We start from the raw sequence: 69,502 nt of genomic DNA, 5'->3' as shown, positions 1-69,502 counted from the left end.
TCCCACTGACATCAGTGTAAGGTGTCAGGGGGCCTGAATCATCGGGGCCCCGGGCCAGCCCGCCACCCCCCTCCCTCAGGGGGGAAGGAGAGAGCATAGCAGAGGTATGAGGCAGTCCTGGCCAGGCAGGCGGCCCCAGGCTGGGCTGGACACGGTGACTGTTTTATAGAATTAGTGAGTGGGACCCGCCGCAGGAGGGGGTGGAGATGTCATGGTCCTGGATTCCAACAGGCTGCCCCCCCACCCCCGCCCCCTTCTGATTCACAAAATTCATTCCAATGGCTAAGACAGAGGAGCCTGTCAGCGGGGCCAGGGGGGTCATAAACACGGGGAATATTAATAGCTTCAGCCAGACCGCCTGGGGGGCTCGGGGGCCTGCCAGAGGCACTGACTTATTTAGTCTCCTCATTAATGATGTGGAAAGAAGAGCATTTACCCGAGCCTGGGGCGGGTGCTGACCTACATCAGGCCAGGGATTGCCCAAGCTGAGGACAGACCGCAGGGGTCCCTCCGGGGCTCTGTTCCTCCAGTGAGGATTCCTCTTGCACTACCAGGATACCCTAGCCCCACAACCCAGCCAGGTGTGAGCTCCGCACACCGGGAGTATCCTGTAGCTAAGTAATGATGAATCTCCTTCCTGACCTGGGTGTGCGTGTGCATGAACACACACACACATAATTACACATTTCCGACAACAGGATCAGCTGCACTTGTTCCTCTTTCCAGCCAAGTGGATCCAACCTGAGCATGTGGGCCCAAGTCAGGGTGCAGAGTGTCCAGCCACCCAGAGGCATCTGCTGTCCAGGAAAGGACGGACTCCTTCCTGAACTAGACCCCTGACCTCCCTAGCCCTTCCCCTTAACCTCTTCCTGCAATGAATCAAGTCTAGGAATACATAAAACTAGGAATTCCAAAAGACTCCGTGCACGTGCGAATTCACACACGCATGCGCGCGCGCGCACACACACACATACACACATCTTTTCACTCCGTGCACAGCCTGTACCAAGGGAACCAGAAATCAAAGCAGTTGGGCCCACTCTGCCCCTTCCCAAGTTCCTTAGGTCCTGAGAACATCATTTCAAACAGACCCCCCAGGATCAGGGGGTCATGGACAAAGGAGTTTGTGAAGAAAAGCAGCTGGAAAGGGTTTGCAGAGAGCCCGTTCAAGGCATGCCCAGGGCCCACGGCAGACAGCCTGGGAGAACCACTCCCCGATCCTTCTGGGAAGCCCCCCGGCTCCCAGCCGCACGGCTCCTGGCTGCCAGCGCTGGGACAGACACAGACAGAGCAGGACTGGCAGCAGCTGGGGCTGGGAGCCTGCCGAGTCCCAGGCTGGAATGAGCGAGAAACCTGTCCAGCGATGAGATCAAGGAGATGGCACCCATGTCTCCCCAGGGAGCCCGGCTCCTCATCCCAGGACATTCCAAACTCTGCGAACAAAACATGGGGTGGGAGGCCGGCCAACCTGGGCCAGTGCCAGGTGGCTCCCCCACCCCCACTCCTCCCATCCACGGGCTGGGGTGGCGGTGGGGAGGAGGGAGCTGCCCAGCAGTGGGACCAGCTGGGAACAGAGCATGAGCTGCCGGGAAGGCTGCCCGCACAAGTCGCCCGGGGACGCAGCATCCAGACACCTGCCACGTTCCCTCGGCAGCCCGCCACGTGGGGCTCATCCGCCCGGTCTCTCTGAGCTGGGCCCCCCGGGAGGAGCGCTGCAGGCCGGGGGAGCCTGCTCAAGCACCTGAGCATGGCCCTTTGATTCAGCAAACACCTTCAAAGCCCTGGTCTCACTTAATCACCCCTGCAGGAAGCCAAGCCTGGCAGGTTTCCCCATTTCTTCGGAAACGAGGGCCCAGAGTGGAATTTGCTTGAGACCACACAGTGTCTGAGAGGTGAATGCACGTTCTCACCCAGGACTGCCACCTCCCACTCTGAATTCTTTCCTGCCACACTTCATCCCAACAGCAAGAGGCCACCGAGACCCTGGGCCCAGCCCACCAGATCAACCCCTAGTTCCAACAGCAGAGCCTCAAAGATCAGCAAGTTCAATATCTTGGTTCTATAAAGAGGTCAACTGGGGTTTCAGAAAAAAAAAAAAAAAGACAAAGGCTTGCCCATGGTCAGAGGGCAACAGAGGTGAAGGTGAGATTCTGATGAGGATGCTTCTGGGTATCATGCCAGGCAGCAGGCAGGGTCCGAGGCTTGGAAGGTTGGGAAATTGTGGGAAGGCCTCCTGGAAGAGGTGCTTTCCCCAACAGTTGGGTTCTCTGTGAAGCCCATTCAGGTGAACCCAGGTGGAAACGGCAATAGATCAACCAAAGGAAAATCGCAAAGAAGAATCAGAAGGTGAGCTGTACTGCCCGTGTGACCTTGGGATGGTCACTTCCCCTCTCCAGGCCTCAGTGGTCTCACAAATGAATACAAGGAGGGCAAAGGATGCTGGCTCCAACGGGATCACACAGTGACTCTGCTGTGCTCTGAGGACCAGCCTGGGGCTCCCAAATCCTGACCACACTCAGGAGCCCTCCAGTTCTAGCAGGGCGCCTGTGGTGATCCCTATCTTAGCTGGGACATGAGGCCTGAGGAGGGACCAGGTAAAGCCTCAGAGACACGAAGAGTCCTGGCAGGAGCCGGAGGAGCGATGAATGGACAGGGAATAGAAAGTATGGGTGTGGGTGGCTGGCGTCAGCTGCTTGGACGATAGTCCATAAATGATAGGAGAACAAGGGGATTAAGTAAGGCAGGGTCATGGTCAGGTTGACCACGGAGCTGGGGCCATTGGCCCACGGAAGGAGTCATCGTACAGCTGTCCGTGGCCTTGAGGCTGCAGCAGAAGTCGAGAAGGCTCTGAGCAAGAATTAGAGATTGAGTTTTCTTCACTCCCCATATGTCCTGGACTGTGGGCCCCTCGATGTTAAGAGAGGGGTTGTGGTGCCCAGGGCTGGCATCAGGAGGCAGGACTGGCCTGCTGACTGTGTGCAGGTCCTGAGGGAGCCTGGCCATCAGAGCCCTCTGCATGGAGAGGCCACCCCTGGGCTGAACTGGGTCGAGCTGACCGAGGGCACAACAGCCATCTGGTTCCCCCAGCTCCTCCCAGCAGCCCTTGCTTGGGGCACGGAATGGTTTCCAGAAATCAGTGGTTCAAATATCCACATCAAATTGCAGTAAAGTATGAGAGAAGACGGAGGTTTCAGGAGGAATTCATCCAACCTGAGCCAGCAGTCTCACTGAGCACTGGCTATGTCCAGGCTTGGGGCTGGACCCCAAGGGGGTGTCAGGCACCCAGAGATCCATGAGCCAGGTAGCGCCCAGGAACACTGGGCAGGGGGACCTCGGCATGGGAAGGATCAGTGCCTCGGTGTGGAGAGGAGCTGGGGGCAAGGAGAAGGGGCGGTGAGGCCAGGGGGCAGGAGTTGCTGGGGCCCACAGGGGAGGATGGGGTGCCCGGGTCTGCAAGTGAGTGGGAGACAGGGGAGAGGGATGGGGGCTGGGAGAGGGGACCTCAGAGAGGGGAAGGGGCTCACCAGTCCCACCCCCTCTCCCCGGTGTAGGACCAGGACCCCGGAGCCCATCCTCCCCCAGACCGCCCATCCCCTGCCAGGTTTCGGTGGAGACGCAGAAGCAGGGCTAGGGGCCATTTTCACCTTTTAAAAACCACAGACATCCACACCGAGCACCGGAGCCAAATCTCTGGGAGAGACAGAGGCCCTGTGAACGCTTCGCCTGACGTCAATCGGGGCTGCTCTTCTGTGTCTGCGGCTTCGACGGAAGGAGGCCGAATTAGGGGGCAGAGCTGAAAAGGCAAGAGAAGGACCAGAGGCCGAGGGCAGCCCTGGTCTTCTGACCTGCCCTCCTGGGCCCAGAGAGCTTGTGGGGGCGGTGGGGGGCCCTGCTGATGAGCAGAGCAGGGGTCACCTACTGGGCAGGCGTCAGGGCATCGGGGGTCAGCAGCAGCATTGGGACCCCTTACTGACCCCACCCCTGAGCCCTAACATTTAAGCCAAATTTGTTGCCTGGGAGGCTCCATGTCCCCAGAGGAGGCCCTTTGACTACGGAGGTGGCACCATGGGCCACTAAGGGTCCTAGATGCCTCCTGCACTACACAGACCCTCGCCCAGGGGGTCCCAGGAAGAACTGTCCTTGCCCACCCCTGCTTCCTCCCCTGCCCAGGGCAGCCCCCCTCCCTGCCCGGCTCCAGACCAGTGCTTTTGAAGTGGTTCCCCACACCGCCCCCCGCCCCGGGCATGCCCTCCTCCCTCTAATCCTCTTGACACAGCTGCCCAAGGCATCCAATTTCTAGAGCTCAGCTCCCCAATACTGAGCCTCCGACAGGGAAACTGAGACCCAGAGAGGCACGAGGGGCTGTGCGTCCAGGCATTGGGGTGCATTTTGCTAAAAAAAAAAAAGAAAGAGCCAGACTGGATGCCCTGCCCAGCCACCAAGCTGGGTTCTAGCCTTCATTCTGCCTCTGGACCCTTTAAGAGGCTCCAGGAGTCAGGAAACAGCTCTGCGGAGGGTGGGAGGTATGGGGAGGGAGATGGTGGGGATGGGCCAGGGGTCACCCTTAACATGTACCTGCCTCAGTCAACTCTACACCCGGGTCCAGCCCTCATACTGAGGGCCCAGTCTGATGCCAGTCCAAGCCTTGACCCCAAACCCAGAGTGACCCCAATACCCCAATACTAGGCTAAGCCCACTCATGACCCCAGACTGAGCCTGGCATCCAATCGAACCCCAACTCCACTCTCAGACTGGACTGGAGTCCAACCTGAAATACAGGCTGACACCTGAGCCCAGCCCAGACTGAGCTTTGGGGGATTTAATCTCAAACCCAAATTAAACCTTGATCTTGACCCCGACCCCAAAAGTGAACCTTGTACCTGGCCCCAAGGCAGAGGACTGGCGTGGCATAAACAGCCCAGGAAAGACTCCAGGGAGGCCAGGACGCGAGCCCCCACCTCCTCTGCTGCTGGCCCGGACAGCAGCTCCCTCTGAATGGTTGGGATCGCTTATGGAGAAGGTATGGAGAAGGGAGAGGCCATACAGGGAGAGGCAATGCAGGAATGGTGGCCTGCCCTGAGGGAGGCCCTGTTCCAGAAGGGATGATTCCCCCATACATTGAGCCTTCCTCCAGGGGGAACAGACCATACCCGGGGCCAGCTGGATCAGGGCCACTCTCTACAGAGGGTGCTATGCATGGGGCTCCCGATGTCTGGTCCTCATCTAGTAACAGGATACACAAGGTTGGGGAGGAAGGAGTCCAAGTTCCCCGGGCTGGCTGGGTCCTGGGGGACCCCTTTCTCCCCACCAGATGCCTCCTGGTCTCTGAATGTGGGAACCAGGGCCCCAGGGAGGCCCGCCTGAGCCCCCTTCTGCCTCACCCCAGTCCCTGGCCACTCTCCTCGCCTTGCTGTGAGAACGTGCGCTTGCAGCCGCCGGGAAAAGATCAGCACGAAGGAATGTGCTGTCCAGGCTCCAGCGGACAGGATGGGCCCGCCGGAGAGAGAGCAAGCGAGGAGAGGTCGGAGAGATGGGAGCTGGGAAGGAAAACAGAGATGTGCCAGGCAGCAGGCCAGGCAGGGCCGGGCCAGCCATTGTTCCCAGAGCCACGGGTCAGGTGCATTGGGCCGGGGCCGAATCCCAGCCTCTGCTCAGCAGGGCCCCAGACTTCCTAGGCCTGCCTGCCTCCCTCTGTCCCCAGACCCTGAGCTCCGAGGCCCAGCCCAGCCAAGGAAAGAGACAGACTCATCCTCTGTGCCCCCAACCAGCTTTATGGGCCTCTGTCTGTCTTTTGCTTCCTTTCCCCTCTCAGGTCCACAGCCTTGCTCCATCCAGACCTCTCTTGGGGAAGCTTCTGGTTTCAATGGCTCAATAAGCTAGTCCACAGGTGGGCTTCGATAGCTGACAATGGCTCGACCTGTCCTCGCTGTGGTCCCCAGGCTTATAGCATCAACATCACCTGGAAACTTGTTAGAAATACAAATGACTGGGCTCCACCCCAAATCTATGAAATCAACAGCCTGTTGTTGTTGTTTTTTTAATAAGTCCCATAGACCTACACTCTCCACTCAAGCTTGAGCACCACTGACTTTAGAGAGTGACCTTGCTTAAGTCCACAAATGTTGATAGAAATGACGTAATCAGGTGAATGAACAAGGAAGTGGAGTGAGTTTCAGGAGGCCTGGTCTTATCCCCAGGCTTGAGTAGAATGATTCCTTTTTGCCCAGCTGGTGTCCAAGAGAACAGCAGACTGGAAGAAGAGAGGACCGAGTGGCTGGACTCCCTCTGAGGTGGAGCAGGCTCTGAAACAACATTACCTGCAAAAAGCCCATCCAGAGGCCCTGGGGCCTGGGACTTAGGAGGTGCAAAGGGGAGCCAGAGTTGACGGGAAGAAGGGGTCCAGCAGGTCCATGGGACTCAGCATCAGGAACCTAGGACCTGGGAACCAAGCAGGAGGGCAGAGCTAGGAACATCCAACGGCAGGCAAGAAGGTCCTCAGCATACAGCTGGGGTCCAAGTCTCTCACGCCAAGGAAGAATTGATGAGAGGGGCCCTGGGAGCAAAGTTGAGCCTCTATTATTAGAACTAAGATACAAGGTTGGACACCGAACTTGGCTCCTTCTGAAATGCCCTGAGGTCAAGTCCGGCCCCAGAGCTTGTGGCAGAGTTGAGCCTGCCCGTGGAGTCTAGGGTCTCTAGCTGTCAGGAAGGGACAGGGAGATACTTGGTAAGAACCCACTACCTTCTGATCCCTGGTAACTTGTCCCCAAATCTGGTCTTGGAGACGGATATCTGCTGAAGTTGGGATTGCCCTTTCCAGAACTTCACACCAACTGGATGAGTGAAATCCTCCCAGCTTCCCAACTGCCTGGGTCTTGCCCAAACTTGGTCACAGTTGACCGAATCATGACTCATAGTTTCAGAATAAATTAGCGAGACAAACAGGGTCTGTCCCTACCTCCTTCTTCTGTCCACCTGCCAGCTCTTGTCCATTCAGCACCAAGGAAGAGCAGGCAATTCATGTGACCAGATCTCCACTTGCTTGACACCGGAGAACCTCCATGGCCAGCTTCCTCCAATGTTGACCATTTCCCACTCAACGTGAAAAAAGAAGCATCCTTAGTCACAGCCACCGTCTCTGCTGGGTCCCTTCTCCAGGGGATCTTCCTGACCCAAGGATCGAACCTGGGTCTCCAGCATGGCAGGCAGATTCCTTACTGTCTGAACCACCAGGGAAGACCAAGAAGCCCAGAGATATCCTCAAAGTCTCCATGGCCCAGAGTATGTCCCGCTTGTCCTAGGAAAGATTTCATGGAGGAAAAGGCACCAATATCAAATAAGCGTGGGAAACACTGCATACTGGTGTATGCGTGTACTCGCTTAGTCATGTCCGACTCTTTGTGACTTCATGGACTGCAGCCTGCCAGGCTCCTCTGTTCATGGAACTTTCCAGGCAAGAATACTGGAATGGGTTGCCATTTCCTCCTCCAGGGGATCTTCCCAACCCAGGGATCAAACCGCATCTCCTGCACTGACAGGTAAAATTCTTTACCAATGAGCCACCTGGGAAGCCCCTTCTTAATAGATCAAAATACACAAAAGGTTCTGAGAAGTCCCACGAGAGAGAAGTCTGACTGACTTGTCAAATCCAGTGTCTCTCCAGCTTATTGGGTCCAGAACCTTTTTTACCTCTCCCAAAAGAACATTCTGTGGAGCATCACTTGGGAACCACCCAAAATGCAAAGCGACATCTCCCACTGCTATCTTGACACAGAGGAACTTCTTTCTGGAATTTCTGGGAGGAAAAGCATAAGGTGGAGGTGGGGAGAGGGGGGCCTTCTTATTAAAAGACCCCGAGACAAAGAGAGCAGGGACCCTGGAAGTCCGCAGGGGCAGGTGGTGGGGCCTTGCAGTGGGAGGAGGCTCTAGGGTCTCCCCATCCCAGCTACTAGCTGAACCCCAGCTTCCTCATCTGTAACTGGGGCATTTTTGAGGCCTAAATAACATACTGCATGGGCATCCCTGTCTCTGCCTCCAGAAGGCCCCATCTCCAGAGCCACTGACCCCAAAAAAGAGGTCAAAGAACAGAAGCCGCAGGAGGAGGGGGCAAGCTTCGCCGAGAGGGGAGGTGGCCATCTGCTGCATCAGAAGAGAAAACCATGGCTAATCTGGAAAAGCCAGCCTGCAAGGGAGTAACCGCATCTTCCAGCATCCTCTGGGGCAGGTACAGTCTCATCGTTTGGCTAGACACGAATCAAAGACCAACCCACCTGCCTCCCTGTCCTGCCCAGCAGAGCCCCCTGCTCTGTCTCCTCCTTGTTCCTCTGCATCCTCCAGGGCCTGAAACAACCTCCCAACCCCACCTGTGAGCTTCTGAGGCTCCTGTCTTCTTAGGGGCAGAGGCGAGGAAAATTGTGCTATAGCTCCCTCCCTCCCGCCTAGACTTTTGGCTGCCTTCTGAAGCTGGACAATACAGGGAAATGTTTGCACCCAAACAACTCCGCTGCTTCAGGAACTGCCTGACCCTGCCCAGGAAAACGAAATTCTCCAGCTCCACCCTGCGGCCCCCTCAGTCTGGGGATCAGAAACCAGCAGAGAGGTTATTACCAGAGCAAAGCGGGTCACAGGCATCCCCAAGGTGGCCAGAGGAGAGTTCAGGGGTCACCTCCCTCTAAGGACTGGAGTTTTTTCCTTCCTGCCCAAATCAGAAAGGGAGCTCTGGGGTGGGATGGGGTAAGGGGGTGGCGGGTGGGAGAGAGGCTGGAGGGGATGGGGGTATATGTATACATATAGCTGATTCACGTGGGTGTCCAGCAGAAACTTACACAACCTTGTAAGTATACTCCAATAAAAAGAAAATAGAAAAAAATGAAGTCAAATTAAAAAAAAAAAAGGGACCTCTGTCCCCGACTGCAGGATACACAAAAGCCAGATTGTCAATATTTATCTGGAGAGCCCAGGCTCTGGATTAATCTGGCCTAAAGATAATACAAATAGCACTTTGATGTGACTTGAGAAATGTATTAATTCATTCAACAAGCATGTGCTTGTTGGGTTCTGGGCCAAGCCCCAGGCCAGGCACTGGGGATCTGGGGTAGATCACCCCCGACTCTGCCCTGGAGAGGCCCACGATCTAGGAAGAGAGAGAGGGAGGCCCCCCGGAATGCAGTAAGATGGTAGGTGGGGGCCTGCTCCGTCCCAGCTGAAATTCCTCCTGAGAAAAACCAGAATGGTGTCAGCTCAAATAAGGGCTCGAGGGATTGGCGAATGTGGGGGCGGGACGGGCTAGGGAGGGCCACACGCACCCGTGGTGGTGGCCACCAGCTCAGGAAGCCAAGGGGTCAGGGCAGTGTGCAAAAGCAGAGGCCACGTCCGCAGGGTCTGATAAAAGACTGGAGGCACCTCCCCTCCAGAAAGCCCTTCCCATCCGGTTTGATTCTCCCCTTGCCCTGAGGTGCAGAACACCAGGTACAAGTCAACAAAATGTGCAAAGCAACAAGGAGATAAAACAGACTGCAATCTCCTGTGTGGCAGGCGCAGAGCGTCTGCACGGGACACTGCCACGGGGTGACCCCCGCCCCGGTGGGGGAGTAGGGGCTCCTGCCTGCAGAGCTCATCAGTTTCCTGTTTCCAGCACCCGCTGCGTGGGGCAAAAAGGAGAGGTCAGTGACCCCAGGCTCCCACCTACACCCCCGCCCAGTCCCTCGTGGGGGGCCTGCCCTGCCATGCAGCCTGCCTTTGAGGGAAAGAGGCAGGAAGACGGAGGGGCCGGCTGCCTGCCTGCCGGGGGCAGCTCAGGTCAAGACAGCCAGTCTGCCTGTCGCAGCCCCTCACGCCCACCTCCCCCGGGCCAGAGACTGTGTTTTTGTCTTTCTTGGGAGGGGGAGGGGTGCGGCTCAGAGCCCTGAGTGATGAGTTAAGTGACAATGAATTTGCGCCACATGGAGCCCTGGGCTTAAGGGGAAAGTGTTTTGGTGAAATGCAGCTGGGATTTCATCAGCCCCCACCCCCCAGACAGTACAAAAATAGTCCGGGCCAGGCCGGCTCTGACCCACAGGCCTGGCCCAGTTTCACCGCCCCCTGTCCTGGAGAGAGGCTCCGAGTGGCCTCTTTCCCTGAATCTGGGTTTCGTAATCTCGCCTTGTTGTTTTGGTCGCCTGTTTGTGGACTGGCCTGGTTTGTCTTGTCTGGAGGCTTCGCTCCCTCACAAATTCCCTGCCACTTGGCCCTGCAGAGAGAGGGAGGGGGTGAGGCAGGAAGACCCACCCTCTCTGTTGGGGACCAGGCCCACACTGGGCCAGAGACCGTCACAGCCTGGGGACTGATCACGGGGCGCCCTGTGACCTGGGAAATGTGGGTGGATTGGGGACCCTGGACACAAGGATGAGGGGTGGGCTTCACTCCAGCAAGAACTGGAGGGGCCTCATCAACCTCTCAAGCCCAACCGCATTCCTCGGAGGGGAAAACTGAGGCCAGAAGCAGGAAGCGAGTGAGGTGAAGTGCCAGAAGCTGTTAACAGCATCACCAGGGTTCACTCCACGTACCCGGCACCAAGAGCCTGCCGGGCACCCGGGAGTTCCCCCAGAGTGTGGGTGGATTGCGAGTGTGGTCAAAGCCCTTCATCCCAAACCTCAGCTCAGAGGAAGGAAACAGAGAGGGAGCTGGACCCCTGGGGGCAGAACAAGGAGGCAGGCAGGTCCCCCAGCGCCCTGAGCATCTGTATCTCCTTCCCCCAAGATGTGAATGGTGAGAGCCGCTCCCCCAGGGCTGGGAGCAGCTCCCAGGGGAGAGAGACGCACCTGCACTGAGGCCAGGGGCTATTGGGATGGGGGGCAAGACAGGGACACCCCCAGGGGAGACGATGGAGGCAGAGCCGCAGCATCCCTCAGACCAGCCGCTGGGGGCGGCCAACCAGACAGAACAGAGTCGCAGATGGGAACCTGGGCTCCACCCGGACGCCAGGACCAGGGCTGAACCCTGCCATTCTGGGGGTCCAGGTGAGGGCCCTGAGTGCTTGAGGCTGCAGGGTCACAGCGGTCCGAGGCCACTTTGAGAACCAACCTCCTATCCTGAGCGCCGAGGCTAAGACAGACCCAGTCCTGGGGACCAGGGTGGACGCAGAGCACGTGGTCAGGACATTGGAAACTTGACAAGCAGCAGCAGAGGGCCCTGGTTTCTGGGATTCCCCTAGGGGTGGTGGCTAAGACATTGCTCTCCCAATGCAGGAGGCCAGGGGTTGATCCCTGGTCAGGGAACTGGATCCCACATGCTGCAACTAAGGGTTTACATGCCTCACCTAAAAGGCTTGCATGTCTCGACTAAGACCTGGCACAGTCAAATAAATTAAATTAAAAAAAAAAAAAGGACCTGAGTTCAGGCTGACCTGGGCTTTCCCCCAAGTTAACATAAGGGATGCCAAAGGGCAGCATCCCAGGGTTTGGCGAGGAGGGGACAGGAGGGGCCACTGGAAGTCCACCTTGTGAGCAGGGGAAAGCTGGATCAGCTAGGGGTCCAGCAGCCTGAACCCACCTCCGTTTCTCCCCACATGCTCAGCCTGTCCAGAGGCAGAGGAGCTGCTGTCCGGGCTCAACCAGCAGCTTGCTCCTCAGACCACAGGATGGGACTCGCATGGGTCCTTCCTTCCTTCCTCGGTCTCCCCACGCAGGGTCTGGCCAGAATACCTCAAATGCACACAGGAAGCATGGTCTGGGCACGCCGACCCCCACCGCTGCCCCCTGCCCCGTGGACCCGGGGACCCAGCGTGTCCAAAATCCCTGCCGTCCCAGCTTCTCTCCCCCACCCTGCACCTCCAGAGGGTTTCCGCTCCTTTCTCTCCCATTGTTTTCCTTCTTGGCCCTCAGCCAGTCCCCAAAGGCCAGGCTAAGGACCGTTTAAACCAGCCCAGCTAGGGAATGAGGGGGGCATCGGGCTGGGGCTCTAGGACGCCTGGCCCAACCCCAGGAGTCTGGGGGCTTGGGGGAGGTGTCTCCCCAGCCCTCTTGGTAGGGGTGGGAATTAGGAGCTTAGTGAGGGGTAGGGGGTCAGACAGGCCTTGATCTGAATCGCTTGTCAGTTGTATGAAGGGATTTGCCTTCTCTGAGCCTCAGTTTCTCTGTCTGTAAAATGGGAGTGAGGATAACAGCCTGCTGCCACAGTTGTGGCAATTAAGTGAAGTATGACATTATGGTCCGTGTCCTCACGGCAGTACCTCGAACAAATGAAGTACCCAGTGAGGACGGCTGCCATGTCCACGCCCAAGAAGGGCAAAGGGCTCCGGGTGGGAGAGGTTGTTAGAAAGTATCAGTGGAGCAAAGCAGGCCAGTCTGGGCTGTCCAGCGATGACACCCCTGGCCCCAGAAAGTCCTTTCCTCCTTCTTTCTGCTTTTTCCTCTGGCGGGTCAGATGGTGGCAGAGGCAGACTGATGGAAGACCCTCCCCCTACACACAGATACACATCCATGGAGACCCCCGCCCACAGCCCTGGAAGCTCCGGGTGATCCTCCAGACAGCGGTCCCACCTCGGGAGTGGGGGTACCCTGAGGACGTTGGCCACAGAGCAGGGCGGCTCAGGGCTGACCCTCACAGCCGCAGCAGCCTGAGATTCCCTCCTTCCAGAAGAATCAGGGGAACTGGCTCCCACCCTAGAAAAGCCTGTCTCTGGGTCTGGAAGGCTCAACATAGCAGGGGACCGCCCTTGCATGCCTGACACCTCATCTGAAGGCCTGGGGGGCAGTTCTAGGGAACAGGCCCCTGTAAATCAGCTGGTCTGCTTCTCCTGAGCCGCCCCAAGGCCCCACCCTCCTGCCCAGTTCCTTTCTAAGTCTGCTCTCTGTCTCCTCCACCCACCCCACTTGCAGAGCGGCAGTGAGAGCGGGAAGGACACAGACTTGGGAGGCAAACCACCCGGTGGTTTGAGTGGACCTTAAGCCTCAGGCTCCCCATCTGTAAAATGGATTAGTAATAACAACAGTACCTCATCCCAGGGAGGCTGGAATGAGTTAATACAAGGAAAGGCCTCAGGACGGTATCTGGCCCAGGGTGAACATTCAATAAATGCTAACCCTCATTATTTTTTATTTGTGTCTCTGTCTTGCATGTTTGTTGACTCAAATTTTCCGTGGGTAAGGAGGTGCGGAAGAAGGCTTGAAGTTCTGTGGTCTAAACTGCCCGCTGCTCCCAGGGCCTCTGAGCTGGAGGCTACAGCTTATAAAGGATTCCTTTCAATTGGGGCCAGTGATGCTCTGATAAAGCTTGACCACAGGATGCAGAATCGGCGGGCTGTGGGCTCACACCCCAGGCCTCAAAGGCTAGGCCACCACCAGAGCTGAGGCCATTCAGGGTGGGGAGGCAGCAAAGCCCTCAGTCCTAGGGCACAGGCTGCCAACACTCCTCTGCGTTCCCAGCGCCTCTCTCCCCTGCTTCCCCGCCGCCTTCCATGCCAAATATCTGGCCTCCGCCCATGGCTGTTTGTGCCTCATGTCATAGGCGGCTGAGTCTCAGAATCCTAGATGCCTGGAGTTACAGGGTTGGAATACAGTGATGGAAACTATCTAACATAGCATTTGAACTCTTGGTGAGAACAGCCTCTGCCATATTCCTGATGGTAAGCAGCCCTGCCAGCTTGGATCCCCTCCTGTGACGGGGAGCTCACCACCACAATCCCATGAGAATCCCATCTGCTTTCATTCCTTAGGGTCCCACGTCCCCAGTGAGGTCAGAAGGGCCATGCCCCACACTGAGGAGGAACAGTCCAGGCCACCGCTGGGCAGTTCCCATGGCTAGAAGGTTTCCTCCAACCCAGACCTGCCTTCCTCCCCTCATGGCTCCATGCCACGTCTCTGCCCCAGGAGCCCCTCACCCCGAGGTGGTCTTTCCTGCAGACTAGCGTCAGTGCCCTCCAGCCACCTGCTTTGCCAGGCTCTCTTCTCTGAGTCGGGGGCCTCTGGGAGACATCTAAGCCCATCCTGCCAAGCACAGGTACTGGCAAGAGACTGGGTTAGAAAGGAAGCGACAGGTGGGCACATCATGTGAGATGTGCTCTGTGACAGGGACCCAGTGAAGTCCCACCATCAGCTAGGCTCCCCGGGAGGGGCTGGGCAGGCAGGCGAGCCGGGGTGGGGGGCCGGAGACTCTTTCAAGAGATGCCAAGAGCCTGCTGGCTGAGCTGGTGCAGAGTGGCAGCTGTCACCACTCCCGGCGGGGGACGTGTGTCTACATTATGTCACAACTCAGCTATTCCCCAGGCAGCCCCCAGGAGAAGCCCTGGGAGCTGTGACATCCAGAAAGGAAGAGGTGGGTGGGTGGGGGGCTCTGCATACAGGAACCCTACCTCAGGGCAGGGCACCCCGGGGAGTACCAACTCCAGACCCCGCCGGGCATGGGGCGAGGGGACGGCCACGGGGCTCGGAACCTCCAGACATGCAGCCTGCAGACAGGCCAGAGCGGCCGCCAGGGGCCAGATGGGCTGCATTAACCTGGGAGCAGTCTCCTCAGGGCCCAGATGCTCCGTGTTGAGCCGGCGAGCCGGCTTTGGACTCCAGATGTGGGCCTGGGGTGGGGAGGGGGGATGGGACACAGCTCCAGATGTGTGCTGTCTGAGCAAAGGATGACTGTAGGACTCAGCGGCAGCACCCCGGGGGCCCAGGGGCCTAGAGCTTCGAGGGCTGGGCCAAGGGGCCTCTCTGCTCACATCGTCTCCAGCCCACCCACCACTCCAGCCCTTGGGCGTCAGGGGATTCAGGGTTCACAGAACTCTGACCCAGCAACTACCAAGCCCAGAGGCTCCGGCCTCATTTCCAGAGCAAGGACAGAGCCCAAGGATCTGCCCAGGGTCAAGCAAGCCAGAGACAGGCAGGACCCCTGGCAGGAACAAAGGGTCTCGAGTCCCTCCGACCACAGGCAGCTGGGGGCGGGGGGTGGGTGGCACGGTTTCCAGGGTTGGAGGCCAGCCTCTCCCCAGACGCTGTCAGCCACACACTGGGCTGACCTGGGCATCTCTGGGGGAGCGGTAGGAGCAGGCGCAGCCCTGACCTTCGAGGTGGGGTCCACGGGGTGGGCGGGGACACGGTCCAGGCCCAGGAGACTCAGAGGATGCAGCCCCCCAGCCTCCTCCTGCCGCAGACGGTGCTGCTCCACGGTGGGGTGGCAGGGTTGGGGTTCAGCTCGGCAAAGGACCCCGGCCGACCCCAGGCACTCAGCCACCAAGCTGAAAGAGGTGCTCCTGCTCCCTGAGCACCAGCGAATGCAAGCCGTGAGCAGGCCCCTTACCAGCCAGGGCGCTTCCCCACAGCTCCGGTGCGGGGTGCGGGCTCCCCATCTCAGAGACGGCCGGTCCCAGAGGCGCCCAGGCTGGGCCAGGCAGGGCCAGAGGGGCACGGGGACCAGCCCCTGGCCCGGGCCTGCCGGGCTCTGTGGGCTGGAGGCTCAAGACAGTGTCTGGGGACAACCTTCCTAAGGAAGCCTTGGGTTGGGGGGTGCCTCCCTAGACCTGAGCCTCCTGTCCCAACACATAACTTCCACCCCGATGGTGGGACCGCCTCGGGAAAAACAGACCCCTGCCACAGCCCCTCCTCGATGTCCAGAGCCGCCCCCTCCCTACCCCTTCCCGTAGACCCTGCAAGTGGGCTGAGAAGGCAAGGATGGAGGCCAATGGAGGGCCCTGGGAAAGCCCCTCTAAGCTTCAGTCCTCACGTTTACACAGGGGCCCCGGCTCTGGCCTCTAAACCAGGAGGGCGTGGCGGCCCCAGTGGGTAGAGGTCAGAGGTCAGACCTACCGCCCGCCGTGGCTTCTGGGAATCTCAGCCTAGAGGCTGCCTCTGGGCCCGAGCGGAGGAGAGCGGGGTGGGCACAGCGGCCCTCCTTGCAGACCCTGGGGGGCTGCTGGTCACCCCGCAGATGCCTTCTCACCCTGCCCTGGTGAGGCAGCCCAGAGAGGGTCAGCGGGGAGGCGGGCGGAGCGGGGAGCCGCCGAGGCGAGAGGCGCTAACGGGTTATGTCAGGCGAGCGCTAACCCACCTGGGGCCCACGCCCAAGAGCTGGGGCCTGGGGAGAGATGCTGGCCTGATTCTGCGTGCAGCCGCAGGGCCGGGGAGGGGGCTGCCCGCCCCGAGCGGGGAAGCCGTTTAGCCGCGGTAGCCCGGAAGGCAAGGCCCGGGTGAGCCTCCACCCCATCGGGCCTCCATTGGGTGGCCGACAGGGGTACACCCCCTTCGGCGGCAGGGTCTGTCCAAGCCTACAGGTAGCTCTGCTTGCTGGGCAGCAGAATCCCCAAGCCTCAGGAGGGGACCTCTCGCGTCCATCACTTCCTCCTCCAGCCAGACCCCCACCCCGGGGCTCCAAGATCCCATCCCCAACTCAGGGGACCCTGATTTCTCATATTCTGACTGTTCTGCCTGGGGCCTGCCCAGCACCAACACTCCCCACCATCCTCGGAGACGCACCTTGACAGCCCCAACATCACTCTCCCTCCTGGGGACAAGGAGAAGCCTGAAAAGGAGCCTCACTCTCAGGGCGGTGGGCTCAGGGAGTGACTAGGAGCCCAAGGACCTAGATGAGTGCTCCGTGCAAGGGTCGGGGGTGGGGGGAAGCAGGGTTAACAAAAGGCCAGGGACTGAGGCCTGGGCCTGAGGAGGGGGCCCCTCACAATCGTGGCTGGGCGGCCAGGGCCCTGTATGTCTTGGCCGAGTGGGACCCCTGGGCCGCCAGGTATGTAACAATTCCAGCCATTTCCTGCCCTATTAATGAGAAAGGGGCTGATATAAATACACGCTCAGCATAAATAAATACAGCCCAGGCCCGGGACTGCATAGCAGACAGATTGCGTGGAGCCGCTGGCCAGCCCTGCAGCCAGCTCCCCCCACCCTGTTCGCACCCCCACCACCACCGCCCCCCAACTTGTTTTTCCTCCAGCAGGCCAGGGCCCCTCCACACTCTCAGGCCTGAGATAGACGGACCGCCCACCCGCCCTCCAGACCTCAGAGCAAGGCCCCCCATGGTGCTGGGAAGGCCGCAGGCCCAAGAGAGAGAGATCAGGGTTTCCCAGCACTGATCCACCAGGCCTGGTGGGGTTCTGTGTGTGCACAGACCCAGCGCAGCCCTGTGTGTGAGGCCCAAGGCTACGGCTGTACCTGTTCTCAGGTGGGGAGACTGAGGCTCATGGGGTTAAGGAATTTGCCCAAGGTCATGCAGAGGGGAGGGGGTCGGTCCAGGGTTCAAACTGCAGCCTGTCTAACCCCAGGGCCTCTGATCTTCTCACCGCTGGCCTGTGGCGACGAGGAAAAGCCATGGGCAGGTTCACGCCTTTCTCCCCTTTCTCCCAAGCCCTAGCCCCGAGTCATCAGGGCCCCTGGAAGGCCCAGGAGCACTTACATTTGTGGAGCCAGATCTCAGCTCATGTAAGGATCTATGGCTCAGCAGGTAAAGAATCCGCCTGCAGTGCAGGAGACGTGGGTTCGATCCCTGGGTTGGGAAGATCCCCTGGAGAAGGAAATGACAACCCACCCCAGTATTCTTTCCTGGAGAATCCCATGGACAGAGGATTGCGGGCTACAGTCCGTGGAGTCGTGAAGAGTTGAACATGACTGAGCAACTAAGCAAGCAAGGACCTATCAGATGTACAGGTGCCCTCCTCCCAGCTGGGGTGTCCAGGATATCGAGACCCCCCCAACATTGGCTGTTTCATCAGGATCACCCAGTCACCTGACACTGCATAGACATGGAAACTGAGACCCAGAGGGGCCACCCAGCGACACGTATTATGTGAGTGGATTCCCATCAGTGCATCAGTATGGTGCCCCATCAGTGGCTGTAGGTGGGCTCTGTGTGGGCGCACGCAGGTTTGCATGTATATTCAGACTAGAAAGATATTCCACACACAGTTGACTCTGTTTCTCTGAAGTTTAGAACCAGAGAGAAGGAAACATTTTTACCTTCACACCTCTGTCCCTTTTCTTTTTTTTTTTTTTTTTGGCCACACTATGGGGCTTGTGGGATGTTAGTTCCCTGACCAGGGATTGAACCCGGGGCCCTGGCAGTGAAAGCATAGAGCCTTAACCACTGGACCACCAGGGAATTCTCAACATCTCTGTACTTGTGGTAATTAAAAAAAAAAAAATTTAGGAGAAGGAAAAAAGTAGCCCCTACCCCCATCATCACCCCCACCAAACTCTCCCCATCTACTGCCCATGGGCCCCACCACTGGTCCCAGCCTCCAGCCCATTCCCAGCTCTATCCTGGCTCCGGGCCTCTCTCCCCAGGTGGCACGGCTACTTGCCACCTCCCCTCCCTTCTTGGCCTTTGAGGCCCCTTTCCACCTGCTCCCTTCTTCCCAGCATCCCAGGCCCATGGCCAGAGCCCATTCAAGTGCCATCTTGGTCCCTGGCCGCTCCCAGGCGAGCTCTAGGGCCGCCTCTCTGTCCCCCAGCCTGCATCTTCAGCAGGGGGCCGAGCTCACACACCTCTGTGCTCGGCTTTCCCTGCCTGCTGGGTGGGAGTTCCAGAATCCCAGCTGTGACCCCTTCACAGGTGTTCTGCCTGGTTGGCCACTTCCGAGTCATCGGGCCAGGGGCAGGCCGAGTCTGCTCCTGAGACTCAGAAGAAGGGCCTGGAAGTTCACCCCACATCCACCCCCCCGGCCATCTGCAGGTTTTTCTATGAGAGGCAGGGCAGGAATCTGGCCCTAACTTCTCTAGGAGCCAGAATGGAGGAGAAGAATGTAGAGCAGAGCTCTCGGGAATGTCTTCCCACACTCATCACCCCCAGGCTTGGGAATGAGTAAGAAGCGATCACTAACTCCCAAGAAACCATCTCTCCGCTCCTCTCACAGAAGCACTGCCCTAAGGGTGGCGAATGGGGGATCTGACCCACTGCGGCCTGAGCACGCCTCGATGGCATCCGCACCCCTTGAGCAGGACCTGGGCAGCTGGGGCCAAGGGCTGAGAGGGAAACTGGGTGTTTCCCTCTCCCTGGAGAAGATGGATCTGTGGTTGTGCTTGTGGGTGAGGGGGTGGATGGACAGGCTTCCCAGATGGCGCTAGTGCTAAAGAACTCACCTGCCCGTGCCAGGGACGTAAGAGATGCAGGTTTGATCCCTGGATCAGGAAGAGCCCCTGGAGGAGGGCATGGCAACCCACTCTAGTATTTTTGCCTGGAGAATCCCATGGACAGAGGAGCTTGGGGAGCTACAGTCCACGGGTTGCAAAGGGTCAGACATGACTGAAGCGGCTTAGCAGGCAGGCAGGGTGGATGGGCAGGTGGGTGAATAGGAAGACAGGCTGAGAGATAGACAGGTGTTTGAGTGGACGGATGGATGAGTGGGGACATGAGTGACCAACTGTATAAATGGATGCACAGGCCAGCTGCAGACTGGCTCAGGAATAACTCCTTTCTTAAAGGAATTTTCTCAATCTCTGAAATGTGAGGCCCTGGCACCCCCCAGAGGCCAGAGTCTCTAACTACCCATTGTCCCTAAAAACCCTGGGCATCAGCAGTCTCAGGAAGCAGGCGCATGGACCCAGATGAAGTGAGGCATTCTAGGAAACACACACACGCACATCCCTCCAGCCCAGTAAGGAAGAAGGACCGAGAGTGAGACCGCAGGCCAGACCAGAAAGGGGAGGCACAGGGGGACACATTTATTCTCCAGGAGTTCCAGGCTCTGGCAGGACTGGCCTGGCCCCGGGTGCTGGGGGCCCAGGGGGTGGGGTCTCAGACGAGGGCCCCAAGGCCTTCTGGGGCTCGGCCTCCTGGGCCTGGGCCAGCTGGGCTGTGTGCTCAAAAGCAGCCTGCAGCAGGTGGGAGGCGAGGCAGGTAGTCCAGGTGATGAGGTAGGCCAGGTGCCAGGAGGTGAGCGCTGCCGTGCTCTCCACCCACCAGTACAGACTCTTCAGCAGTGCCAGTGACCTCCGCACCACGCGGTTCTGCAGTAGAGCCTGGGGGCGGGCGGGGGGCGAGAAGATGGGCAGGCGGCTGTCCGAAGCTCACATGCCACACTGCCTGGCCGCTAGGGGCCCCATGACCCCCCAGCCCAGCCCAGGCCCAGCGTCCAGGGTCTGCGCTCCCCAGCCCAGCCGGCACCCGCCCTCACCCACCTTCCTGGGCAGCCGGCCCAGGCTGCAGCACTGGGCTTTCTGGTACAGTCTCCAGACCAGCAGCAGCAACAGCAACGCAGCCAGCATCAGGCTGTGCAGACACGACAGGAACAGGTCCGTCCAGGTGGCCGCAGACAGGCCCAGCTGCTCCCAGGCCCCCAGCCACTTTGGGCCCAGGCCCAAGGCCCGGGCACAGCCCAGCAGGCCTGCCCACACCAGCCTGGGCACCCGCAGTGCCAGGCACACAGGGACCTCTAGCAGTGTCAGCCCGGCCCGGAGAACCCGGCCCACAGGGCAGCCGGCAATCTTGGGGGGTGGGTGGAACCCCTGGGCCTCCCGAGTCAGCCCCAACAGCCAGTGGTTGAAGAGGAAGATCTTGAGGAGCAGGAAATTATAGAGGTGGGCCCGGTTCTGGATGAGCTACAGGAAGAAGAGAATGTTGTCACCCATTGCCACTCACTTGCCACGGGCGCCCACTTGTCCCAGGCTTTATGGTGCGGGTGTGGCTGCCAGGCCATCCCGGGGCCAGGTCCTCCTTTCTCAAGGCCTCAGTTGCCCCTATCCCAAGAGTGATCTTTATCTGTCCACTTGGAAGGACTCCATTCTCAGGAGGGAGCTTTAGTAGGTGTTTCATATTATATTTGATTTTCTTTCCTCTGGGTTTTTTTCTTTCTCTCTCTTTTTTTTTTTTTTTTGGTCACACCAGGAGGCTTGCAGGATCTTAGTTCCTTGACTAAGGATCGAACCCGTGTCCCCCCTGCAGGGGAAGCACAGAGTCTTAGCCACTGGACCACCAGGGAATTCCCTTTCCTTTGGGTTTCAATGGTTATTTACCACCCTTCAGACTAAGGTCATGTTTGAAAAAGAGTGGTGGGAAGGTCAGTGCTTAACCCACGGGAGCGCTCTAAAGAAAATTCTGTGGCTCTGTGGCTTGAAGGTAGGGCTTCTGAAAGCTATGGGATTGCTCCAGGAGGGGGGCAGCCACCTCGTTTCACCAGCGGCATCCAGCAGCAGCTTGGGCCTTCGTCCCCCTGGCCCCCAACCTCCAACCCCCCCTCACCAGTGCGGACAGCTTCACCACCACCAGCAGAGTCCCCGAGAGGCTGGATCTGCCCGGAGGGATGGCCCCCATGTCTGGCCCTCCTTTCCCTTCTCCAGTGGAAAAAGCAGGGTGACCTCACAGACACCGCAGGGTGGGGACCAAGTTACCGCGGGGACCCAGTTGCCACGAAAGTCTCCCCTTTCCCTGCTTCCTGCCCCATCACTGCACAAGAACTGGGGTACTTGTCTTCCGCATCCTGTTGCCTTCCTGATGGGAGACTGCTCCCGGAGACATCAGCTCCACGAACTTCCGGTCCACCCGGCACAGGCAGCCAAGGCAGCACAAAGATGCTGTACCTTCCCACATCCTTCCAAACCCTGAAGGATCAGAGACCTGGGAGATAGACATCTTCACCCCAGGGCCGCGGGTGGCAGAACGCTTGAAGGCAGATGGAAGCCTCAGCCGCCCAACTCTGAAAGCTCCTACCTAACCCCCACCCATCCTTCTTGCATTTTGCTAAAAGGTTGGTCTCATCACAAAGTAGAGAAGTCAGCTGTAACCTTTATTCTCTGATCTGAGTGATGCGTCAGTGGCTACCAAGACTCAGAGGAGGGCAGGGGAGAGAAAATGTGCCTGCAAAAGGCTTCAGAGGGTCTTGGAGAGAGGCATTCAAAAAGGGAAAGGGGGCAATTTGCTGCGCGAGACCCCTCGGGAGCCACAGGCTGCCTGGAAGAGAGGTTTCTGGAAGCCTCAGAAGATCAGAGTTAGTCTTAGCATTCCGGGAGAATCCAGAACCTTGACCACAGCCTTTCCTACAATGCTTTCCTGTCTGGGTCCCAGCAGGTGCCCCGAGATGCTCCAAGGATGAGGCTCTCAAGCCATTTATAAATTTTTTTTAAAAGCGCGCCCTCTGGTGGCCCGTGAGTGCAGGGCACAGTTGCAGTCTCACTCCCTTTCTCCGCGAGGACCCTCGTGCAGGATACAACCCGCCATAAAGAATCCCTGGAAGGTCAGAGGTGACCCCTGCCCAGGACGGGTCCCGTTCGCCCATTTGTGTCCTCTCCCGGGGCGACAGCTGGGGTCCACTTCGAGGAGGGTGCAAAGTCCCTCGGCTCCGTCCGCTGCCCTTACCCCTCCCCCACCACCCTCTACAGTCCCCCAACACCATAGCCCTGAGGGGAAGCTGGGGTTCAAAAAGGCCTCCTTCAGCTAAGTTTTGAAGGATGGGTGGGAGCTTTCCGGAGGAGGAAGTGTGAAGGGTGGTATGGGCAGAAGGAACTGCATGATTCCAACAATTCAGTATGGGTGGAGCATAAAGTGCGCTTCTGGAGAAGGAAATGGCAACCCACTCCCATGTTCTTGCCGGAAAAATCCCACGGACAGAGGAGCCTGGCCGGCTGCAGTCCATGGGGTCGCAAAGAGTCAGGCACACCTGAGCGACTGAGCATGCAAGGTTTATTTCTTCTTTGGGTGACAGTTGGCACTCGAAAGAATCACAGTGGGACTTCCCTGGTGGCTCAGTGGCTGAGACTCTGCATCCAGTGTAGGGGGCCTGGGTTCAATCCCTAGTCAGGGAACTAGATCCCACATGCTGCAACTAAGACTCAGCACAAATTAATTAATTTTTTAAAAAGAATCACAGTTTACAGTTATTTTAATTTGTATTTGTATTAAGTTATTTTAAAATACGATGGTTATCTTTATCAAACCAGTTGATTTTATAATAATAAATGTCCACATTTAAATGCCCACATTTGAATTGATGCTTTCAAACTATGGTGCTGGAGAAGACTCTTGAGAGTCCTTTGGACTGCAAGGGGATCAAAGGAAATCGGCCCTGAATATTCATTGGAAGGACTGATGCTGAAGCTGAAGCTCCAATATTTTGGCCACCTGATGGGAAGAGTCGACTTACTGGAAAAGATCCTGATGCTGGGAAAGATTGAGGGCAGGGGGAGAAGGGGGCAACAGAGGACAAGATGGGTAGCATCACCATCACCAACTCAATGGAAATGAGTTTGAGCAAGCTCCAGGAGATGGTGAAAGACAGGGAAGCCTGGCGTGCTGCAGTCCATGGAGTCTCAAAAAGTCGGACACGACTGAGCGACTGAACAACAACAAATCACTAGCCACAGGCATTAGTTTCTACAAAAATCCCCCAGTCAGTAATGTGTTAAAAAGAAACAACAGGCCCAACATGGAGTCACTTGTGCTAAGCCCCACTAGGACTTAATGTGAGTGAGTGAGCGAGTGAAAGTCACTCAGAGTCCGACTCTTTGCTTCCCCACAGTCTATACAGTCCGTGGAATTCTCCAGGCCAGAATACTCAAGCGGGTAGCCTTTCCCTTCTCCAGGGATTGAACCCAGGTCTTCTGCGTTGCACGTGGATTCTTTACCAGCTGAGGCACAAGGGAAGCCCAGGACTTAGTATTTATCTTAATTGCAATTTCAACCTCTCCCGGGAGTGGAATTTTAGGCCAATTCATCTGGAGTTTTTGCTTTCCTCTAAGAGAAGGTGCGGAGAAGGGATGGCACCCCACTCCAGTACTCTTGCCTAGAAAATCCCATGGACGGAGGAACCTGGTAGGCTGCAGTCCATGGAGTCGCGAAGAGTCGGACACAACTGAGCGACTTCACTTTCACTTTTCACTTTCATGCATTGGAGAAGGAAATGGCAACCCACTCCAGTGTTCTTGCCTGGAGAATCCCAGGGATGGGGGAACCTGGTGGGCTGCCGTCTATGGGGTCGCACAGAGTTGGACACGACTGAAGCGACTTAGCAGCAGCAGCAAGAGAAGGTGACCTGACTTGAAATAATTCACCCTCTAACTTCTTTGTCCCGCCCTCCTCCTGCCTATAAAAGCCTCCCTTTTGTACTGCTGTTCCGCTCCTTGGAGCTTCTCTCTACCTGCTGGGTGGGATGCAGACTGTTCAAGGTTATTGAATAAAGCCAATTCGATCATCAAATGTACTCAACTGAACTTTTTATTTATTTATTTTTTTATTGAAGGATAATTGCTTTACAGAACTTTGCTGTTTTCTGTCAAACTTCAACATGAATCAGCCATAAGTATACATATATCCCCTCCCTTTTGAAACTCCCTCCCATCTCCCTTCCCGTATTCAATTGAATTTTGACTTTTAACAGATTTGGTGGCAGTGGTGGGATCCAAGGTGACCTTCTGATGGCGTTCACGGACAATGAGAAAGACAGGCGTGGTGCCGGCAAACCCCTTTTTGACTGGACTATCTTTTCTAACCATTTCTGAGGCCAGAGGAAGTTCATCATGTTCATGAGCTCTGCTTTCTTTGCATCAAGCGCCCTGGTCTAATTAGTTTTCTGGTCAGTTCCCCTTTTGCTTGGAAACCCCAGTTCTTGATGTTGTCCCCAGATTTCATGTTGGGAATTGCTGGTGATTTAGTCCGCAGTTTCCCATTTCTTTGAACTCCTTCCCCAAATTCCACATCTGGAAATGCGGTAACCGCTGTAGTTCCCCATTTGTTTGGAATCAAGCTGCCATCTTCACTTAGCTGAGGTCTTTGGTTCAAGGCTTTTCCCCCACTCCAGAGTTCCATGGGAATTCTTGGTGGTTACCAGCCGGAGTCGGACTGGGTCCAACTTGGGCTGGACAGGGTCCAGTAAAAACAACTGCTAACAGGAATCTCAGAAGCCAAAAGGCTGCAAAATCGGTGGGTCCTGTGCTAAACACTGGGGACATCCAAATCAAATTGACTAGGAAGAGAAGTAGTTAGACATCAAAGTAGATTGCTTGCACTCAAGACACCGATCAAGACTTTATACTTTACATGAAACTCACGACTTGCCTGGCAGTCCCACGGTTAAGACTCTGAGCTCCCAAGGTAGGGGGCTCAGGTTTGATCCCTGGTTGGGGAATTAAGATCCTGCATGCCACAGAGCTTGGTCAAAAAAAAAAAACAAAAAAACCATGAAACTCTCTCTTTTTCCTCTCCTTTACCCTGGCATTGGCCTGGAAAGATAATGACATCACTCATATTTCTCAGGCCATTGCTAGAGGGGTTAAGCTCTGGAATTTAGAACAATTTTTTATTTCAGGCTAGAAGTTTCTTCCCCCATATGCACTAAAAGTCCTGAATGACCCTTGTGTGTTGGGGGCTGAGGGGAGGTGTTTAGTTGCTCAGTCGTGTCCAAGTCTTTGTGGCCCTTTGAACTGTAGCCCAGCAGGCTCCTCTGTCCACGGGACTTTTTAATGCAAGAGTACTGGAAGGGGTTGCCATTTCCTTCTCCAGGGGATCTTCCTGACCCAGGGATCGAACCCACGCCTCCTGCGTCTCGGCATTGCAGACAGATTCTTTACCTGCTCAGCCATCAGGGAAGCACAAAGGAGCCCTGGCTTAGGAGTAAATACAATGGCAGTGCAATCAGAAACCGCTCCTTAACTCTTAAAACATTGCAGATTCTGTTTCTAAGACGCTGGCTACCCAGCAAAATCCTTAGACTCTCTGGCCAAAGTTGTTCTTGATAACAGAATTATCTTTCAGCTGAGCGGTTCTATGGCCAGCATCACCTACCGTACCTAGAGTTAATACTTCTGGGGAGGCCAAAACTCAGTTACATAAGATCCCTGAGCAAACCATTGGCTTTTAAAGGTGACTCCTTCAATGGGGTCTCCCTTTGATTAATCTGATGTTGAGTGGTTTGGGTCTTGGAGACCCATGGCTCCCAAGTGCACTCTTAACACTGGGAATTATCCCACTTGTAGTTAAAATAATATCCCTGGTACATTGCATATTCTCTCTAAAGCTTTAAATGTATATTCACAGCCTCTAGTCACCAAGCAAATCCCCCTAAGACTGGACCACAGAAGAGGAACAAAGCAAATGATTGACTGAAAAATGGTGAGCCTGGAGTGGTGAACTGTGGATAGCACACAGATTCAGCAACAAAGCAACAGTAGCAAAAACGGTGAGAACTACAGGGCAGGAGGTGAGTGGTGCTGATGCCTTAAATTCTGATCCCATTTCTCATTTAGGCTGAGGGTTTGATCAAAGTGGAATTGTTGAAAAGAAACAACAGGTCCAAAATGAAGTCACTTATGCTAAGCGCCACCAAGACTTACTACCTAGCCTGATGACATCACTGACTCAATGGACATGAATTTAAGCAAACTCCAGGAGATAGTGGAAGACAGAGGAGCCTGGTGTGCTGCAGTCCATGGGGTCACAAAGAGTCAGACATGACTTAGCAACTAAAAAGCAACAACGATTATAATTTCAGCCTTTCTCAAGAGTGGTGTTTTAAACCAATCAGTCTGGAATTACTTGGTGAGCACTAGTAAGGAAATCTGCCTAAGATTCCCTGACTTCCCCTAAGGGAAGATAACCCTGCCTAACTAGTCCCTTGGACTCCAAGGAGATCAAACCAGTCAGTCCTAAAGGAAACCAACCCTGAATATTCATTGGAAGGACTGATGTTGAAGCTGAAGTTCCAATACTTTGGCCACCTGATGCGAAGAGCTGCCTCATTGGAAAAGACCCTGATGCTGGACAAGATTGAAGGCAGGAGGAGAAGGGGACGACAGCATGAGATGGTTGGATGGCATCACCGACTCGATGGACATGAGTTTGAGTAAGCTCTGGGAGTTGGTGATGGACAGGGAAGCCTGTCATGCTGCAGTCCATGGGGTTGCAAGGAGTCGGACAGGACAAAGTGACTGAATTGAGCTCATCCACTGTGTCTACTTCCATGTCCCACCCCCTTCTGTCTATAAAAACCTTCCATTTTGTACAGCTCCTCAGAGCACCTTTCTGATTGCTTGATGGGATGCTACCCTACTCATGAGTTGTTTAATAAAGCCAATTAGATCTTCAAATGTGGGCTTCCTTGGTGGCTCCGTGGTAAAGAATCCATCTAACAATGTGGGAGCTGTGGATTTGATCCTGGGTTGGGAAGACCACCTGGAGAAGCAAATAGCAACCCACTCCAGTAATCTTGCCTGGAGAATCCCATGGACAGAGAAGCCTGGTGAGCTACAGTCCATGGGGTCGGGAAGAGTCGACTGAGCTCGCATGCACGCACACGCCACAGGAAAACCCAAACCAAGTTTTTGGCCAACCCGGTATTTGTTGAATTTATAAATGAATGAATGAGTAATGGCCTCAGCTATCCCCACTTGCCAGGCTGGAATAGGAGCAGAGGAGCTGCTGCAGAAGCCCGCCCCCGCCCCACCTTGGATCCTGCAGCAGGGAGCCCTCCCCTCCTTTCTCTTCCCCGCCTAACACCTAGGTTCAAGGCCATGCTAAGTGTGCTAAGTGATGTTAGATCACATCTCCCCTTCCTCAGAGGAAGGACCAAGTGGCCTAAGGCAATTATTAGTGACCGCTGCATTGTCAAACGCCAGGGGGCGCCATTCCCCGGGCCTGATCCCTCTTCGTCGAGATTCGCCTCCTCAGCCCAGGACTCAGGCCGAGAGAGGCAGGAAGCGTCACCTCCCTCCCAGTCCCAAGGCCTCCCAGGTGCTCTCCCTGAGGGTGCAGGACGGCGGCAAGACCGCAAGGGGGCAGCAAACACCTGGCGCGCAGGGGCCCAACGCACCTGAGCGCGCTGCGCAAATTGATGGAAAGTTTTCTGTGGCTGATTTTGTCCCTTCTCAGCCTGCGACAACAACCTTACGTCATCCCGAGGAGCTCGCCCGGTGCAGGTCCCATCCTGCCTGAGTTGCTGGAGGCGAAACCGCTGAGAAATGTTGGGGACAAATAGTCTTTCTTCCTCATTCCAATATGAAAACCTCACTTTATTTCAAATCTTCATTTTTTCCCCCTCAGAAGAAGGCAAAAACTGATAAATATGCCTTCAAACTTACTGTGACTTGCTTTTTTTTTTTTTTTTACTTTCTAAAAATGGCTTGATTGAAAATGCAAAAATCATCATTAAAAATTGATGAAAGCTGAAGAACCTATCCTGACTAAGGGAAAAGGTTTTTGGAATCAGAGGACAGACTTGCAACTGAACTGACCTCTACCACTTGATCATAAATCTAAGCTCCCGCCCCAGGTCTCTTTATCTGTAAAGCTGGTACATAGTTTATATATAGAATCTGCCAGGTGAGGCCTTGGGGAGGAGCCGATGAAATAATGTCTGTGAAATGCTTTGCCCGGTACCTGGCCATGCACCAGTGCTTGGGAGCTCATGAGTGAGTGAAGTCAGCGTCCACAGGTGAGAAGGAATGCAAGGAATTTTTAAAAAACAAAATAAGCTACAGGTTGCTTTCAAATATGTACAGATTTCTACAAAGAAATCACCTCCTGAGGGCACACGTCTTGTTAATTTGTAAACCAATATGTGGAAATATTCACTGCAATCAAACCACTTTCAAGCAAGCACTTGGAGCCCAGGACTAGATTGTAAAATTTAAAAAAAAGAAAACGACCATATTGAAAAGGGTCATTGCTACTTTAATAATAATGCAGAAACTTTACTGCACACAAGCACGAATGAAAATGCTTTAGAAAGAGTTCTTTAAAAGGATATGAAGTTGTGCAACCATCCCATTGTTGAAAAACATTAAGCACCACCACCCAAAAAAAGTTTGGATAAATGGGGAAAAAAAGCACATCAATGCCTACAACAGATTGTAAAGTCACACTGCATGGTACAAAAACAACAATGGAAAATATAATTTTCACTCACTCACTTATTAATTTATGCAGAACCAATGTGTTTCACAGTCTTGTTTTCTGCCGGCTCTCCTGGACTTCTCTCTGGGATCTTCCCACACCCACTTCCTCAGCAACTCCTCTCCCTACTTGCTCCTTCTGTCCATCAAAAGGGGGCTTCCCCGGGTGACTCAGTGGTAAAGAGCCACCTGCCAATGCAGGGGACAGAGGAGACGTGGGTTCGTTTCCTGGGTCAGGAAGAGTCCCTGGAGGAAGGTGTGAAAACCCACTCCAGTATTCTTGCTGGGAAAATCCCATGGACAGAAGAGCCTGGTGGGCTACAGTCCATAGGGTGGCAAAGAGTCAGACACCACTGAAGCGACTAAACACACACTCATCAAAGGACATTTAGTGTGTTTCCATTTCTACTGTGAATAACACTGCAGGGAACTTGGGGGTATAGATGGGTCTCTTCACAATCCTGATTCTGATTCCTTTGCAGCCGTACCCAGAGTGGGATTTCTGGATCCTAAGTTAGTTCTAAGTTTAATTTTCTGAGGAACCTCCATCCTGTGTTCCGGAATGGCCGCACCAATTTACATTCCCACGTGTGAGATGTGACCACGTGGATGGAGCTGGAGGACACTACTCTAAGAGAAATAAGCAAGACACAGAAAGAGAAAGACCACGTGACCTCAGTTCCATGTAGAATCTAACAAAGCTGAACTCTTAGAAAGGGTAAAGATGGTGGCCAGAGGCTGGGGTTGGAGGAAGTGACAACCCACTCCAGTATCAAAGGGTACAAAGTCTCAGTTATACAAGATGAGTAAGGTTTAAAGATCTAACCTGCAGCACAGCGATGACAGCTGACAATGCTGCCCTGTGTGCTTGAAACTTGCTAAGGGGCTAGGTTTAATTACATCTTCTCAACACACGCTGGCTGTAGAGGTGACAGAAACGTTGTTTAGCCGGACTGCGGCAATTGTTTCACAATGTGTATGTAGGACGAAAACACCGACCTGCAAACATTAAGTGTGTACAATGTGGGGCGCTCCCTGGCTGGCTAGTGATTAGGACTGGGTGCTTTCACTGCCCTGGCCTGGGGTTCAGTTCCTGGTGAACTGAGATCCTGCAAGCCATGCGACTCAGCAAAAAGAAAAACAAGTATACAATTTTTATTAAAAGAAAGAAAAATGTTCCTCACTGCCCCTTCACTTGATCATTTAAGCCATATTGTTGAAAGAAGGTGTGCAGCCACCAGCCACTGGCCGTATGGCTTCTGCCCATGCCTCCCCACGGCCTGGCCCAAGTCACTGATAAACGTCTTGTTGCTGGGTCTGGTGTAGAGAGAGCTGGAGCAAAGCAAAAGGTAGTGACAGCCTGGAAGAAATGTGTGCAACCCGTGAAACAGTCCAAGGACAAGTAGCCAGAATTCACAGAATATCTAAGGAACGCCTACCCATCAGTAAGATAAAATCAAGTGACTCGGTAGAACACCTAGGCAAAGGCAAGTCACAGGAGGAAAAAAAAACCAAAGAGCCAAGAATGTAGGAACAGATGTTCGACTTTGCTAGTAAGCAAGGGAGATGCAAAATTAAAACCACAATGAGATACTATCTCATTTGGAAAAACCAAGAAAGTCTGACGCTACACGGGGCTCGGATGAGTTCACGGGGCGACCAGAGCATTGGCCTCTGCCCATCTCTGAGCCCACAGCTCTCTGTTGGTTTTTCAGACTCTGAGAGTGGCGAGAAGGGTCCTGTACAAAACCGCCCACTACTCAGACACGGGAAACTGAAATGCAAGTTTCCAAAACAGCAATTACCCTCACCACGCCTTTGTTTTCTCTCCATCCTGTTTCACAACCGGCTGGATTGTTTTTACCACCCCCTCAAGGGTTGCACACCCCAGCCTGACAGGCACTCCTTCCAGAAGCATGCATCTGTGAATGAAAAAGCACGTGTGAGACTGCGTGTGGCAGCATTTTTTCCATCACTAGGAAAATGAATAAATATACTGGGTATATCGGGCTCAGGGATGACTAAGCAGTGGTTAAAATGAATGTGATCTATATGCGTCAGCATGGACAGGTCTGGAAAACACCGTGTCACGTGAGAGGGGAAAGTTACAGAGTGATAGCTGTGAAATGATAGCATGTGTATAATTTTTTCAAACCCATTAAGCAGTATTATATGCTGTTCTGGACACAAGTAGAGTGAAAATATTTTTTAAAGAAACAAGACCTAGGGACTTCCCTGGTGGTCCAGGGGTTACGCTCTGTGCTTCCAAGGCCTTGGAAGCACAGAGCCCAGGTTCATTCCCTGGTTGAGGAACTAGGATCCCACATGCTGCATGTTCTGGCCAAAGAAAGACCTAGAAGATCCCTGCCCACTCGTGATGGCAGCTGGTTCCCTAGAGCAGCAGATGGAGGAGGGTGAGACTCAGAGGGAACTTCTGCTTCACCTGCAATGCATTCCTCTTTTTCTATTTTTAAATATTCAGAAGCCATATTGACAAAACACTAACATTTATTCACTCCAAATGGTGGATACCTTGAGGTTGAGAACAAGCCAGGCGAGCAAAGATCTGAAAGAAGAGCGATCAGGCCAAAAAAAAAAAAAAAGGAAAACCCAGCAGTGCAAAGGCCCTGAGGTCACCATACCATGTTTCAGGATCAGCAGAGGCCAGGATGCCGGAGTGAGGAAGAAAAAGGTTAAGGATGAGGTTGGTAAGGAATCTGAGTTGAGGTTAAGCAGAAGGGGAAATTCACCAAACTTATACTATAAAGACATCGTTCTGGTTGGGCATATTTTATTGACGATTGAAACTGAGTGGTAAACACATAAGGTTATTGTCTTAATCTCTTCTTTTGTGTGTGTTTGAAATTTCCCGTAAGAAGTTAAAAATAATTATGACCTCTGGCTGTGAGGGAAAAGGACTGGGTATGGGGACAATGGGGAGGCAGGGAGGCCAGTTTAGAGGTCGCCAAAGGGGTCTGGGGAAGGTGGGAGGGGCCAGGGAGGAGTAGAACAGACACAGGCTTTGCCCACAGACGGAATGTGGGATGAGAGAAAATTTGGGCTGAGTCTTTGCATGCCTAGTGGTTCCGGCGTCAGTGAAGATGGGAGGGGTTTGGGAGGAGGAGGCCCAGGAGAGGCCTGTGGCCTCCGAAGGGAGAGGTCAGGCACACAAGTCCAGAGTTCAGGCAAGAGTCAGAGCCAGTCACCCATTTGGGAGTCATGGGGGCTTCCCAGGTGGTTCTAGTGGTAAAGAACCCGCCCGCCAATGCAGGAGACACAGAGCTGCGGGTTCGATCCCGGGGTCGGGAAGATCCCCTGGAGGAGGGCATGACAACCCACTCCGATATTCCTGCTTGGAGAACTCTATGGACAGAGGCACACTACAGTCCATGAGGTCGTAAATAGTTGGAAAACGACTGAGGAGACTTAGCACGCACATATGGCGTATTCAGGTCAGTTCAGTTCAGTCGCTCAGTCGTGTCCGACTCTCTGCGACCCCGTGAATTGCAACAGGCCAGGCCATCCCTGTCCATCACCAACTCCTGGAGTTCACCCAGACTCACGTCCATCGAGTCCGTGATGCCATCCAGCCATCTCATCCTCTGTTGTCCCCTTCTCCTCCTGCCCCCAATCCCTCCCAGCATCAGAGTCTTTTCCAATGAGTCAACTCTTCGCATGAGGTAGCCAAAGTACTGGAGTTTCAGCTTTAGCATCATTCCTTCCAAAGAAATCCCAGAGCTGATCTCCTTCAGAGTGGACTAGTTGGATCTCCTTGCAGTCCAAGGGACTCTCAAGACTCCTCCAACACCACAGTTCAAAAGCATCAATTCTTCGGCGCTCAGCCTTCTTCACAGTCCAACTCTCACATCCATACATGACCACTGGAAAAACCATAGCCTTGACTAGACGGACCTTGGTCGGCAAAGTAATGTCTCTGCTTTTGAATATGCTATCTAGGTTGGTCATAACTTTCCTTCCAAGGAGTAAGCGTCTTTTAATTTCATGGCTGCAGTCACCATCTGCAGTGATTTTGGAGCCCAAAAAAATAAAGTCTGACACTGTGTCCACTGTTTCCCCATGTATTTCCTATGAAGTGATGGGACCGGATGCCATGATCTTCGTTTTCTGAATGTTGAGCTTTAAGCCAACTTTTTCACTCTCCTCTTTCACTTTCATCAAGAGGCTTTTTAGTTCCTCCTCACTTTCTTCCATAAGGGTGGTGTCATCTGCATATCTGAGGTTATTGATATTTCTCCAGGCAATCTTGATTCCAGCTTGTGCTTCCTCCAGCCCAGCATTTCTCATGATGTACTCTGCATATAAGTTAAATAAGCAGGGTGACAATATACAGCCTTGACGTACTCCTTTTCCTATTTGGAACCAGTCTGTTGTTCCATGTGCAGTTCTAACTGTTGCTTCCTGACCTGCATATAGGTTTCTCAAGAGGCAGGTCAGGTGGTCTGGTATTCCCATCTCTTTCAGAATTTTCCACAGTTTATTGTGATCCACACAGTCAAAGCCTTTGGCATAGTCAATAAAGCAGAATTAGATATTTTTCTGGAACTCTCTTGCTTTTTCGATGATCCAGCGGATGCTGGCAATTTGATATGGCGTATAAATAGCATTTATACCTACGAGACTGGATGACAGAGACCACCTACGATGTGGGTGTTGATAGAGGAGAAAGAGGGCCCAGGACAAGCCCGGGGCAGCCCTCCTGTTACAGGTGGACGAGAGGAGAGGAGGAGGCAGCAGGAAAGGAGACCGGAAGAAGCAGCTTCTCAGGAAGGAGAACGCACCAGAGAAGGAATGTTCCTCTCCCCTCATTGTCCGAACTCCACAACCTATAATCCCCACGGCAGTCCCTGACGCTGTTCAGATTCCAGCTCTCGCGTAAATAATAGCAACAGCCTCGGACCTCGCGGTCACCATGTCCACTCTCACTATCTTTATTTTAGACTGAAACAGGTCTTAGTTGAGGTATGCAAGATCTTTACTTGCAGCACGGGAACTCTTAGTTTCGGCTTGGGCATGTAGGATCTAGTTCCCTGACCAGGGATCGAACCCGGGGACCCCTGTCTTGGGAGCACAGAGTCTTCGCCACTGGACCACCAGGGAAGTCCCCACTCTCACCATCTTTGTCAAACGCAGATCTGACACTGTAACTCCCTGCAACTCATTCAAGGTTAGAAACCAAGTCTTCAGCCTGGTAACCTTGCTCACCTTGGCCTGGGTTCTGCACACAGCAGCTGCTCCACCCGCCAATGCTCCCACATCAAGAAGCGGGCCCCGCAGCTTGGACCAACAGCCATTCCCCCTCCCTCCTCCCTGGAGACCCTGCTTGCCTCCCACAACCCAGCCTGGAAGTACCAGACTTTGCTTTCCCGGTCTCTGGGGTTTCTGGGAAAACATCTTCCCCCAAAGGACAAGAGAGAGACCAGGAGACAAGGTCATCTGTAGCCCACCCACCTTGGGGTTTTGTCTGTGAGGACACACGACTGCCTGAGCTGCTGTCACTGTCTCGGGACCAGAAGGGGCTCCCAGAGCAAAGGCACAGGACGAACCAGCAAACCAGAGAATGGATTTTGAATCCTGGGAGAAATCAGCTGTGCTTTGGTTTTGCTAACCACTGGACTTCCTGTCAGAGGAAACGGCAACCCACTGCTTACGCCACCCCGGGCAGGTTTGTGGTTCTGATAGTTGCATTCAGAAACATCCCAGCTGGAGTTGGGGACTGACTGCTCGCAGGGTTGGGGCTTCCGTTTGGATGATGAGCACGGTCTTAAATTAACTGTGCTGATGCTTATGTAGATTGGAATAGACTAGAAAGCATCCAACTGGCAGTGTGTGAATTTTACCAATGAAATTGATGAGAAAGCAAAAAAAAAAAAGCACCATCCCAACTGACCTCCATATGTTCACGCATGTGCATACCCGGCCTCACATGCCTGACCCCCGAAAAGTAGTGGCTTTTCCCCTAGAGCTCATCTCCAGGTCTTGCTTCATCGCACCCTCACCCTGGCCCACTCCCTCTGGCTACAGATGACTCTGGCCTCTCTCCTCCACCACCAGCAACCCCTGACCTGTGGCTTGTACATCTGAGATCTGACGATAGCTTTGAAAGATGAGCAGTTGCTGTTACTGAGGCAGGAGCTACGTGGACCCCAGGCTGGTCAGCTGTGCCCTGTGGACAGATGATCCGAGATAGCAGGAGCCAGAGAAGAGCTGAGCCTTGCCCAGATAAGACACAGAGACCACATATTTCTCATTCTCGAGGTCAAGGAGACCTTCCTAACTACACATGCGCAGAAAGGCTCCTTGAAGGTCAAAAAGGGAGGGGGCACCACCCCATAGTAAGTGATGTCAACCTACCCATGAGGCTCTTTGCTAGAATCCATCTTGACTAAGAGATGTGCATGCACACGTAGAAGGACCCTGAGATATACACCAAATACAGCCTTCAGTTCAGTCGCTCAGTTGTGTCCAACTCTTTGCAACCCCGTGAATTGCAGCACGCCAGGCCTCCCTGTCCATCACCAACTCCAACCTGGCAAAGCAAAATGACTGGCCGAGGGAAACCCAGAAGAAACGCCCCCGAAAGTAATTCGGGCGGAATTTGAGCCAGTCCTAATGAGGTGGATGAACCTAGAGCCTACTATACAGAGTGAAGTAAGTCAGAAAGAGAAAGACAAATATTGTATACTAGCGCATATATATGGAATCTAGAAAGATGGTGCTGAGGAACCTGTTGGAAGAGCAGTAATGGACACACAGACATAAAGAACAGACTTATGGACACGGCTGAGGGGCAGGAAGGAGAGGGTGGGATGTATGGAGAGAGTAACATGGCAACACACATTCAGTTCAGTTCAGTTCAGTCGCTCAGTCATGTCCGACTCTCTGTGACCCCATGAGTCGCAGCACGCCAGGCCTCCCTGTCCATCACCAACTCCCGGAGTTCACTGAGACTCATGTCCATCGAGTCAGTGACGCCATCCAGCCATCTCATCCTCTGTCGTCCCCTTCTCCTCCTCCCAGCATCAGAGTCTTTTCCAATGAGTCAACTCTTCACATGAGGTGGCCAAAGTACTGGAGTTTCAGCTTCAGCATCATTCCTTCCAAAGAAATCCCAGGGCTGATCTCCTTCAGAATGGACTGGTTGGACCTCCTTACAGTCCAAGGGACTCTCAAGAGTCTTCTCCAACACCACAGTTCAAAAGCATCAATTCTTTGGTGCTCAGCCTTCTTCACAGTCCAACTCTCACATCCATACTTGACCACAGGAAAAACCATAGCCTTGACTAGACGGACCTTTGTTGGCAAAGTAATGTCTCTGCTTTTCAATATGCTATCTAGGTTGGTCATAACTTTCCTTCCAAGGAGTAAGCATCTTTTAATTTCATGGCTGCAGTCACCATCTGCAGTGATTTTGGAGCCCCCAAAAATAAAGTCTGACACTGTTTCCACTGGTTCCCCCTCTATTTCCCATGAAGTGATGGGACCGGATGCCATGATCTTCGTTTTCTGAATGTTGAGCTTTAAGCCAACTTTTTCACTCTCCTCTTTCACTTTCATCAAGAGGCTTTTTAGTTCCCCTTCACTTTCTGCCATAAGGGTGGTGTCATCTGCATATCTGAGGTTATTGATATTTCTCCAGGCAATCTTGATTCCAGCTTGTGTTTCTTCCAGCCCAGAGTTTCTCATGATGTACTCTGCATATAAGTTAAATAAGCAGGGTGATAAAATACAGCCTTGACGTACTCCTTTTCCTATTTGGAACCAGTCTGTTGTTCCATGTCCAGTTCTAACTGTTGCTTCCTGACCTGCATATAGGTTTCTCAAGAGGCAGGTCAGGTGGTCTGGTATTCCCATCTCTTTCAGAATTTTATTGTGATCCACGCAGTCAAAGGCTTTGGCATAGTCAGTAAAGCAGAAATAGATGTTTTTCTGGAACTCTCTTGCTTTTTCCATGATCCAGCGGATGTTGGCAATTTGATCTCTGGTTCCTCTGCTTTTCTAAAACCAGCTTGAACATCAGGCAGTTCACGGTTCACGTATTACCATATGTGAAATACACAGCCAATGAGAATTTGTTGTATGACTCAGGGAACAAACTGGGGCTCAGTCCCAGCCTAGACTGGTGAGATGGAGAGGGAGATGGGAGGGAGGTTCAAGTGGGAGGGGATATGGGTAAACCTATGGTTGATTCATGTTGATGTTGAAACCAACACAATACTGTAAAGCAATTATCTTTCAATTAAAAATAATTTTTTAAAAAAATGATTCAGGTAGAAACTTTAATCCCTGGCCTTGTGGGTTAGATTTTTTTCTCTGTTTGGACCCGAGGCCTCTTTTGCAGCCATGATCTGCCGGACCGTCAGTCAGGCCAAGAAGCATCCTAGCTTGATCCCCTTCTTCCTATTTATTGGAGCAGGAGGTACTGGAGCAGCACTGTATGTCTTGCACTTGGCCTTGTTCAATCCTGTGACATCAGGAAGAATAATCCAGAACCCTAGAACAAACTGGAACCCTGGTACACCTAGTCAAAGTTATGGTTTTTCCAGTAGTCATGTACGAGTGTGAGAGTTGGACCATAAAGAAGGCTGAAGTGAAAGTTGCTCAGTCATGTGCGACTCTTTGTGACCCCATGAATTATACAGTCCATGGAATTCTCCAGGCCAGAATACTGGAGTGGGTATCCGTTCTCTTCTCCAGGGGATCTTCCCAACCCAGGGATGGAACCCAGGTTTCCCACACTGCAGGCGGATTCTTTACCAGCTGAGCCACAAGGGAAGCCCAAGAATACTGGAGTGGATAGCCTATCCCTTCTCCAGTGGATCTTCCCGACCCAGGAATTGAACCTGCATTTCAGGTGGATTCTTTACCAACTGAGCTCTTGCTGCTGCTGCTGCTAAGTCACTTCAGTCGTGTTTGACTCTGTGTGACCCCATAGACAGCAGCCCACCAGGCTCCCCCGTTCTTGGGATTCTCCAGGCAAGAACACTGGAGTGGGTTGCCATTTCCTTCTCCAATGCATGAAAGTGCTCTTAGGGAAGCCCAAAGAAGGCTGAGCACTGAAGAATTAATGCTTGCAAACTGTGGTGCTGGAGAAGACTCTCGAGAGTCCCTCGGACAGCAAGGAGATCAAATCAGTTCATCCTAAAGGAAAGCAACCTGAATATTCATTGGAAGGACTAATGTTGAAGCTGAAGCTCCAATACTTTGGCCACCTGATGCGAAGAACTGACTCAATGGAAAAGACTCTAATGCTGGGAAAGATTGAGAGCAGGAGGACAAGGGGAAAATACAGGATGAGATGGTTGGATGGCATCTCGGACTCAGTGGACATGAGTTTGTGCAAACTCCAGGAGTTGGTGAAGGACAGGGAAGCCTGGCTTGCTGCAGTCCATGGGGTCACAAAGAATCGGACGTGACTGAGCTACTGAACAACAATGACCGCTGGAACAAACTGGGTCCTAATGGTCCGTACAAGTTCTACTCTGTGAATGTAGATTATAGCAAACCGAAGAAAGAAGGTCCAGACTCCTATATGAAACGTTTCACTATAAAGCTGCTAGAATGAAGGTCTTCCAGAAGACATCTGCACAATTTTCCACTTAACCAGGAAATATTTCCCGTCTAAATGCATGAAAGCATGCTGGTGTACTGATTAATAGATAGTCTGAAACTTAAAAAAAAAAAAGTGAGTCAAACTACCATGAGGGCACAACTCTCTGATAAACACCCGTGTGTCTATCCACACGTACCCTTTCTCCTCCTAATAAACACTTCAGTTGTTTCACTGCTTTCCATTTCTTGTGGAAATTCATTTCTGCACAGCTGACGGGCCTTGTCATGACCACCGGGCCCTGGTGGCCAGGATTCCGCGCTCTCACTGCCGCAGCGGGATTTCAGTCTCTGGCCAGGAACCAGAAACCCTGCTTCCAGCCACTGCGGGCCCAGGCCACCAGAGATCATTACCACCCCCTCCTCACCCCCAGACTGTTTTTCTGTTATGTGACCCTTTCCTCCAGTGGTGTCCATGGCCCCGGGAAAGATCGTTTTGGGCAAAGGTTCTAGAAACTTGAGATGGAACGATCAAAGGAGATAAAAATGTGTTGTCAGAGAAAAGGTCTCCCCACCCTAGGCTAGAACAGGGGAAAGAATAGAGTGGGTTACGGGGGGAGAAGTCCATGAGGCCTGGGGCCATGCCTGGGTGGGGGGAGCACAGTGGTGTCCAGAGACCACCAGCACCCCCACACACAACATCTTATATGGCAAGTCTCTTGTTTCAGCAGGAGTCTTAGATACAGGTACCCACAAATTGTGCAGGCTGGTGAGCAGGACACCACTGAGGGGCTACACAGGCAGATGGGACAAACAGCCCCACCAGGGACCCTCCCCTCCAACCAGGGCTTCTCCTAGAACAACCCAAGGCCACCCTCTGCTGGTCTAACTGAGCTGCCTTTATCGGAGCCAGCCACCTTACGTGAGGGTCACTCCCCACAGTGACATTCATCAGAGCGCCCATCCACTCCCAGTCAAAGCAGTGGTCCTGGACATGCAGAGGGTGGGTGACCAGAGGCTGGGACAGAAGACACCCCACCCTCACCACCACCACCAGAACAGGGTGGAGTGGGGGCTACATCTGACTCATCTCTGTGACTGCCTCCAGTGTCCTGCCCAGGACCTGGCAAACAGAAGGTAAACAATAAATATTTATGGGCTGAAATGGCACATGAGGCTGCAGAGATGGGGCCCGGGTGTCATCTGGTTGAGCTAGCCGCCATCTCCGCCCCACCTCCCCCCGACTCAGTGATGATTCAGGGGTGGTCATGTGACCCATTCTGGCCAATAGGAGGATGCAGAAGTCATGGGGTGGGGCTTCTAATAAAGCTTTGGTGACAGAATAAACTCAGCTGGCCTGGCTCTGTGCCCTTTCCCCTTTGTCCTATTGGGAGGTATAGTCGCTGCCACAGACATGAGGACAAAGGCCTCCATACAAAAGGAAGCGGAGAGAGAAGGGGACAAAAGCCAGGGTCCCTGATGATGTGACTGAGCCCCAGACCATGCTTCCTGTCTGAGACCTGTAAATCCCTCTCTGTTGAAGCCACACGTACACAAGTGAAGTGAAGGGAAGTGAAACTCACTCAGTCGTGTCCGACTCTTTGCAACCCCATGGACTGTATGTAGTCCGTGGGATTCACCAGGCCAGAATACTAGAGCCGTACCCTTCTCCAGGGGGATCTTCCCAACCCAGGGATCAAACCCAGGTCTCCTGCATTGCAGGCAGATTCTTTACCAGCCGAGCCACTCAGGGGTCTATTATTTGCAGCGGGTTCACATGTTCTTGATACAGGTCTAGGCTAAGATAGGTCGGGTTGGGATCTTGGCTAATGTCAGTGAAAGCGTTAGTCATTCAGTCATGTCCGACTCTTTGTGACCCCATGGACTGCAGCCCACCAGGCTCCTTTGTCCATGGAATTCTCCAGGCAAGAATATTGAAGTGGGTTGCCATCTCCTTCTCCAGGGGATCTTTCTGACTCAGGGGTTGGACCCGGGTCTTCCACATTGGGGGCAGCCTCTTTACCGACTGAGCCCCCAGGGAAGACTGGTGTCAGGGTGTTACCAAACCAAACTTGGGTTTGCTGGCCCACATGAAGCAAAGTCAAGGTACTGACACAGGGTCGTGGGGAAGGAAAGTATAGCGTTTATTGTAGAGCCCACCAAGAATGGGCAGCTTGTGCTCAAAAGACCCAGACTCCCTTATAGCTTTCAGGGAAGGGTCCTTAAAGGCAACACTTGGGGAGAGGGCTGCAGAGTGCATGACTTTCTTCTGATTGGTTGGTGAGGTGGTGTTCCAGGAATGTCATCAAGCTCCATCCTCAACCTCCCCGTTTCCAACTGACGAATCTGCGATCTTCCTTTTGGTCTCAGCATGGAGTCACCATCCTCCACCTGGGTGGGGGCCTTAGTTCCTGCAGAACAGCTCCAAGATATGTGTCAGATGGTTACGTATGTTCCTTAAAGAGGAACTAGGACTCTGTTTTATAGCTGAATTATTGTCATTATTTTCTCGCTTAACTGCTTTTCCTTTGTTTCACGTTCCCTCACTTCCCTAGTTAGTAATGCTTGTGCCTGCTCTTTGGAACTCAGGGCAGCCCTAGGAGACTAAAGCCATTTTCTGTAAACAGGAACCTGGCAACACAGAGAGGCTTTTGCGCTCAGGAGGGTTTCATTCCCCCCTTTTCTTTGGTACTCCTCAATCCTGAGGGGAGCGGGTATGAGACAAGAAAGAGAACAACGTTTTGGATAGAGGTTAATCATAAACTCAGCAGGGGAACTCTTTCAGGGGAGGAAGAAATTTTCCTCTACCCTTCCAGGTTCTCCTGGCTGACCTAAGATTTAAATTGACATGAGATTAACAAGAGAAAATCAAACAGAAGTTTAATAACATATATTGGTGGCTCCAGTGGTAAAGAATCTGCCTCCCAGTGCAGGAGACGTGAGTTCGATTCCTGGGTGGGGAGGATCCCCTAGAGAAGGAAATGGCAACCCACTCCAGTTTTCTTGCCTGGGAAATCCCATGGACAGAGGCTTGTGGGCTACAGTCCATGGGGTCACAAAGAGTCAGACACAACTGAGGGACTAACAACTACATACATGGAAGAGACCCCGGGAAAACTGAGTAACTCAACAAAATGGCTGAAACACTCACTTTAAATACTCTCGTCAGCTAAAGATAAAGGAGGATGTTGGGGTAGGGGTCTGGAACGTCAAAAAGGAAGAATGCAGGACTTTCTTGGCCCAGTGATTAAGTGGTCCAGTGATTAAGAATCTGCTTCCCAATGCGGAGGACTCGGGTTCCATCCCTGGTTGGGAAACGAAGATCCCCCATGCTGAGGGGCAATTAAGCCTATGAGCGACAGCCTGTGTACCACGACAGAAAGATCTACAAAAAGAGTGTGCTACGTAAAGATCCCAAGTGCTGCAAAGACCCAACACAGCCAAATAAACAAACATGTTAAGAAAAAAGGAAGAAGGCCATTGGTATCGACAGAAAAGTACATGTTTGGTAAACAAAAGCTTTGCTGGGCCAAGCAGAGATAATGGGGCAGAGAGAGGACTCTGATCTCCAGGCACTTCCTGGAATTTCCCCCCACCACACCTAGCTCACATTCTTTGCAGATATCTATGGCCATAGCTCTATCTAAATATTTTAGGCAGTTAGGGGGAAGGTCAAAGTTTCTTTTTTTGCCACACCAAGAGGCATGTGAGATCTTAGTTTCCCAACCAGAGATCAAATCTGTGTTCCTGCTGTGGAAGCATGATGTCTTAACCACTGCACCACCAGCGCAGTCCCAAAGCTTCTTTCTGAGTCTTAATAAAACCATGCACCTCAGATTCGGGTTTAAACCCACATCCCAGGACTCAAACTCAGCCAGAAACCATTGTCTCTTAGTTGAGTTCACGCTCCTGGTCTCAGGACCTAATAAAGCTCAGGTTCTTTATGTCAAATTGCAGAAAGAATTCAGGGAGAAACAAAGTGATAGGTAAGAAGTGAATTTATTGAGCTGACCAAAAAGTACCTTCTATTTTTTAAATAAAAATAAATGACATATTTTTTGTTCTCACCAAGAGCTTTATTGAACAATATAGTCACCATTTTGTTCCACTACCTTCTGCCATTTTTCAGGCAACTTCATCATTTCGTCTTCCCCAAATTTTTTTATCTTTTTGAGCAAAAAAAAAAAAAAACTGTTCCAGGTGCCTCTTACAGTTTTCCAGGGAATTGAAAATTTCTCCATTAACAGAATTTTGTAGGGACTTCCCTGGTGGTCCAGTGGTTAAGACTTTGCCTTCCAGTGTAGGGGCTTCGGGTTCGATCCCTAGCTGAGGAGCCAAGATCCTACATGTCTCATGACCAAAAAAAAAAACAAAACAATATAAAACAGAAACAATATTGTAAAAAATTCAATAAAGACTTAAAAATTTTTTTCAGATAATTTGTAAAGACTAAAATAAATGGACATCCAAAGGTGCAATGTTTGGCAAATACAGCAGATGAATCAGAACTTACTAGCCAAAATGTAACAGTCTTTGCCTGATCATCAAAGAAACATGTGGTCTTGCCTTATCCTATTGGAACATTATGTGTTTTCTATTGACTAATTCTGGATGTTTTTCACTGCTTTCAATTGGTCTGAGAGCAGTACTTGTTGAAAGTAATCACTTGATTTTTCCAGAAGGAACTCCCTTCCTATCCCAACATATATACAACATCCCCTTCTTTGAATGAAGACCTGGCTTTGGTATGGTTGGTGGTGATTCATTTCACTTGCCCCACAATCTCTTCCATCCACATTATTATACAGTATTCACTTTTCATTGCCCATCATAATTTGCTTTAAAAACAGAAGGTTTTCATTACATTTCAGTAGAGAATCACATGTGGAAATATGGTCAAGAAAATATTTTTCAAATAAGTTATGTGAAACCCAAACATCAAAGTGATTAACATAACCAAGCTGGTACAAATGATTTTCAAAGCTTAATTTGGATATTTTGAGTATGTAGGCTATCTCCCGCATGGTATAATGTTGATTGTTCTCAAGGTCTCAATTGATTGCTATTAACTTAAACCCGTCTACCTGACTGTGGAGCACCACCCAACAAAAAAGTCTCTAACATGAAACTTCACAATCACTTTTGACACGTTTGATCGGTCACATCTTCTCCATACACTGCATAAATTTTTTTTTTTTTTTTGCATTTCAATTGTATTTTTACCTTTCTTGAAATAATATAGCATTTTATGAAGAAAACATGGCTTTTTTTTTCCATCTTCAATATTAAAATGGCTACACAAAAATTCACCAGCTTTGATGTTTTTTTAATGCACAGATACAGCAGCTGTCACAGTCTAACAGAACTGTTTCCAATCAAGTTAAAGACAACTAAGCACTATTCCCGAAAAAAATTAACAAATTTAGACAGAAACACACTCCAGAGAGTGTTGGCCATTTCAGAAGGCAAGAGGCCCTGATACATGGGGTGATTAGTTTTTATGGGCTAGGTAACTTCATAGGCTAATGAGTGGGAAGATTATTCCAACTATTTTGGATAAGGGGAGGAGATTTCCAGGAATCGGGCGACTGTCCATTTTTGGCCTTTTATGGTCAGCCTCAGTCAGACCTGTCATCTCACCGATGGGTGTGTCATATAGTCTATGATAGTCGCTCAGAGGTTAAAGCATCTGCCTACAATGCGGGAGACCCAGGTTCCATTCCTAGGTTGGGAAGATCCCCTGGAGAAGGAAATGGCAACCCACTCCAGTATTCTTGCCTGGAGAATCCCATGGAGGGAGGAGCCTGGTAGGCTACAATCCACAGGGTCACAAAGAGTCGGACACGACTGAGCTACTTCACACATACATAATGAATTACACAGTTCATTGTGGGTTCATGTCCCATCTGAAGCACAGCTGGGTTCATGTCCCCTGTGAGGCACGACTGGGTTTGAGAATGAGATGGTTGCATGGCATCACCGACTCAATGGACATGAGTTTGAGCAAACTCCGGGAGATGGTGAAGGATAGGAAAGCCTGATGTGCTGCAGTCCATGGGGTCACAAAGAGTCAGACACGACTGAACAACAACAGTGAATTACAATGAGCTTGTAACGAGGCTCAGGGTCTGCTGGAAGTTGAATCTTCTGCCATCTTGGACCTAGTGGGTTCTAACCAGTTTGTCATACCCTCAACGGCTATGTCATCCTTTTAAAAGTTGTGCCCTGGCCCTTTCCCCCCTGTTTCATCAGGGAAAGGCAAATACCATAGGATATCACTTGTATGTGGAATCTAAAATATGACATCGATGAACTTATCTACAAAACAGAAACAGACATACAGAACCGACCAGTGGTTGCCAAGGGAGAGGTTGGGATTTGCAGCTACAATCTATTATCTATAGAATGGATAAACAACAAGGTCTTACTGTATAGCACAGGGAACTATATTCAATATCCTTTGGTGAACTATCATGAAAAAGAATACGAAAAAGAGCATGTGATATTACTGTTGTTGTTTAGTCACTACGTCGTGTCCAACTCCTGTGACCCCTTGGACTGTAGCTTGCCAGGCTTCTCTGTCCATGGGATTTCCCAGGCAAGAATACTGGAGTGGGTTGCCATTTCTTTCATATATAACACATACACAATAGTTACTGTAGTAGACAAATTCTAAAATCTCAGTGGCTTAACAATATGAAAGTTTTTTTGTCGTTCATGTTACAATGCAATGCAGGTTGGTAGAGAGGACACTGCCCCACACAATCTAGGGCCCAGATTCCTCCATCTACAGACCCACTCTTCTCTGGTGCTTGGAGCCTGCTCCATAGCCAGAGATTGTGGGTTCATGTCCCATCTGAAGCACAACTGGGTTCGAGTCCCAATCTGAGTTGTTTGGTTTCAGCAGCACTAGACGCACTTCAAGTGCTCAACAGCCATTTGAACAGCGTGTATTATAAAACAAAGCCATCATCCGTTCTACTGGACAGCCTCGCATGGATCTTGGTGACTATTCTAAAACTGAAGGCTGATCCTACGTCCCTCTTTGTCCCGCCGGAATTCTAAGGCTCCTACTGCCTAAAAGCTGAGGCTTTGGGGAAGCATAAAGGACGTCAGGAGCCGGGAGGAAAAAGAAATACACCTCCACCGGGATACCTTTCAAAGTGTCTCTGAAGATTCTGGAATCTTTCCAGGCTGAAGGCGTTCCCAAGAACTTTGAACTCATTGGCTGGTGGTGGAGGGACGGGTTGCCAGCGCTTTGCTCTGATTGGGCATTTTCTCTCAGCGGAAAACCAATCATTGAGGGTGATGGGGGCGGGGCCAGGCTCGCAGTACAGGCCCCGCCCAGCGTTCCGGAGCCCACCCACCTCCCTGGCGGGTCAGATTGGCGGTGAGTTCTGACCACCTACGTCTTAAGGGCCCTTCTACCCTGGAATCCCTCTCACCAAGGCCGATTGGGAGACGAGGGCAGGTCCTCCCCCTGCCCCCCACCGCGGGAAACACCCCTTCCGCAGCCCTGAGCCCCCAGGTGTCCAGCCTCGCCCTCTCTGTGCTTAGTGTTCCTTCCTGTGAAATGGGATTGCATTGTTCCCCGGGCAGAGGCATCCTGACAGCCTCCTCTGCTCCGCACGAGAGTGGGAGGGGGTTAGAGCTTTAGGTGGGCCATGTCCCCACAGCAGGATGGCGGAGGGCAGGAGCCTGCCCGAGGTGCGTGCGCTGGTTGGGGCTTCGCATGGCATCACTGACCTGGCCCACAAGCTTCACTTCTATGACCAATGGGCTCCGAACTATGACCAGGTAAATCGGCCATGTCCTCACCTCTGCTCTCCTCCGCTCACCTGGCCTCAGTTTTCCTGTCTGTAAAGCCGGAATAGTAAGCCTAGAATCATCCCAGGGAGATGAATGTGAGAGTGAAGTAAGATCTGGGTGCAACCTCCAGCCCTGTCTGCTCTCCATCCAACTCCTCTTCAGCCCAACCACGGTGGCCCTGCCCTCTGATCCTCTTCCAGATTGGCAGCCCCTAGAGACCAGGAGCCAAGACCTCCTCACCCAGGTACAGGAGTCCAGGCAGAGGAGCTGCCTGGACGAGGTGCTGTGAGCGATCACAATGAATTAAGCAGACAGCGATGCCAAGGCCCACAGAAAGGGCCCACTGGGAGAGAAAGGCACCTCACACCTGCGTCTCCCCTCACTGTAGTTCCACCAGATCCTGGGCCCCCAGCACACACATACAGCTTGGCTTGGTTGACTCTACCCCACAAGAAGGGCCCCTAAATGCTGGAGCATGGGGTGGTGGTTGGCTCAGCATTCTGTCCCCAGGATGTGGCTGCCCTGCAGTACCGTGCTCCCCGTCTCGCAGTTGACTGCCTCATGCAAGCCCTTCCAGGTCCACACCACGCTGCCCTGATCCTGGACGCGGCCTGTGGTACTGGCCTTGTGGCTGCAGAGGTGAGGCCACCCCAGACCCCCTTCCCTCCCATCAGCCCCTACTTGCTGAAAATTCCTACTACCCCAGCCCCAGATCCCCACTTGCCTGCTCAGACTCACTGTTTCCAGACACTGGGGCCACATCCACCATGGGGCCCACTGTCCTCCTCAACGTGTGGGGACCCACCTGGGAGGTGGCAGGTGTGAACTGTGAGTGGGTTCCCCCACCCCAGCTGCAGGCTCGGGGCTTCCACCAGCTGCATGGGGTGGATGGAAGCCCAGGGATGTTGGATCAGGCCCGGGCCCGCGGCCTCTACCAGTGCCTCAACCTCTGCATCCTGGGCCAGGAGCCACTACCCAGCGCTGAAGGTACTTACCCTCCCCCCTTGACAGCCCAAGGCCCACCCTCTGACCTAGCCCACCTGACAGCTGACAGAGCCCCTTCCTTTTGCCAAGACGCCATCCCCCTTGCCTAGCCCTCCCCAAGTCCCCTCCCACACCGAGCCCCTCAATCTCTCATTGAGGGACAATTTCGCATTGAGATGCTTCCTCTGAAACCTCCATCCCATGACCTTATCTCAGTCCAGGACTGAGCCACAGCTGCCATATGGCCCAAGGGATCATGGTCCTGCAGACCCTAGCAGCAGGCCTGGTCCCTCCCCAGTGCCCACCATGAACACCATCCTCCAGGGTGGTCTGAGGCCACACTGAAGCCAAACCACCACATCATGTCCGCACGCCCACACAGGGACCTTTGACGCGGTGCTGATGGTGGGTGCCCTCAGTGATGGCCAGGTGCCCTGCAGCGCGATACCTGAGCTCCTGCGAGTTACCAAGCCAGGTGAGAAGCAGCCCATCCAACCACACCCACGCACACCTTCCCTTCTCCACACGCACAGACACAAGCCTCAGAACCCCTCAGGCCAAGCGAGGTGTGTGGTGGCGTTGTGCCTGGGGTCACACAGCCTAGCATCTCAGCCACCAGCTTCCAGCCCAGCCTCGGCCTCAGCTGCCACCATCAACAGACCCAGGTGGTCATCTTGCCTCTCAGCCTTTGGGAAACCAGAAACAGCTCCACTCCTTTTTGGCCTCTGCATCTTCACCAATAAGCAGAATGCCACAGTCCCTTCCCCACAAGCGTTGCAGTGAGAATTGGGTGAAGTAGTGTCTATCAGGGCTTCCCTGGTGGCTCAGACAGTAAAGAATCTGCCTGCAATGTGGGAGACCTGGGTTCGATCCCTGGATCAGGAAGATCCCCTGGAGAAGGGAATAACTAACTACCTACTCCAGTATTCTTGCCTGGAGAATTCCACGGACAGAGGAGCCTGGCAGGCTATAGTCCGTGGAATCGCAACAAGCTGGACACGACTGAATGATTTTCACTTGCTCACTCAGGGTCTATAAGGCCTGTATTTCAATCCTGGCACATAGTAGGGGCTCAGTTCAGTTCCCTCATCTTCCAGCTTCCCCACTAACTCAGAGCCAGCCATTAGAAGAGTCTCTTTCACTTTGAAGGCCTCAGTTCTCTTATCTGTGAAATGGAGCGACAGATATAAGCACTTTTCTATAAACTCCACACACGGGGCTGGTGTGCAGCTAGGGATTGTGGTTACTGTGTTCCTACTGTGTGCCTTACCCCATGGGAGCCTCTGGACTGGAGAGAAGGTACACACGCACCCCACACACCCTGGGAAGGGGCCAGGGGAAAAACACCAGGCTGGAGGTAGGCCCCAGGAATGTGGGTGTTCAGTCCTCCTAGAATTCAGGGAAGAGAGGCATCTCCCACTTCTGGCATGGGTGATGGGGGGGGGGGTGACACGCAGGCGCACAGTCTAAGCAAAGTCCCAGGCAGAAAGGAGAGTGATGAAGTATGAGGATTCTGTGGTTAAGACCTGGCTGAAGCACAGCATCTGGAAGCCCGAAGGTGCCCTATCCCAGCAAAACCTCATCTACTCCTGCCCGCAGGGCCCAGCAGGGGCTGTGGTTAAATCAGGGCAGGTCCGGGCAGGCTTCACCCTCAGGGAACCACAGAGGCTGACAGATGCAAGGACATTGTGTTGGGGTCAGAGAGAGAGGTAGTGATCAGGCTCAGGGGGACAGGAAACTTCCATCACCTGTATCAGTAAGGAGACCAGGCCACCTTGCCCAGCCTGGGCTTGCCAGACCCCTTAGCTGGCCAATCTGCCTGCCCACAGGTCACAGGCTCTTCTGCTTCAGAGCCTTTCCTCTACAAAGCCCCCTCTCCACCAGTAGCACCCTGCTTCTCCTTACCTCCTCCTCCAGGAAGCCTTCCAGACCCCTGTCTCTCCTGAGTATATCTGAGCCCGTGCTGGGCATACAGTAGGTGCCTAGAGAAGACCTGGAGGGACGAGGTCACTCATTCATTCAGCCAGTGCTTATTGAATGTGCTGGCCTTCCTGTGAGACAGGGTAACCTTCCTCGCTTTGTAAGCTGGGAAACTGAGGCGCCAAGAGGTGAAGGGACTTGCTCTAGGTCCAAAGCCCATGAGTGTTCAGACACAACCATACCCTCCAGCAGACAGACTGGGTGAGCAGTGAGAAGGTAGCCCCCTCTGTCAAGGGGATTCAGCCAAGAATTCCCAGCGGAAAGGATCCTTGAGCCTTGAAAGGTACATAGGAGGCCATCAAGCTGGGGGAGCAGAAGGTATGCCTGGGGGAGGGGGCAGTGGGCCCCAGAGGCTTGGAGATGGAAAACAGCCGGCCTGGGTTCAAAGCTGGGAGGACTTCTGCCTGTGAGGATGCGAGTGGGAAGGGGACAAACTTCCCTGTCCCTGGCTCCCGCCCTCCCCCCACTCACCTGCTCCTCTCCCACTCCTCCCCAGGTGGGCTGGTGTGTCTGACCACCAGGACCAACCCATCTAACCTGCGATACAAAGAGGCCCTGGAGGCTACCCTGGACAGGCTGGAGCAGGCCGGGGCATGGGAACGCCTGGTGGCCCGGCCTGTAGACCAGTGGGAACTGGCCACGTCCGAGCTCGAGGTGAGGCCTGGCACCTCCGACAGTGACGGCTTCATCTCCGGTATCATCTACCTGTACCGGAAGCAGGCGGCAGCCCAGGCTGAGGGAGGGAGGCCCGGTGCCTAGCCCCCAGCTGGCCTTTAACCCTCCTGTGGCCTCACCCTCTGCTTTGCCTGTAAAATGAAGCCAGTGAGTCACCCCTGCCCCCAGGAGAGCTGTGCCTATTAAATGAGACCCAAAGTGGGCATCAGAATTCTGGCGCTGTGGTTTTTCTCACCCCCCGCCAGAGTGACGTCTGTCTCAGTGGGAGACAGAGGGAAGAAACAGGACAAAGAGGCCCCCACCCCTGGCTGTCCCTGGGCCTTGGCATGCAGGGCCACAGATGCGACTCCGTGACTCCTCCCAGCGTGGAGGGCCCCCTCCCTCTAACCCACAGACCAGGAACCCATGCTCACACATCTGGCCGAATACTTTCACGTGTCCTGGGTTCGGTTTCCTCATCTCTAAAGGGATTGGAATGCAGAGTGGAGGATCTCAGGGCGTAGCTTGGAGGCTGCCCCAGAGCCGGGCAGGTGAAAGGGCCTGGGTGACTAGTCAGCACCAGCACTGGTGGGGATGTGCCCAGGGCCGATGATAACTCCTCCATACAGGAGCCACAGGAAGGCTTCATGGAGGAGGAGGCGGGGAGCCGGGCCTTCAGGACTAACAGGGTTCAGAGGGTGGAGGAGGGAAAAAAGACATTCCAGGCTGAGGGCAGGGACAGCCTGAGCACAGGCTGGGAGAAAGGATCTGGAGGGTGAGCTGACCAGCCTGGCAGCCCAGACAAACCTGGAACAAAAGTGGGAGAGGGCAGGTGGCCCATCCCCCAGGGCTGGCTGTTCTCCTGTGTCCTCCCTTCTAGGGTCCCCAGCACTTCACGAGGATCCTGGGCTTTACACTGACAAACAGAGGGCTTGAGCAAGGTGGCTACAAAGGTCAGGGCCAGTTTCCATGCCTCACAGTTCCCCAATATCAGTTTTGTTAAGTCTTCCCATCCCAGCCACTCCACGGGGGTCCTGCCCCTTACCAACCCCCTGCCCAGGCCTCCAACCCCGCCCCTCCACCCCATGTCCACAACTGAAATCAGATCAATACAGAGAATTCCTGTGCACAGGTCCCATTTATTGTAGAAAATAATAGCAATTACCGTGACAAATAGCTTAAATTACAAAACAGAAACCACGTAGGAGGCAGGGGAAAGCCCCAGGACTTCCTGGGATGAGGGCCAGAGAAAGAGTATTCCTTCTGCCCTCTCCAGGCTGCCAATGACCTTGGCAGGGGCGGAGGATCCAGAGGTGGCCAGGATCAAGGGGCTGGGGGCCACGGTCGGGGGCTGGAGGGGTGCAGGCAGCTTGGGCCACCTCTGTGGCCTCCTCCCCCACCACTACCCAAACCAGTTTGTAGCACCTCCACCCCTCCCCTCTAAACCTGTCCGTCCACTCTGTGCAACTAAGCTCCAAGGGCAGGTAGGTGAGCAAGGCGGCCATTCTCATGACCCCAGGTTTCCGTGGGCAAGACCCAGCCTGAGTGCTCACTGGCCCAGCCAGAGAATGCTGGCAGAGTGGAGCAGGAAGGATGGAAGAAGGGGGACGGTGGTCAACGTGGGCCCCATGGTCCACTGAGCACCCTCTCAGAGGCAGAGCCCAAGCAAAGTCAAGGCTGAACTGTCCTGGCCAGCAGGAGCCAGCCCCCTGTGTCCACAGCCATTCAGAGGAGGGTGGCCCAGGAGTCTCTTTCCATTCCTCCTTGCTGGTGTTGGAGGTGGCATTGAGAAAGTGTCCGAGAGAGCTAGGAGGCTCTGGGGGCTGCTAACCCGGTCCCCTGCTGCCCATGGCCGGGCCATCCGCCTAGGGTCACAGATTGCAGTGAGCTCAGTCCAGGGAGAAACAAAGATGAAAGGAAAAAAAATTAAAAAGAGTCAACAGTAGTGCCTTAGACGTAGTTGCTGGCTGGGGCGGAGCGGGCGGCGGAGTACTTAGCCGAGTAGGGCTTGTCGTTGCGGGGCGGGCAGTTGAAGCAGAGCAGGGCCCCCCCAAGGATCAGCAAGCCAGCGGCGGCCCAGCCCACGTAGAGCGAGGCCCCCATCTCCCGCTTCTGGCCCGAGGCCACCAGGGGGTTGTAGAAGTCGCGGATGACGTTGTTAGCCGTCCAGGACACGGGCACCATCACCAGCAGGCCGGCCAGCAGGAACACCACGCCGGCCACGATCATGATCTTGGCCTTGGAGCTCTCATCATCCACGCAGTTGGTGCACTTGCCGCCCACCACCGACAACAGCACGCCAAACACGGCCAGGATGATACAGATGACGATGAGGGCACGGGCCGCCTGCAGGTCCTGCGGCAGCGCCAGCAGCGAGTCGTACACCTTGCACTGCATCTGGCCGGTGCTCTGCACCACGCAGTTCATCCATAGGCCCTCCCAGATGGTCTGCGACGTGACGATGTTGCTGCCGATGAAGGCCGTCACGCGCCACATGGGCAGCGCGCAGCTCAGGATGGCGCCCAGCCAGCCCAGCACGGCCAGCGCGATGCCCATCACCTGCAGCCCCATGGAAGCCATGGCTCAGCGTCGGCGAAGAGGCGAAGCGCGTCTAGGACCTGAAAAGGCGCTGAGGATCCGGCTCTGGAGGCTGTAGGAGTCCAAGAGCCGCGGACGGCTACTTCGCAGCAAGGCCTTACACCGGGAGGGAGTTCGGGGACAAAGCCAGTTGGAGCCGCTTCAGGCGTCTCTCCCGAGAGAGGCACAAACCCAGCGAATGTGACCCGATCAGTTCCCTTCCTGCCAACAGCTGCCACAAGCTCGCGGGCTCAAAACTGGAGCGGTTATATGGTGCTCCGCGGGAGGGGCGGAGGCCGAGGGAGGGCTTTCAGTCCCTGGAGCCGCCCCCTGACCAGTTCCTCTAGATTCCTGAGCCTGCCAACAAAGGGACTTTCAGGTCCCAGCCCTGGGCCCCTGAGTCACGATCCAGTCTCAGAGGAAACTGCCCTTTCCCCCTGCCCCCAGGCCCCTGTTGAGGTCACCCAGGAGACAGACACTGAGTCACAGCCTCCAAGCACCTGGACATCCCTGAGGGGCCAGAGGAGGAGTCAGGCCCAGCTGGGTTGGGGACCTGAAGAGAAGGATCCCCACGTCCCAGAGCTCCCTCATTCCAGGCTTCGATGGATGGACGGGGTGGGAGTGGGGGATTGTGTGACCACCTTCAGGGAGAGGGTCTGAGGATAGAGTCCTGGAAATGCCAAAGAGCAGCCCCACCTTGATTACTGTTGGCAGAGTCTGTATCAGCTTCATCACTGGCCTGATAATTATTAATAGCTAAGAGTCTCACCAGCCACCATCCTCACCTGAGGTCTGGACATTGGCCTGGTGAGGTCCAGTTTTAAGGAGCAAGGGGCTGGGGGGCGCCGGGACTCCTGGGTCCCTCACCTGCCCTCCTCCTCTCTCCCCACCATCACCTGGCTTCCCAGCCCTGCGGAGGATGGGTGTTGGAGGAGACACCTTTTTGGCCAAAGAGAGAAGGAAGCCTGCTCCACCCCACTCCCGGACCCCCAAGCTGAGAAGTTTCAGCCAGTTGCTGCTGGAGCTAAGTTGGCTTGGCCAGAACTAGGTGGTGGGGGAAGTCAGCAAGAGAAAGCCATGGGTCAGACTGTGGGGACTTCAGCCCAACAAACAGGTGTTTACTTAGTGAAGATACACAGAGCGGTCCTCCGATAAAGCCAGAGCGGGAGCAAAGTCCCACGAGACTTCGAAGGGGAGGGTTAAATCAGATGGAGTTGGAGATGGGGTTGCCAGGGAGGGGGCCTGATTGGGAGGAGGAGCTGCCTGGCTCAACTCCAGGCGGCACTGAATTCTTGGGTTGTGCAGCAGAGGACTCTGAGGACAGAAATCTCCATGGAGGGGTCCCCCTGGAGTTGGGCAAGGCAGCCAGACTAGGGGAAGGAGAACAGAGAGAGGGAACAGCGAGGACAAAGGTGCCCAAGGTGGGGAAATGCAGCCAGTTCTGGGAGCCAGACGGATTCAGAGGAATCCAGTCTGACCAGAGACAGGGGGAGTGGGGGAGGGGCCAGAGCGAAAGAGCCAGGAATGTCTGCCTCGGGCACCGCGGAGCCCTGGGCTGTGAACAGAGGCAGGGGATGCAGGCTGAGCGGCTTTCTGGGGGACTTCTCCGGTGATCCGGTGGGTAAGACTTCCCTTCCCAACGCAGGGGATGCTGGTTCGATCCGTGGTCAGGGAGCTAAGACCCTACATGCCTCCTGGGCCAAAAAACCAAAACATAAAACAGAAGCAGTATTGTAATGAATTCAACAAAGACTTTTTAAATGGTCCACATACAAAAATAAATTAAAAAAAAAAAAAAAAGAAGGGGGAGTCTCTGGAGACAGAATGAAGATGAAAGCAGGCAGAGGACCAGGAAGGGCCTGATTCAGGGCCGAGGACTTTGGGAACCTAAAGAAGCAGCCATTATGGAGGTGAGAGAGAGTGGCCAGGCTCATCCTGACTGGATCAAGGGCACCCTACGTGATCCACGTGCTGCAGAGCTCCACATGCTGGGGAACTCATCCCAGGGGCCAGGGCTCCCATTAGTCCCCGAGCCCCCAGCATCATCCAGCCCCATGCCTGACGCCCTGGGGCAGCTGGGTGTATAATCCAACCCAGACAGTGTTCCTTGAGCTTCCTGAAAGAGAGCTTGCGTGATTTGGGTGGAAGCCTTCTGTGAGCTATCTGAAGTGTGCTGATGGCCCGTGGAACCACAGGGCTGGCGGGCATCACCTAGCTTGATGGAGAAGCTGAAGTCCTGTACTATGGTTGACTGTAAACACTTCGGTCTCCCCTACAAGGCTGGGGGCTCCACCGGCCATCAGCACGCTTCAGATAGCTCACAGAAGGCTTCCACCCAAGTCACGCAAGCTCTCTTTCAGGAAGCTCAAAGAACTGTGTCTGGGTCAGATTAGACACAAAGCCTCCGCCCCAGGGCGTCAAGCCTGGGGCTGGACGATGCTGGGGGCTCCTGAGGATATTCAACCTCAGAGCTCAGTGCCCAGTTTGACACATACTGGGTGCTCAGTAAGGCAGGAGGCATTATTCCGGTTCCCCTCCCCCGGCCTCACTCCCAAGCACACACAGCAACACAAACAGGGATGGTTTCTGCCAGGACCACGCCTTCCTGGCGTTTTCCTTACAAGGCTTTGAGGAACGGCACGCACACAGGCTGTGGACTGAGCAACAGAGATAACTACCCTTTGAGATGCAGGATAAGTGCTTCTCTGGGATGACCTCATCACAGCCTGCCCATCAGTGAGCCAGGCAAAGACTCTTACTGCCTCTGCACAGACGGGTAAACTGAGGCCTAGAGAGGGCTGGGGAGGGGAGAGCTTGCCCAACATGGGGCGGGCCGGTCATCCCAGCCCTTCTGTAAGGTTTCTGCCTACAGGAGTGAATTGGCCAGATGGCCAGGCCTTCATTCACTCCACGACAGCCCCTGCCAACTTCCGGCTCTCGTTCTGGGACACCGTCAGCTGGCACTTGGAGAAGCAGGAGTAGGGGTGGGGAAGCACTCAGGCCCTAGAACCTTCTACGTGTGGCCCAACAGAAATGACTAAGAAGCTGTCCTTCCCAGCTCAGCCAAGCACATCAGAGATGGGGGAGGGGCTGAGAGCTAGAGGGGTGGACAGCTGCAGGAGAGCCCCAGAGGACAAGCTAAGGGGGGAGGTGTGGGGGTGGGTAGGGGGGCTCTGTGGGGGAGCTCAGGCAGAGCTGGAGGTGCCCAGGTATGAAAGAGAATTAGGAGCCGGTCCTGGGGGAGCCATGAACCCTCTGCACATGAGTGGAGCTGGAGAGCTATTTGTTGATGCTTCATTTATGCCAGGAGACACTGGCTGGGCCCCTCCCAGGAAAAGGAAAAACACCAGTAAAGCCAGAACACTTCTGCTACACCCACTCCGGCTCCCCAAGCCTGGTCCTCCCAACAGCTTAGACAACCTTTCACTGTGACACTTTAATAATGTGTCTGCCATTCATCACTTTTGCTTTTGAGGCTGGGAGGGCAGAGTTAGCACTTACATCTTTTTCTTTCTCCCAACAGACACTAATTTTATGCCAATAGAATTGTGTCTTACACTTTTCTAAGTGCTAAGTTGTGTCCAACTCTTTTGTGACCCCATGCACTGTAGCCCACCAGGCTCCTCTGTCCATGGGATTTTCCAGGCAAGAATACTGGAGTGGGTGGCCATTTCTTTCTCAAGGGGATCTTCCTAACCCAGGGATCAAACCCACGTCTCCTGCCTTGGCAGATGGGTTCTTTACCACTGAGCCACCACATGCTGGTTTTTTAAATCTATGATAACCCTCTTTCCCAACCAGATCATCTCACCCATCCCTGCCCATAACCTCTCACCAGCCCTGTGACCTCGGGGGAAGCCAGCTCCACATCTGAGCATCACCTCTCTTTGAAAACTGAAGGCGTTAGCACCTCTCCCAGATGTGAAATAAGATGAGGATATGAAAATCCTTTGTGAGCTGAAAAGCTTGAAGAGGAAAGAGCCAAGTTTATGTCCCAAACCAACAGCCCCTCAGCTCTGGTTCCACTAGGACTTCTCAGACCAGGGTCCCCAGGGCCCCAGGGGCTCAGCCAAGTCTTTGATCACAGCACACACACACACACACACACACACGCACAGTGCTCGTGCCCAGCTCCCTGAGTGTCCCTGGGAAAGGGACAGATAAAGTGTCTCATCCAACCCTGAGGTGCTCTGCTACCTTCTGAACTTTCTTTGTCCCTCCCTGGTCTGTGCGGGTCCACCAGACCCCTGCCAGGCACCCAGAAGAACCTCTGAGGGTTGAGCAGACCCAGGTCTCGGCCCCTTCACTCATCTTATGGGACCTGGAACTCCAAAGCCAGTAAGTCAGTGTCAGCTTAAAATCATTCTTCTTGTGACTTCCCTAGTGATCCAGTGGTTAAAGATTGCACGCTTCAAATGCAAGGGGTGCAGTTTCCATCCCTGGTGAGGGAACTAAGATCCCACATGCTGTGCAGTGCAGCCAAGAAAAAAAAAAAAGTTTATTCTTTCCCAGACATAACGTTTTGATCAGTATAAAACCAAATGGCTTTTTTGAAGAAAAAAAGAAGCAGTTTCACTCTCAGCTGAAAAATTAGTCTAGCCGAAAGTTGTTTCTAAATGACTTGTTTTTGCAGGAGTTCATTAACTTCTCTGCCCACGGACACAAGTTAAGATCCTGTTGTTTTTTAACCACAGACAATGTCATTAAGTTAAAAATTTGTTTAAGTTTCAGTAAATAATCTGCAAAGGGGCGTCCTAATTCCCTGCGAGTGTAAAGATTGTGTCACTGAGTCACTTGTGAGCCATCTCCCTGGATTGTCCTGGAAGCAGGATCTCCTAGATGCTTTCAGCAAACGGGTGTTCACATCCAAACCCGGGCCGATGTGCGCTGGCCACCTCTTGATGGCTCTAGCAACGATGGAGATTTCAGCAGGCAAGACCCAGCGCTGGCTGGGAGGGCTGGGTCCCCAGCTGGTACTTCCGAAATCTGGAGCAGAATGTGGTGTCTTCATGGCTCTCATCTAAGACGACCCCAACCATCCTTCAGTTGAGTCCCAGCTCTGTCACTACCGATTCTGTGATACTGGGCAATAGATTCAAACTCGCTCAGCCAATTTTCTCATCCAGGCAAGGAGGACGACAGCATCTCCCTCTGAGACTGGGAGGCTCCGTGAAAACAGGGAATCAAGGCCCACTTAGTCCACTGAGATTCTTCTGGCTGCCCTGACAAGGGTCTGGAGGGTCCAGCCCAGGCCCTAGAAAGCCACGGGCTCTGGGCTCAGAAGTGGAGGCCAGGCCCTCGGTTGAGCGGGTAGCCCTTCCGCCTGCGGCCTGACAGCCCACACTGGTGGCCCTCCTCCCCAGTTGGCCCAGGAAAGGGTAATGACAGGCCTGGTTGCACAAGAGGCCCAGCTGCCCAGCCTGGCTGGACTGGCTGAGCCAGTGCTGCCCCCAGGCTGGGCCCCACGTGTATGGAGGGAGAAGGCGGGGGGTGGGGTGGCATCTCCAAGGAGGAGGAGCAAGACCTTGCTGCTGGTTACAGTCCCATAGTCCAGGCAAGGCCAGCACTTCCCGTGACAGGATGGAAGGATGAGGGATGGGGTTGGGGTGGAGATGGGTTCAGAGAGAAAGAGAGAGCGCACGCAGGCCAGGCGGGGCTGAGTAGGGGTTGCAGATGCTCTGAATGGGCTTGGTGAGAGAGAGGGGCTCAGATGCGGGGGAAGGGTTCTGTGAAGGGGAGGAGACTGAAAGATGGGTGAAAATGAGTTTTTAATTGTTTTTCGACGCCATGGACTGTCGCCCGCCAGGCTCCTCTGTCCATGGGATTCCCCAGGCAAGAATACTGCAATAGGTTGCCATTTCCTCCTCCAGGGAATCTTCCCCACCCAGGGATGTAACCTGCCCCTCCTGCATCTCCTGCCCTGGCAGGTGGATTCTTTACCACTGAGCCAGCGGTTTTTAATTACTTTCCATTAAATTAGTCCTCCTGAGTCGAGCTTCTGCCTGGCAGTTTTAAAGAGCCTGTATTTATGCAAGACTGCAGCCATCCCCACCATCCCACCCTGCTGTCTGCTCTTCACAAGCTGTCCCCTACTTCTCAGAGGGGTCCATCGCAGGGACAGGAAAACTCCTTCCCCCCTACCCCAACCCATCCCTCCCTCCTGCTCCCCCTACCTCACTTCAGAGCAACCCCTGTCTCCTGGTTGTAAGATTTCTGTTTTCCATAGGCAGAGGAAGAAGAGGACCTAAAGGCCAGGGGATCCCTGAGGACCCAATAACCCTTTGGAGGGATCAGTCCTGCCCAGTCCATACCTTCCCCGCCTCGACCCCCCAGCCAGAGAATCCTCCTTCCAACCAGGTCTCTCTTCCCACTGGTCAGCAACAGTTGGGCCAGGGAGTGGGCTATGTGCCTTAGTATTATGACAAGTTATCGTGCTGCTGCTGCTGCTGCTAAGTCGCTTCAGTCGTGTCCGACTCTGTGCGACCCCATAGACAGCAGCCCACCAGGCTCCCCGGTCCCTGGAATTCTCCAGGCAAGAACACTGGAGTGGGTTGCCATTTCCTCCAATGCATGAAAGTGAAAAGTGAAAGTGAAGTTGCTCAGTCGTGTCCGACTCTTAGGACCGCATGGACTGCAGCCCACCAGGCTCCTCCGTCCACGGGATTTTCTAGGCAAGAGTACTGGAGTGGGGTGACATTGCCTTCTCCGCAAGTTATCGTATCTCACTACAAAACCATGCAGGGCATTTCAGAGATGAGAAAACTAAGGCTTGGAGAACTCAGGTGACATTCCAGGGGCACAAAAATATTGAGAACAGTGGGGAACTGAGCTGGTGCCTGACCCTGAGGTCAATGGATATGAATTTGAGCAAACTCTGGGAGATGGTGAAGGACAGGGAAGCCTGGTGTGCTGCAGTCCATGGGCTCACAGAATTGGACACAACTGAGCAAATGAATGACAGCTGACCTTGAGACCCCCCTGATCTACACAGACAATTCCCTAGCCCAGAGAAGCCACTCTATGGTCTCTGGAGGAGCCACAGGCAGCAGCATCTTGAGGCCTAAGGCAGACTTCCTGGAGGAGGGAGAGGGGAGAGGAGAGCTGTGAAAGGCGAGTAAAAGCATGAAAGTGTATGGAAAGGAGAGAGTTCTCTAAAAAGAGGGTCAGGGAGACTGGGGGGCCTTTTGGGGGGCTTGTGGAGTCTGGAAGGCACGTTGGGCACATCAGGAAAAACCACTAGTACCCAGCTCAAAGCTTGGAGGCCCAGCGGAGTCATGGGCAGTCAAGGGCAGGCCCAGCTAGCTGTGACTTCTTAACTGGATGAGAAGACACATGGATGGAGCCTTAGGACATTATGGGACATCTTGACCCCACAGCAGCCCTGCTGGCCCCAGGTCAAGACAGACTGAGCTCTCCAGTGGACAGAGCCAGGGGCTGGGTTCACCTTGACTCACTTCCTCCTCATCCCTCCAGTGGAGACCTCTGGAACATGAAATGAGAACTCCATGGAGAACCCAGAGGACCCTGGAACCTAGCACGTTTTCCCTCCCAGCAGCCTGGGCAGCTTACACCTGATGACTCCGCCTTACAGAAAAGCTATCTCTGCTTCCATGACACACTGAGAGGAAGAGAGAAACCAGTAGGCCAGCCAGGGTACTACTCCCAGGTAGGTAGCCAGTGAGTCAGTGATGACAAGCCAGGGACCAAACCAGAAGTCTAAGGATCACGAGGGGCACCCCAGCCCCAGGTGACTCAGAGATCATATTAATTGCACTCTCCTCCTGGCGAGAAGGCTCCCAGGCCTGGCCTTCGGGCCCCTCCAGACTTCCTCCTGTCCGAGTGCCTCCAGGCATGGATGGGGGAGACACCACCCACAGGTCCTGACCCCTGGCCCGCTTGGGGCCTAGTTCATCAGGCAGATCTTTGTGCCACTTCCAGGTATACCCTCTGGCCCAGCCCTCATTCTCTGCTGGCTCCCAGTTCTGGATCAGTCTAGCCCTGGGGAAGGGTGCAGCCGGCCCCGACCTGCCCCATCAGCTGGGAGCAGCCACGCTTGTGGTTAGTTTGAACTTTTTTTCCTTTTCAAGGTGCTTTATAGCAGGGCTTAAGCTGCATGGTTTGAGCTTCTGTCATGGGCCTGAGAGCTCACGAAAGGCCCTTGGTCCCACCCTTCCTTCTCTGCCTGTCCACTCCCTGCCTCCCTCCGATGATGCTGAGGGACTGCAGGTGCCTGGGGGCCTGGCCAGCTGCCACTGGCTTCATGTCACTGCCCCTCAGCATCTCCCCACAGCCGTCCACCCCCAGGGCCCACTCAGACCACACACATCGGCATGAAGCTGCCCCACCACACGCGGGTGTACACCAAGGGTCCCGTGTGTTTATTTTCTTTTAACCGACCTCATTCCAGCTCTTTGCCAGGCTGGCTAACATTTCTTCAATATGAAGCAAATGTCCTCAACCTCAGATCTTCCTGCAGCTCCATCTCTGATCAGGGAAACTCAACATCCCAGGACATTGAGAGAAATACTTTCTTGAATCATAAGTCAAGGCCAAGCCCTGATTGCCCTGGAAACCTCCAAGCTCCAGTGTGGGTGGCCCCTTAAGGGCCTAGGGCTCGGTAACCTCCCGGCCACACCCAGGCATCAGAAATCACTGGCCAGGAACCCTACAGTTGTCAACTAAAAGGTGAATCCTGTGAACAGTGGCGGATGCACAGTAGGAGCACACAGTAGGAACTTCCTCTGACACCTGACAGGGCACACTCTCAAGTCACCCACACCCCATAGTCATTTCGTCCCAATGGAGGAGTCTCTCCCACATCCATTCCTCCTGTCCCCAGTCCAGAACACCAACTCCCAGCTCTTCTTAACCTTGGCCTTTCCCTCAAGGTCAAGCTCAGGGGGACCTTGACTCTTTTTTCACCCCACCCCAGTCCCAAGCCTGACCTATTGCTGCTGGGAATGGGGAAGGGGAGAGAGCAAAGGCAAACTGATGTGGCAATAATCACTCACACACACTCACACCAGCCATTGTTTCCTCATCCTCCTTGCTGGCCTCCTACAGGCTTCACCCTCCATACCCACTTGCTCCCAACCCCAACTCACCCACAGAAGTCTAACCCAGGCACCAACAATCCTTCCCCTGTACTAAAGTCTGGCCCAGCCTTCTATTCCACATTCATATCCTGAATCATATCTGTACACACCAGGCTTCCCTGCTGATGGGGAGGTGACCCCCCCATCCCATGTAACTCTGTGGCCCGGGACCTCCCTCTGGGATAAATCTGGTACAAAATGACACCCCCCCGGCTCTTTCCCTTCTATGTGCTCTGGACAGTCTGGAGAGCTCAGGCCTCATTATCTTATTAATTAATATATTATTAATAATAACACAATATATTAATAATAATACAATATGTTGATAATGTATTATATACTAGTATCTATATTATTAATAATAATAGCTACCTGAATGTTCACAGCAGCACGATTCCAATAGCCAAAGAGGAAACAGCCCAAGTGGCCATCAGAGGATGAACTGATCAACCAAGTGGGCAATATTCATTCATTGAAATTATTTTTCAGCCATAAAAAGGAATGAAGTACTGATATATGCTACAACATGAATGAACCTTGAAAACACGCTAAATGCAAGTGTCAGCGAGAAAGGTCACGTAGTGCATGATTCTGTTTCCATGAAACATCTAGAACAGGCAAATCTACAGAGACAGCAAATAGATGAGTGACTTAGGGCTGGAGAGGACGTGGGGTAGGGTCATAGAGGGTACGGGGCTGCTCTTAGGTATGATGAAAATGTTCTAAAACTGACTGTGGTTATGGTTGCCTAACTCTGAATAGACTAAAAACCATTTTGTTACACACTTGAAATGATTGGATTGTAGAGTATGTGACTTATTGGGTTGGCCAAAATGTTCGTTCAGTTAGTGAACTGTTGTCGCTCACTTGCTAAGTTGTGTCTGACTCTTTTCCGTCAAGTTTTCCTGTCCTTCAGTATCTCCCAGAGTTTGCTCAAACTCATGTCCATCGAGTCAGTGATGCCATCCAGCCATCTCATTCTCTGTCACCTCCTTCTCCTCTTGCCTTCAATCTTTCCCAACATCAGGGTCTTTTCCAGTGAGTTGGCTCTTCCCATCAGGTGGCCAAAGTATTGGAGCTTCAACCTCAGCATCAGTCTTTCCAATGAATATTCAAGGTAGATTTCCTTTAGAACTGACTGGTCTGATCTCCTTGCTGTCCAAGGGACTCTCAAGAGTCTTCTCTAGCACCACAGTTTTATATTGCTCAGTAAAGCTCTTGGTAAAAATGAAAATTATGTCTTTTTTTTAATATGTATTATTTATTTATTTGGCTGCACCAAGTCTCAGCTGAGGCACGTGGGATATAGTTCCTCGACCAGGGATTGAATCCAGGCCCCCTGCACTGGGAGCTCAGAGTCTTAGCCACCACACCACCAGGGAAGTCCCCCAAAATATGTCTTTTATTTTTACTTAAAACCAAATTGAACTTTTTGGCCAACCCAATTTATCAGTAGAGCTTCTCCCAAAATAATAATGATCACTTGTCAAATGTCTATTAGGTGCCAGGAAGGCCCCACACAACCTCTGTTACCCTGCACAACCCTGTGATGAGATGGATAATAGGAATGGATTTCTGCCCCAACGAAGCCAAATTCATGTGAGTCTTTTTTTTAATTCACTTAACTGGCTGTTCCAAAAAGTTTTCCTTTGTCTATTTTTTAAAATATTTTGCTTTTATTTATTTGGTTATTCTGTGTCTTAGTTGCAGCACGTGGGATCTTTAGTTGCAGCATGTGAGCTCTTAGTTACAGCACGTAGGATCTAGTTCCCTGATTAGATATGGAACCCAGGTCCCCCTGCATTGGGGGTGCAGAGTCTTAGCCTCTGAACCACCAGAGAAGTCCCCTCTTTTCTACTTTTGATGATTGGAGCCCTTAAGGTGCACAAGTGCATGATGGAATTGCGTTTTGCATTTTTATTTTTCTTTATGTATTTGGTTAAAGTAGCAAAGCAAGGACCTGGAGATATATACTGAAACAATCTCCTTTGAAGAATTCAACACAAGTAAAAGATAAATATTTAAAGAGGAAAGAGGAGCGTTTAAAACAGTGGATCAGTAAGTCATTTCTAAATTAAACAAAACTGGAATTGAAGAATACACAGGTTTCCAATTGGCTGCTGCTGTTTTTCTTTGAAAAATAAACATTGAAAAAGGGGAGGGAGGGGGATACCGTCCCAGTCTACTAATGTAGAAACCAAAGCTTAGAGCATTTAAAGTGACTTCCACCAGGTCACACAGCTCGTGGAGGCAGGATTTGAACCCAGCAGTGTGTGTAACCACTGCAACAAGCATTAAGACGCTCAAATTTGTTTGTTTTCGAGATGTGACTGAACTCCAGCTTGCTGGAGCTGGAGAGAAACTCAGAAACCGTCAGGCCCTGTCTTCAAGGGTTGCCAGTCCCGCTGTGGACACGCAGGAGCGGTCAGATGGTGCAGGGCTGGGGTAAAGAGTGGGGGGACCTAGCAGGATAGTGGAAATTCAGGGTGCCTGTCCTAGGCAACATCCCCTCCCCCGACCCCCTGTCCAGAATGAGCTGGGATGCCCAGCCAGGAGACAGAGGCCCTGGTCGTGGTGCCACATGCCAGAAGAGGGTAGTGGGGTGGAGGGGGACACAATGGCTGTGTGTCTGTCGCCACGTGTGGCCCTCTCAGGTGTCACCCCCATGTCTTTGCTTGTGGCCACTGCAGCCTCTGAGGCATACTCCACCTGTGGATGGGAATTTCAAAAATCCCCGCTGCCAAAGTAAGCTTCCCAGGTGGCACTAGTGGTAAAGAAGCCACCTGCCAATGCAGGAGATGTGAAAGACCCAGGTTTGATCCCTGGGTCAGGAAGATCTCCTGAAGGAGGGTATGACAACTCACTCCAGTATTCTGGCCTGGAGAATCCCATGGACAGAGGAGCCTGGCAGGCTACTGTCCATATGATCCCAATGAGTCAGACACGCCTGAATCTACATGCACAGAAAAGAAGGTGAAGGAATGAAGAGCTGTGGCCATTAGAAAACTGATGGGGCTGCGCAAGGTACCCCTAAGTTGGGGTTCAGAGAAGGGAAAGGGCTCAATGGTGAGCCATTAGGGTTTACAGATTTTTTTCACTCTGATGATAAAAGCTTATCAGTGCTGTATGCATGGCAGAGGCCCATCTTTCCCAGGGAGGGCCCAGCTGGACAGGCCTGAGGTGGACGCCCTTGGGTGTCTGCGGAGGGCACAGCAAGTGTGGCCGAGGCCCTGAGGCAGAGGCCGGGGAGGCGGCCATCCAGGGCAGGACTGTGAGGTCCAACCGTCCATACCTGATGGACGGCTGTGGCCCCAGCAGCAGAGGAGGGCCCCCCAGTGGAGTCGGGCGTTACTGCAGCCCGCCTCTAAGTCCCCGGGGAAAGCCCAGGTACCCCGCGGGGGTCTGTCGGGTCCGAAGGGGCAGGGGCGCCTAGACTAAGGGCTCCGACCTACCCGAGAACCAGGGGCCCAGGAGTGAGGAGGGGGGCTCCTCCCGAGCCCTCCACGGAGGAGGGTGGTGTGTGTGGGGAGGACGGGTAGGCAGGTGAACGTGTGCCTGTGCGAGGAGAGAGAAAGAAGGGGAGGGGAAGCAGGGGCTGTCCAGGAGCCCCCCGGGGTGATGGCAGCCACAGCCCCCTGGTCTGCCCTCCTCCCCATCCAGCCCCTGGGCCTGGGAAGATGGCGGGAACACTGGCCCTCATGTTCGTGATGCGTTGGAGAGCCAGCCAGACGGAAGACAAGCTGGCACAGGCGCAACCCATCGCTGCCCTGAGCCCCGCCCGCCCCCGATTACGCCCGTGGCCCCCCAGGGCAAAAGAGCTTGATGAAGAGACGAGGTGCAGAGTGGACTCGGAGAGGGGTCCTCGTGAGGGCAGGGGTCCTCGTGAGGGGAAGGGCTCAGCGAGGGGAGGGGAGGGGAGAGGTCCTCGTGAGGGGAGGGGTTCTGTGAGGGGAGGGGCCTCAGTGAGGGAGGGGGGCCTCAGTGAGGGGAGGGCGCTCAGTGAGGGAAGGGGGCTTCGTGAGGGAAGGGGTCCTCTTGAGGAGAGGGGCCTCAGTGCGGGGAGGGGGCTCAGTGAGGGGAGGGCCTCAGTGAGGGGAGGGGGGCTCAGTGAGGGAAGGGGTCCTCTTGAGGGGAGGGCGCTCAGTGAGGGGAGGAGGTTTCGTGAGGGGAGGGGTCCTCGTGAGGGGAGGGGCCTCAGTGAGGGGAGGGGGCTCAGAGAGGGGAGGGCCTCAGTGAGGGGAGGGCCTCTGAGGGGACGGTACTCAATGAGGGGAGGGGCTCGGTGAGGGGAGGGATTCAGTGAGGGGAGGGGGCTCAATGAGGGGAGGGGCTCGGTGAGGGGAGGGCTCAGTGAGCGGCGGGCCTACCGGAATCGGACAGAACTTTCAGGACACAGAAAAGACCCGGGAGGGCCTGAAGGGTGGGTCCAGGCTGCTGGATCCCATCTGGGCGGCGCCCTCGTTTCAGCTCCGAGGCAGCTCCCGGGCTGGGTTTCAGCCACCTACCTGAAAACGGAAGAGGCTTACGCAGGGCCTCTTTATGGCTTCTGGCGAAACCTGGCCCCGGGGACAGGGAAGAAGTTTCTCTAGCGCAGTGGGAGGGGAGGAGTGACTCATGCCTCCCTCCCAGGCTCATGACACCCCAGAGCCTGGGAATTACCCCCAAAGCAGCCAACCAGGCCAGGCCTCGAGGACACGGCTCCACCCCACCCCGGCCACTCTTACCTCAGGTCTCCTGCCGTCGCCATCACTCACAGGGAGGGACAGACCCTGCCCGGAACTGTGGACACCCTGGGAGAGAAACACACAAATACAAACACCTTCTCACACAAACACAAACACAAACAAACCCACCCAGACACACACCCGCGGGCTAAACCCAAACCCAAACCTCCCCACCCAGAGATGAATACACCCCCCACCCCACCGGCGGCAATCCCCAGAGCCTCCAGGGCCCAGCCCACCTCCACCACTCACAGCCAAACACAGCCCCCAGTGCCTGAGGACCAGCTCACAGACTCAGCCGGCCCCAGGGGTGGGTGAGTCTGACCCGCTGGCCCTGAACCAATTTGGTTTTTCAGCTGGCCAGTTTAAGAGGCTCATGAGGGAGGCTGAGGTGGAGGGGATGCCGAACGAGGGTAGCGGGGGACCCCAACCTTGCTGCTGAGAAGAGAAAGGACAGAGCGGGTTTTAACTGGCCCAGGGCCAAGTATCACAAGATTCTAAGATGCCACCACCCCTGTCCTCACTGCCTCCTTAGGTGCCTCCTGCACCTAATCGTTTTCCTGGCCTTAGGCTCCATCTCAGAAAACACACGTAATTGTGGTATCTCAGCACAGGTGTCCATGTAAAAGAGCCAGCTGCAAAATTACCTCTCCAATCACCCCTGGAATCCCCAGCACCTGAGTACAGGGGCCATATTTGTTCCTTGGTGTGACATCTGCTCCCAGTATGTGTGATTATCTGCCTCAGACTGAGACATCCCACGGCAGGGCCTGTCTCTTCTCAAAAAGGTCTCCTTGTAGATATATGGGCTTCCCTCGTGGCTCAGTGGTAAAGAATCCACCTACCAATGCAGGAGATGCGGGTTCTCTCCCTGGGTCAGGAAGATCCCTCAGAGTTGGAAATAGCAACCCACTCCAGTATTCTTGCCTGGAAAATCTCATGGACAGAGGAGCCTTGCAGGCTACAGTCCATGGGGTTGCAAAAGAACCGGATGTGACTTAGGGACTCAACAATAACAACAATGTAGATATTAGAAATAAACTAAACATCTACATGAGAAGAAAACTATAAAAATTTTAGATGAAAACAGGAGCTATCTCTATTTCTTGGGGCTGGAAAGTGTTTCTAAACAAGATACAAAAGTATGTAAAAAAGAAAAAAATTGGCATGATAAAAGACAATATTTTTTTTTTTTTTTTTTTACAAATAAGCTAGGCACCACTTCCCTGGTGGACCAGTGGCTAAGATTCATACTCCCAATGCCTGGATTTGACACCTGGTCAGGAATTAGATCCCCCATGCCATAGCTCAAGCGCCTCACATGCCACAAAAAAGACTTTGCATGCAAAAATTAATACGAAATAAATATCTATTTTAAAAAATAAGTCATATCAAATCTGTATAGCCAACAAATGGTTAGTAATCAGAATATGTAAGAAATTTCTATTAATCTATAAAGAAAAGACAACCTATTAGAAAGATAGACCAAGGCTATGAATTCGCAATATACAGAAGAAACCGGAATGACCAATGACTACATAAAAGTGTTCAACTTCACTAACAATCAGAGAAAGGCAAATTACAATGGCAAATTACCTAGCTTATTTTTTTTAATTTTTATTGTCCTTTATCACACCAGTTTTTAAAATGTACTCGAACTTATCAATTATTTAATATACTTTTGTATCATATTTAGAAATGCTTTCCAGCCCCAAGAAATAGAGATAGTCTCTATGTTCTTCTGAAAGTTTTACAGTTTTCTTCTCATGTAGATGTTTAGTTTACTTCTAAAGGCAAATTACAATTACATTTCTCATCCACAGAAGAACGAAAGTACTACCCAGTGTGGGTAGAGATGTGTACATCAGAAACTTTCCAACATGCTTAAGAAAGAGTTGGCTGGGACAATTTTAGAGAATCATTTCACAATATCTGGTAGCGTGGTTGATGCATACACCTTATGACCCAACATTTTTACTTCTAGAGAAACTCTCAGGTATGTGTACCTGGAGGACAAGGGCGTGTGGCACATCTTGTATGTAACAGAAAAACCATTAGAAACCATCCAAATGCTCACAAGAATGGATAGGAACTGTGACAGAGTCACACAACGGAATGGTATACAACAATGAAAAAGAATACACACACACAACATGAGTGGACCTCACACACATTATACTGAGTGAAACCAGATACAGAAGCGTACGCACTGTGATTCCACTTCTACAAAGGTCAAAAAGAAGCAGAAGTAATCCATGGTGACAGGAGTTTGGAAGTGGCTACCTCTGGTCACAGGACTTCCCTGGTGGTCCAGTGGTTAAGACTCTGTGCTTCTACTGCAGGAAGTGCAGAGTTGATCCCTGGTGGCGGAACTAAGATCCCACATGCCACGGGCACAGCCAGATAAATAAACTAATTTAATTTAAAAATAATAATAAATGTCTTTTTTTAAAAATTTAAAGGGAAAAGGAAAATGGCCACCTCTGGGGAGAAGGGGGATGGGACTTAAGGAAACCCTCTGGGGTTATGGAAATGTTCTATATCTTGATTTGGGTGGTGGGCACATAATATGTGCAAGTGTAAAAATTTCAAGTTGTACTTTTAAGATTTGTGCATTTTAAGGACCTCACTAAATGTATTTTATGCCTCAAAAAAGAAACAATAGATAACCTAAACATGGTAAGAGATAAGCTGTAGTCCAGGAGAAGATATTTACTGCCATATAGCCAACAATCAGGACTTCCCCAGTGGCTCAGATGGTAAAGAATCTGTCTGCAATGCAGGAGACCTGGGTTCGATCCCTGGATCAGGAAGATGCCCTGGAAGAGGAAATGGCAACCCACTCCAGTATTCTTGCTTGGAGAATCCCATGGACAGAGAAGCCTGGCAGGCTACAGTCCATGGGGTAGCAGAGTAAGACACGACTGAGCGACTAACACACACAGGCAACAATCAACTGATGCTGAGAGCATATAAACAGATTCAACACATCAATAAGAAAAGGGGAAAACATTCCAACAGAAAACTAGGCAAATTCCATCAGTGAGTAGCTCATAGATGACAATGCTGAGATAAACAATGAACAAATTAAAGAGGCTCAGTGTCATGAATAAAGAAATGCAAATTAAAAAAAAAGAAATGCAAATTAAAAAAAAAGAAATGCAAATTAAAACAATAAGGAGATGCCACCTGACACCCACAGAATGAGAGAAAACAAAAATCTGAATGCTACCAAGTTTTAGCAGAGATGTGTAGCAATAGAAACTCTGTGCTGAAGGGAGTGTCTAAGACTAACAGGCAATATTCTCTAGAATCATTTCGCAACACC

At 53.1% G+C, this 69,502-nt stretch overlaps 3 protein-coding genes and 1 pseudogene across 4 annotated transcripts; 2 read left to right on the top strand and 2 right to left on the bottom strand.

Annotated features, from left to right (window-relative positions):
* Positions 1 to 19,631: 19,631 nt before the first annotated feature.
* Positions 19,632 to 21,219, bottom strand: TMEM270 (transmembrane protein 270). Its single transcript, XM_005892851.2, has 3 exons — positions 21,148 to 21,219; positions 20,088 to 20,507; positions 19,632 to 19,928 (listed from the first exon to the last, which is right to left on the bottom strand). Exons 1-3 carry the CDS (start codon positions 21,217 to 21,219, stop codon positions 19,632 to 19,634), a joined length of 789 nt encoding a protein of 262 aa, XP_005892913.2.
* Positions 21,220 to 37,145: 15,926 nt separating this feature from the next.
* LOC102273889 (cytochrome c oxidase subunit NDUFA4 pseudogene) lies at positions 37,146 to 38,367 on the top strand (annotated as a pseudogene).
* A 7,321-nt stretch (positions 38,368 to 45,688) lies between these two features.
* On the top strand, positions 45,689 to 50,002 carry METTL27 (methyltransferase like 27). Of its 2 annotated transcripts, none has more exons than XM_070362312.1 (6): positions 45,689 to 45,741; positions 46,031 to 46,148; positions 46,671 to 46,799; positions 47,012 to 47,147; positions 47,527 to 47,619; positions 49,621 to 50,002. In XM_070362312.1, exons 2-6 carry the CDS (start codon positions 46,032 to 46,034, stop codon positions 49,881 to 49,883), a joined length of 738 nt encoding a protein of 245 aa, XP_070218413.1. In that variant the 5' UTR covers positions 45,689 to 45,741; position 46,031; the 3' UTR covers positions 49,884 to 50,002. The 2 variants fall into 2 exon arrangements, with proteins under 2 accessions (XP_070218413.1, XP_005892938.3); XM_005892876.3 differs by having other exon boundaries at positions 45,704 to 45,741; positions 46,028 to 46,148.
* Positions 50,003 to 50,902: 900 nt separating this feature from the next.
* Positions 50,903 to 52,620, bottom strand: CLDN4 (claudin 4). Its single transcript, XM_005892850.3, has one exon. The coding sequence runs from the start codon at positions 52,356 to 52,358 to the stop codon at positions 51,729 to 51,731; it is 630 nt and encodes a 209-aa protein (XP_005892912.1). The 5' UTR covers positions 52,359 to 52,620; the 3' UTR covers positions 50,903 to 51,728.
* Between the last annotated feature and the right edge of the window lie 16,882 nt (positions 52,621 to 69,502).

The sequence above is a fragment of the Bos mutus genome, chromosome 25, assembly GCF_027580195.1.
Source record: "Bos mutus isolate GX-2022 chromosome 25, NWIPB_WYAK_1.1, whole genome shotgun sequence".
Classification (NCBI taxonomy): domain Eukaryota; kingdom Metazoa; phylum Chordata; class Mammalia; order Artiodactyla; family Bovidae; genus Bos; species Bos mutus.
The sequence above is the reverse complement of the archived record's forward strand: the minus strand, read 5'-3'. Positions and strand labels throughout refer to the sequence as shown.

Bases quoted from the DNA above. Each gene is read 5' to 3' on its own strand.
- TMEM270 (XM_005892851.2), bottom strand. From the start codon at position 21,219: ATGGGGGCCATCCCTCCGGGCAGATCCAGCCTCTCGGGGACTCTGCTG. The intron at 20,508-21,147 runs GTGAGGGGGGGT...TTCTTCCTGTAG, and splicing joins TGGTGAAGCTGTCCGCACTG to CTCATCCAGAACCGGGCCCA. The intron at 19,929-20,087 runs GTGGGTGAGGGC...GCCCGCCCCCAG, and splicing joins TGGGCCGGCTGCCCAGGAAG to GCTCTACTGCAGAACCGCGT.
- METTL27 (XM_070362312.1), top strand. From the start codon at position 46,032: ATGGCGGAGGGCAGGAGCCTGCCCGAGGTGCGTGCGCTGGTTGGGGCT. The intron at 46,149-46,670 runs GTAAATCGGCCA...TTCTGTCCCCAG, and splicing joins GGGCTCCGAACTATGACCAG to GATGTGGCTGCCCTGCAGTA. The intron at 47,148-47,526 runs GTACTTACCCTC...ACGCCCACACAG, and splicing joins GCCACTACCCAGCGCTGAAG to GGACCTTTGACGCGGTGCTG.
- CLDN4 (XM_005892850.3), bottom strand. From the start codon at position 52,358: ATGGCTTCCATGGGGCTGCAGGTGATGGGCATCGCGCTGGCCGTGCTG.